The following is a 72,089-nucleotide window of genomic DNA, read 5'->3' on the forward strand; positions in this document are numbered from 1 at the left end:
TAGGCACAGCAGGAGGAGGCTGTCTTTACTGTTCTTCCTGCAGGGTGAAATCTTCTTTCTGTTGCTAGACCTTGTTTTTAACTGATGGTAGAGTGGAGGGGAAGAATCCTGCAGGGGTGTACTGATGTCAAGGCAAAAGCCCATTGTTATACAAGATATCCTAGGGTTTTTTGCTGTGTAGTTCTTTCCTCAATGAAACTGCTAATAAGTGCTTTAACCCTTGCTAAAGACAGGTGGGAACCTCTCTCAGCTAAGATCTTCCCCACATGCTGTTAAGAGTGGAATGTTATTACAGAGATTAATTTGATAGGTACGTGCACAAAAATCCAAAGCTGTTCTCAGTGAACTTTAAACATTAGAAAGAAAAGGCTCTGCCCATATATGGCTTTGGCTTTAGTAGTACTCTCTTGATTTCTGCATTTATCCTGCTTCTGTTATGAACTAAGCTTGCAGCTGGCACTGAAAAAAACCCAAAAAGGGTAATTTCATGCTTCCTAATATATTCTTCTGATGAGTAGACACTGTTTAAAATAAAAACACATTAACAAATTCCAGAATGATCCAGGATATGCACAAATGAGCTGAGTAATGATCCCAGAGATAAACTAAGGCTCATTTTCTTCCTTTTCAAATCCTCTCACATTTTCAGGATTTCTACAAGTTGCCACCTTTGCTAGATTATTAAGGTAAGCTTTATTTAATGAATCTTAAAAGATATACACTAAAAAATGTGTTTTATAGGTTTATCAGAGTACTGCATAACACAGATTATTAGTTATTGCATTCAAGGCAGGCAACAGCTATCTAAATGCCTTCAAAATCTGTCCCATTGTCCTTCTAAAAAGTTACAGTTGTATCAGAAAATGAAGGTATGTGTATGAAATATATATGTATAGCAAGCTTCTCCTTGACGGCAGTGATGTCAATGAGTTAGACTGTGCTTTGGCAGTATTGTATAGCCTGAAGTTATTTTAGTCACTTTTCAATATGTCACTGATCTAATAATCCACTATTATAAAACTTTTCCCTTTTTATTTGGAAAGTGTAGGTATTGACACTTCATATTCTGTCTAATGTTGAGGACAGCTTCCTTCCTCCCAGAAAATGAGCTGTTCATTTATTTAGCCCACTTAGCACTTTGCATCTGCATCCTTACTTTTATATTTGTCATATAAGGCTTTGTGTTTTGTTATGTCTGAACATGTGACTGTTAAAGAGTATATACATGTTTGGAAATATATGTACATAATGGTAGATTACTGTATTTAATGAAATATGTGGATACCAACTCTTGAACGGTGAAAAGAAACCAATACACATACAAATTTCCTCCTTTTTTTTTATGAAAGAAAATTCTTTCCCAAATATGAAATTCAGTATTTCCTTCTAGAAACAGTAGATCGTCAATAATCAGATCACTGATACAGATAATTAATTAAACGGAAAGATATAAGCTATCATCTCCATTGTAGTAACTACTATAAGCATGACAATATTAGGCTTTCCCAGACAAGATTTAAAACAATTATTTCAGGCAGAGATACAATACTGGAGAATTCAGCAAAATATAGCCATTATAATAGTGACTCCTAGGCAAGACACAACTTCTATGTTCAAGATTGGTGTAAGTAGGACTTAGGCATGTTACATGCAAATACAAAATGTTGCACTTTTTTGTGCCTAACTATGAAGACAACTCTGAATAAGAGTCTCTGACTTATTTCAGTCTTTTATAGCCTATATTAAATTAAATAAATCAGAAAACACCCACTTCCTTCTCTGCCCTCAGTCACTTGATAGCTTTCTCTAAATTTGGGATACAGTAGGCCACAATTTTGAGTGGGTAGAAAATTAGGTCACAAAAGTCATAATAAATCCTTCCTTTATCCTCTTTTTCTACCTAGCTTCCCTACTGATTAAGATACTATCTTCACAGAAAACACCTTACCTCTGTGTAATTATTACAGGAAATTATTATCAATGTAAAAGATTAAATATGGTTTACTATCTAATTGGTAGTGCATTTCAATTGACGTCCTGTAGATATCTGTTGTGAGATTAGTACTATTCAACTTTTTAATTATTTACTTATCTGATTGATAGAAATTACACTTAGGAAAACTGTGTATGACCCCAAAATTGGGGACGTTAAAAACACTTAAAAAGATGACATCATAATTTTATCAAAGGTTTGGACAACTACCCCCAAATCAATAGGATTACATTCAATAAAGTATTTGAGAGGAGAAATCCAATACATAGCTGCAAAACAAAATGAGGAAAAAAAGGCTAAGCGTCAGTGTTGCAGAGAGAAATATGGAGGTTATAAAGCACTAAAAAGTAGTTTTGAACAGAAAAGGTAAATCTCATTCTGAGACAGACTAATAAGATTGTTGCATGTCAGCCAAAAATAGTAATAGTAAATAGTGATAGTAAAAGAAAAATAGTTTTCTACCATCTGATGTTGGCGAGAATGCAGCTGTAATAAAGTGTGGTTTATAAGAACATTAAAAACGGTTCTTAAATTAGTAAAGCAGTCCTTTCCTCTCCTTTCCTCCTCAATTTCCCTAATCATGAAGATGTTCAGGAAGGAAGATACCTTATTATGTTGACTTTCAGGCACCAAATCTTAAGGAAGATATTAGAGATCCGGAGGAAAGCAACAAAATTAATTGAGTAGAAACTGAAGAAAACTGATATATCTATAAGATTAAGAGAAGATCTAGAAAGACTCAGACAATGTGGAAAATGTTACAGGGAGGCTGGTGACACGATTGTTGTCTTTAATAATTTGGGTAATTAAGACATTATGGAGCAGGGGGAAAAAAAGCTAAATATTTTCTAAAATAGAAGGGTCATGAAGTACTCTAATTTTTTGAGATCTCTCTCTGGAGATTTTTAAGAGTGAGTTAAACAAACGAAGAGCAAGTATACTTATCCTTCCTTAACAAACTATGGACTAGGTGTTTTCTGAAAGTACCTTCAAGACCCATATACTTATGGATGTGTGGATATGATGGATCATATAACCTGTAAATTTCCACATTTTGAATATTATGCTTATGTAAATAATGTGCAACTGCCCTATTGTAACTTGTAAGGATACAAAAGACACAGGTAAATCTCACCTGATTTCAGAAGGGCTAGGGGCTTTTGCTATTTAGGGAACTTTATTTTTTATTTACAGGTAAAGAAATAATAAATTCTATTATGGAGACCAAATTTTGCTATAGATTAATATTGACCTAAGATATGTTGGTTGTAGGACTGTATTTCTGAAAAACGCCTACAGGTTTTAGCATTGGAAATTCCTGTTAAAAGTAATATGCACTCAAGTTAACCAAGATAAGATTTATGTGAAATAGCTGTACATCTTTACTTCATCTACCAAAAGGTCTACCACTGAATGTATGGTTATAGGCTCTTTGGAATAGATAGCCAGGACAGGCAAGGTGGAGGGGTAGTGTTGCATGTAAAGGAGAGGTTAGACTTTACAGGACTTGCAGTTAGGGACGACATTTTTGAGAGCATCTGGTTTTAGATTAGGGGAAAAGCTAATAAAGTAGCTGGTTTTTTTGTAGTTTACTGTAGATCACCCATTTATTATTATATAAGGAATTAAGGGAAATCTCTAGATCAGTTGCCCTTGTCCTTATGGGTGACTAGATGTTAACTGGGACTATCATACAGCAGACACAAATAGGTCCAGGAAATTCCTGAAGTACATGGAAGATAATTTCTTGATACAAGTACTAAGAGAGACAACTAGGAAAGGGTAACACCTGGTTGGCAGCTATTCACTAGTGATGTTCCCCAGGGCTCAATTTTAGGGCCAGTTTTCTTTAACGTTTTTATCAATGACATGGACACAGGAGTTGAGTGCACACAAAGTAAGTTTGCTGACAATACTAAACTAGGAGGAGCTGTTGATTCCTTCAGGGATAGATAGGCCTTACAGAATGTAAGAGACTGTGGTGGACTGTGTTTGTCTCGACATTGCTGCAAAATGTCCCCAAAGAAACACACCATATCGGCCTGAAGCTGGGACAATATTCTTCGTAGCACCTACCAAGCTGTGCTTGCGTGCGAGGCTGGGTTAAGAGGAAATCAGGGTGAGGAAGATGTGCGGAGGATGAAGGTGCCGCAGGTCAACACCCCCACCCTGGCATGACGACCTTAAACACCTGGACATGCATGCATGGAGGAACACAGGGTGGTGTGTATGACAATGAGCTCCATGGAAATTTCTTCAAATAAATCGTGGGGACTGGGACAATAAAAGGACTGCATACTCCTCTCTTGGTGGAATTTGACATCACCTGAAAGAACTGCGTACTCTTCTCTCGGAATTCCCAATCACTTGCAATGAGACAGAGCCTTTATTGATCTTTATTGATGATCTAGATGAGGGGATCGAGTGCACCCTCAGTAAGTTTGCAGATGACACCAAGTTGGCTGGGAATGTTGATCTGCTCGAGGGTAGGGAGGCTCTGCAGAGAGATCTGGACAGGCTGGAGCGATGGGCTAAGGCCAACTGTATGAGTTTCAATAAGGCCAAATGTCGGGTGCTGCACTTGGGCCGCAACAATCCCCAGCAGCGCTACAGGCTTGGGGAGGAGTGGCTGGAAAGCTGCCAGTCAGAGAGGGACCTGGGGGTGTTGATTGACAGCTGGCTGAACATGAGCCAGCAGTGTGCCCAGGTGGCCAACAAGGCCAATAGAAGACCAATTCTGGCTTGCATCAGAAATAGTGTGGCCAGCAGGGACAGGGAAGTGATCTTACCCCTGTACTCAGCACTGGTGAGGCCGCACCTCGATTACTGTGTTCAGTTTTGGGCCCCTCACTACAAAAAAGGGCATTGAATTACTCGAGCGTGTCCAGAGAAGGGCAACGAAGCTGGTGAAGGGTCTGGAGCACATGTTGTACGAGGAGCAGCTGAGGGAACTGGGGTTGTTTAGTCTGGAGAAGAGGAGGCTGAGGGGAGACCTCATCGCCCTCTACAACTACCTGAAAGGAGGTTGCAGAGAGCTGGGGATGAGTCTCTTTAACCAAGTAACAAGCAATAGGACAAGAGGTAATGGCCTCAAGTTGTGCCAGGGAAGGTTTGGCTGGATATTAGGAAGCATTTCTTTACAGAACGGGTTGTTAGGCATTGGAATGGGCTGCCCAGGAAGGTGGTGGAGTCCGCATCTCTGGAGGTGTTTAAGAGGCGGGTTGACATAGCGCTTAGGGATATGGTGTAGTTGGGATCTGTCAATGTTAGGTTAATGGTTGGACTGGATGATCTTCAAGGTCTTTTCCAACCTAGACGATTCTGTGACTCTGTGAGCCAACAGGACTTTGATAGATTTGCGGTGGTGGTAACTGATCTTGCTTCATCTCTTCCTTTTGCCTGCTTAGTTGTCCTGACCTTTACTTCTTCTCTCTGTCCTTGTTTGTGTCTTAACTTCACTCCTGGTATCATATAAGAACCCGCCCTGATATTGAATCAAGACACAGAGAGATCTTGATAGATTACAGTGCTGGGCAATCACCAATTGTATGAAATTTAACAAGAACAAATGCTAGATTCTGCACCTGAGAGTGTAACTCTGGATGAATCTATAGATTGGGGGATAAGAGGCTGCAGTGCAGACAAGGATCTGGGGGGTTTGATTGCTTGTAAGCTTAATATGAGTCAACAATATTCCCTGGAGGTCAAAAGGACCAACTGTATCCTTGGTGGCATTAGTCACAGTATATCTAACTAACTGGTCGAAAGGATTGCCCAACTGTACACAACATTGGTGCAGCCTCATCTCGAGTACTGTGTGCAGTTTTGGGGTCCTGAATGTGAGAAGGATATAAAAATATTAGAATGTGTCCAAAGGAGGTCAGATGATGAAAGGACTAGAGGGCATGACTTATGCAGAGTATTTGAGGATACTAGGTTTGTTCAGCTTTGAGGAGACTGAGGGATGACCTCATTGCTGTCTACAATTTTCCTCAAGAAGGGGAGCAGAGAAGGAAATGCTGATTTCTTCTCTCTGGTGTCTGGTGATAGGACACAAGGGAATGGCTTACAGCTGCATCACTGGAAGTTCAGCTTAGATATTAAGAAAAGGTTCTTCATTGAGAGGGTGGTCAAACACTGGAACAAGCTCCCCAGGATAGTGGTCATAGCTCCAATCTTGTCACTGCTCAAGAAGCATTTGGGCAATGCTCTTAGCTATATGATTTAACTATTAGGCTGCCCTGTGTGGAGTCAGGTTTGGGACTCGGTGATCCTTGGTGGGTGTCTTCCAACTCAGGATAATCTATAATTCTCTGATTCCAAAAAAGGTACTTCAGAATACTTTTAGAGTGAATAAAAGGAGAAGAGCTCTTCTAGGGCATAACTCATCTCATTGTAAATTAGATTTGTATGTATGGTCATCCAAATTGTTCCTTAAAATGGCCTGTACCTCCTGATTTACAATGATAGTATTTTAGAATTCCAGACAGCTCCATTAGTGATGTCTGAAGTTATGTCAGTTGAACTGTATCCTTAGTCACCTTAGTCCTCCAGCATTGCTAAAAAATCTTCTAAAAGGAAAACAAAATAAAGAAATGCAATACATCTGATGTCCTAATCTCTTTAATAAAAGTCAATGACTTTGTAGTTTTCTTTTGGGAACAAGATTTGAAATTAAGCTATGCTATCAAAATACTTTATTTTCTTATAAAAAGGAAACTCAATCATCCATTCATTGCACTTAAAAGTTATGTTAGAAGGTACCTTCATAAAGTATAATTGCTTACATGAAGAAGCTTATTTTGTTCATAGTTCACAATAAATGAGACAAAGGTAATATTCTAAATTTAGACTGTAAGTAGTACAATGAATTTCATAAACATATTTCCAGGAAATTTTCTAAGAAACAGAGCAGGATAGAAATAGGCTAAAACAAACAAATCCACCCCCTATTCCTCTTTTTTTTTTTTTTTTTCTTCTATTCAATTTACTTCCTAATAGGGAGTGCATCACATTGACACATTCTGCAACTGCCTGCATAATGTGACAATGTCTCTTGTTGATCTGAATGTAAATACACAGACACAGATGCCCTGAGCATCCCCTGTTAACACCTTTTCTCTATTTAAAGAAATCTCCCTAATCATTGTTATCATTGGCTATGTATGCTTTTATCATTTTAAATGTACATCAAATATTTGTGAGCAAAATCACATTTCATAAAAGCAAACAGATCTAATATGATGTGAAGAGTCTGTCTGAAATCTAATGAAGCAAAAAAAAACCAAAAGAAAACCCCAATAGTGTTTCATTCACCTTCCAGCTCTGAAAACATTTATTGGTACTTTAACAGGGAGCAGTTTCCATCAACTACACCAAAAAACTTAACATATTATTAAATTGTATATGCAAGACAAGGAAGATAGAGCCCAAAATGCAGACCCTCTGCTGAAGGAAGTAGGGGATCCAGTGACAAAGAACATGGAAAAGACTGAAGTATACAATGCTTTCATCATGATCTTTATTGGTAAGACTGGTCTTCAGACGTCTTAGGCCCCTGGGACCTGACAGAAAATCTGAAGCAAGGAACACTCACACTAAGCAGAGGATGATCAGGTTAGGGAACATTTAAACAGATTGGATACACACTGGTCCATGGGATTTGATGGGATGCACCCACAAATGCTGAGCAAGCTGCTCACTGTTGTGAGAACAATCTTGATTATCTTTGAAAGGTCAAGGTACTTCAGGGAGGTTCCCAAAGGATGGAAGAAAGCAAATATCATTCCTTTCTTAAAGAACTTGTGAGAATTGCTGAGGCAATCAGCTCTGGTGCAGGGACATTCCTCAGTGGACCACAGTATTGAGGCATGCAAGACGGGGTTTGCTGAGCCAGGGAAAGCCAGGGAAATGCAGAGACCCATTAGGAGCCAGCAACTCTCATGAGAACATCTAATGAGGCATGAGCAGGGACATGAGTAACAGTGGCAGATTTAAACATGGTGTAACTGCCACCAACAGTCACTCACCAAGGAGATAAGCTCCAGTGCAGTGGAGCAGGGAATCACAGCATACGGAGAGGTTTCCTAAGCCAGGGAAACCCCAGGAGAGCACAGAGAGCACCAGAAGCCAGCAGCTCTCACGAGAGAGTGGCTGGTGAGGCGTGGGCAGGGCCAGGAGTAACGGGGGCCATCCTCTGCTCCACACCAGCAGCCCCAGGGAGCCCCAGACACCAGGGGCGCTGTGACCAGGACAGGCAAACAGGGCAAATGGGAGGGTGTGGAGAGAGGGCAGCTCTTCAAAGGAGGGATGTTCCACTGGCTGAGTAGAGAGATTGGACATTCACATAACCCAGCAACCGGGCACCGTTCTGTGATAATCTGCACAGGCCAAGGGTACTCATCCAACCTGAACCTCAAGGCAGGATGGCAGGCACTTGTCTGAGAGCAAAGGTTGCAGCTCTGGCTGGGGGGTCTGCACCATCTACCCCAGAGGTGGCCAAAGCCTCCACCCAGATGGAGCTGCTGAAGGGAGAGGCTGCAGTGCAGACCTCAGACTGCAGGAAGTGCCTGGACCTTTCTCCTGGGGCAGGGACAGGCAGCAGATCTGCCTGCAAAAGATGTGCCCAAGTGGAGGAGCTCCTGCAGCAGGTGGCTGAGCTGCAGGAGGTGGTGAGAAGGTTGCATAGCATCAGGGAGACTCAGAAGTTAGGTAGTGGGTTCCAAGCATGGTCTGCAGTGGACCCATAACCCATGGCCAATCAGACAAAAACTCCCCCACTGGCACACATGGGAGGGAGGGGGACCAATAATGCAGAAGAATGGAATCTTGCAACAGCAAGAACCTTCAGGAGGAAGAGACTTTCCCCAAAGTCTGAGGTGCCCTTGCAGAACTGCTCCACTGGTCTGTAAACTGAAGAGGAAAGACGGATCACATCAGGAGAGACATTGGAGCTGAGTAAGGCAGCCCTGTCTGGTCCCATATAACAACCAGTGCAACTAAGAAAAGGCTACAGGCGATAGTAGTCAGTGACTCTCTTCTGAGAGGTATGGAGGCACCCATCTGCTGACCTGACACACTCTCTAGAGACGTGTGCTGCTTACCGGAGACTTGTATCAGGGGTGTGACTGAGAGACTACTGAGGTTTGTACAGTCTACTGACAGTTAGCCACTGCTATTGTTTCACGTGGGCACCAGTGATACAGCCAGAAGCAGTCTGAGGAGTATCAGGAAGGATTACAGAGCCCTGGGAGTGGCAGTAAGGGACTCTGGAGTGCAGGTAGTGGTTTGTTGGGTTTTTTTTAAATCAGTCCTCTCTGTAAAAGGGAAGGAGTTTGAAAGAGCCAGTCAAATCAATGAATGTTTATGGGACTGGTGCCAAAGCCAGGGGTTCAGCTACTTGGATGATGGGACTCGCTTTGGGAAACCTGATCTACTGGGGGCTGATGGGGTCCACCTGTCAGAGAAGGGGAAGAGCATCTTCAGTCATAGGCTTGCCAAGCTGCTGAAGAGGGATTTAAACTAAAGTTGCCAGGGGAGGGGAACCTTAATATACCACACTCCTACCAGTTTGATGCCAGTGTCAGCAATAGATTCCCAGAGCCTGGAGAGGGATCACATGTCAGCAGGAGAGCACATGAAGAGCAGCACAATGGAGCTCCAACCAGTAAGCCAGCTTCATCAGGGGCCCAACTTAAATGTCTCTGTGCAAACATATGTAACATGGAAAATAAACAAGAGGAGTCAGAGATGTATGTACATCTGCAGTGTAGTGATCTTATTGGCATCACGGAAGCATGGTGGGATGACTCCTGTGAGTGAAGCATTGCAATGGAAGGATACAGGCTCTTTAGGAAGGACAGGCAGGGGAGATGAGGAGGTGGTGTCACCCTCTATGTTGATGACTAGCTGGAGTGCATGGAGCTCTGCCTGGGAATTAATGAGGAGCCAACTGACAGCTTATGGGTCAGGATTAAAGGAAGGACAGGGACAGGCGACATTATAGCAGAGGTCTGCTACAGGCCAACTGACTAGGAAGACCAAGCAGATGAGGCCCTCTATAGACAGATAGGAGCAGCCTCACTTTCACAGTCCCTGGTCTTCATGGGAGACTTCAACCACCCCGATATCTGTTGGAGGGACAATACAGCAGGACACAAGCAATCCAGGAGGTTTCTGGAATACATTGATGATAAATGCCTTCTTCAAGTGATAGAGGAGTCAATGAGGAGAGGTGCTGTGCTGGACATTGTTCTCACCAACAAGGAGAGGCAGGTGGGGAATGTGAAGCTCAAGGGCAGCCTTGACAGCAGTGACCATGAAATGGTGGAGTTCAAGATCCTCAGGACAGCGAGGAGTAAGCACAGCAAGCTCGCTACCCTGGACTTCAGGAGAGCAGACTTTGGCCTCTTCAGGGATCTGCTTGACAGGGTAACATGGGATAAAGCCCTGGAGGGAAGCAGGGCCCAAGAAATCTGGTTAATATTCAAGGATCACCTCCTCCAAGCTCAGGAATGATGTATCCCAACAAAGAGGAAGTCAGGTAAGTCCATTAGGAGGCCTGCATGGATGAACAAGGAGCTTCTGAACAAGCTCCAACACAAAAAGGAAGCCTACAGCAAGGTGAAGCAAGGACAGATAGCCTTGGAGGAATATAGATAAATTGTCCGAACACCAGATATCAGGTTAGGAAAGCCAAAGTCCTGATACAATTAAAACTGGCCAGGGATGTCAAGGACAACAACAGAAGCTTCTATAGGTACGTTGGTGATAAAAGGAAGACTAGGGAAAATGTGGGCCTCTGCAGAAGGAAACGGGAGACCTGGTTACCCAGGATACGGAGAAGGCTGAAGTACTCAATGACATTTTTGCCTCAGTATTCACTGACAAGTTCTCCAGCCACATTGCTGAAGTTGCAAAAGGAAAAGGTGGGGACTGGGAAAATGAAGAACCACCCCTTGTAGGAGAACATCAAGCTTGAGACTATCTAAAGAACCTGATGGTGCACATGTCCATGGGAGCTGATGAGATGCATCCACGGGTCCTGAGGCAAAAGGCAGATGAAGTGACTTTGAGAAGTGGCGGTCCAGTGAAGCTCCCACTGACTGCAAAAGGGAAATATAACCCTCATTTTTAAAAAGGGAAAAAAGGAAGACCCAGGGAACTACAGGCCAGTCAGTCTCACCTCTGTGCCCGGCACGATTATGGAGCAGATCCTCCTGGAAACTATGCTAGGGCACATGGAAAATAAGGAGGTGCTTGGTGACAGCCAACATGGCTTCACTAAGGGCAAATCATGCCTGATGAATTTGATGGCCTTCTACAACAGGTTTCAGTCATTGGTGGATAAGGGAAGAGAGCCTGATGTCATCTATCTGGACTTGACACTGTCCCACACAACATCTTTGTCTCTAAATTGGAGAGATGTGGATTTGACAGATGACCACTCAATGTATAAGGAATTGGTTCAATGGTCACTCAAAGATTTGCTATCAACAGCTCGATGTCCAAGTGGGGACTAGTGATGAGTGGCATTCCTCAGGGGTCAGAATTGGGACCAGTGCTCTTTAAAATCTTTGTTCGCAACGTGTACAGTGGGATTGAGTGCACCCTCAGCAAGTTTGCCAACGACACCAAGCTGTGAGGTGTGGTTGACAGGCTGGAGGGAAGGGATGTGCCATCCAGAGGGACCCTGACAGGCTTGAGAGGTGGACCTGTGCAAACCTCTTGAAGTTCAACAAGGCCAATTGCAAGGTCCTGCACCTCACTCAGGGCAATCCCAAGCAGAAATACAGGCTGAGTGATGAGTGGATTGAGAGCAGCCCTGTGGAGATGGACTTGGGGATATTGGTTGATGAGAAGCTCAGCGTGACCCATCAATGTGCACTCGCAGCCCAGAAAGCCAACCATGTCCTGGGCTGCATCAAGAGAAGTGTGACTAGTAGGTCAAGGGAGGTGATTCTCCTCCTCCACTCCGCTCTCATGAGATCTCACCTGGAGTACTGTGTCCAGCTCTGGGGCCTCCAGCATAAGAAGGACATGGATCTGCTTGAGCAGGTCCAGAGGAGGGCCACAAGGATGATCAGGGGGCTGGAGCACCTCCCTTATGAGGACAGATTAAAAGAGTTTGTTCACCATAGAGAAGAGAAGGCTTCAGGAAGACATTACAGAAACCTTTCAGTACCTAAAGGGGGCCTAGAAGAAAGCTGGAGAGGGACTTTTTACAAGGACATGTAGTGATACAACAAGGGGTAATGGCTTTAAACTGAAGGAGTGTAGATTTAATTAGATGTAAGGAAGATGTTCTTCATTGCGAGATAGGTTAGATACTGGAACAGGTTGCCCAGAAAGGTTGTGGATGTCCCGTCACTGGAAGTGTTCAAGGCCAAGTTGGATGGGGCTTTGAGTAACCTGACCTAGTGGAAGGTGTCCCTGTCCATCACAGAGGGGTTGGAACTAGATGATCTTTAAGGTCCCTTTCAAGCCAAAACACTCTATGAGTCTATGATTCTGTGATTCTGGAAAGAAAGGAGGAAAGTCAAGAAAGAAGAGACAGGGAATGACTGGAAAGTCAACCTTGCTTTGAACCTTGGGAAGGTAATAGCCTTAACAGTTCTGGAAACATAGTTGAACTATGAAAGGACAAGAGGAAAAAGGCACAAGTTGCAATTTCTCAATATAAAAGTTTTTTCATTACAAGGGGGATCAAAAACAAAGAGGTTACTGAGAGAGTTTGTAGAATCTCCACCCTTGGAGACATTCAAAACTTAACTGGACAAGGCAACATACTCAAACTGGATTTGCTTTGAAGTGAAGGTTGTACTAGGTGACCTCTAGAGTCCCCTTCCAAATTCCATAGTTCTGTGATTCTATGTTTCTTTGAAATAATTCTTGTTGCAAAGCTCCAGTACTAAATGTATTTATATTTCACTCTTTACCATTTGCTTTAGTTCAGTTTTACCACTGTAGTGAACTGAAAGTCATCTTTTTTTTGGTCTCCATTTATTTAATTTCTTTTGAAATGTGACAGAATAGGACAAAATCCTTATATCCCTTTCATCTGCTTCTCAAGAATCTGACTACTTCCGGGGTACTTCCCAAGAAACTGTCTGGCACAATTACAGAGCAGAAGTCTTCCCCAGTTAATATATCTTATGTTATTATAGCAGGGAATAGAATCTGAAGAATTTTTTGCCATGAAACAAAATAAAAGTCATGCTTATATAACAGGGAACGGTCAGAATGCCTTCTGTCTGATCAGTTCTCTGCTAAATCTTAAACCCTCTTTAATCTCTGCCTTGTCCAGTATCCTGCTGTTTATTAGGAAGTAGCACCTATACCTTTGTATAAGCTTTATTCAAGTTATGTTTTATTATATAGAAAGTACTTCTAAAAGAAAATTATTTCTTAACTCATAGGCACTTCTGAATTCTAACAATACCTGTCTTCTGTAACCTTTCTCAATATAACTGATATATTCTATTTCAAGAGTTTTGCTCTTAGTAACTACTTAATGGATATCAAGTAAAGGGTTACATAAAGTGTTAATCTAAATGCTGTGCTGTTATATTCAAGAGATGTGACATGATGTGTTTTATACAAAGTTCTAAAAGGAGGGATTCAGTATCACTATTATTTAATAATTGCAGGGAAAGGTTTATTCAGCCATTTTTTTTTGCTAATTATTTGAAGTAATCAGAGTTCAAAACTTTCAATTTCAATGTTAAGTCCGAGTACGTGGTTGTTTTTTCACTACCAATTTAGACCAGATTTATTGATACTCATGACTGGAATGACTTTGATGTAGAGGCATGCACTTTTGATAATCTTTGAGTAAATTATTTTAGCTCTGCTAGTGGTTGGCTACAATTAAAAAATTCCTTCATGTATGAATAAAAGATCTTTGAAGGCCACAGGCAACCTGAAGAACTCACTTTAACAACCGGAGAACTATGCAATTGGGGGTTTTATTGGGTTTTTTGTTTTTTTAAAAAAGCTTTTTAAAGCATTGAGAATTCTAATAAAATCACTCTTCAGACATTTCCAGAATGCTCCCTCACATTATAAATATTAAATAAGTTGAAAGAGAGTGAAACCAGGTTTGAAGACCCCATCCTGTTCACAATCATTACAGCTCTTTTGTTGTGTTTTAAGCTGTTAAATATTCAGTAGAACAAGTGGTGGAAGATGGGTCTCTTGCTGTGTAAGTGCCGCCAGCCTCACGCTGAATTCTTCTGGCATTCCCTTTTACCCAGTTAGGGTTTAATTAAGGCAAAGATGAAGAGCTTTTAACAAATTAAAACAAAAGGAAAAATACTGTCTCAAACCTTTCATGTCAATACAAGCATTTACTTGACTAGTGAAGCATCTCTATACTTCATGAAGTAGTCAAATTGTTCAAGTCTGTTCTGGCACCTGCTTCACAATCAAAAATTGGGCATTTGTTCTTCTAGTGGCATACTGGGTAAGAGATTACACTCACCTGTTGTTTTCTGTTGCAGCACAGAGTTGGTCTATGTATATAAACAGCAGAACAGAGCTATTGGCTGGGAATTTTAAATAAAATTCCAAACACACTAAAAATTATGGAGATGGTTTCCTGAAGCCACAGTCTTTCCCAGGTATTTTGCAGTAGCTTAGGTTTTTCCTCTCATTTAATACATTGTGAGTTTATTTTTTGGGTCTGGGTTTGCTTGTGAGGGTTTTTGGCTGCTGTTTTTTTGTTTGTTTGCAGAAACTATAGTTGTCAAGTACTCTGTTGTACTGCATAAACCCCTTGACTTTCTGACTTGAAGTTCTTCAGTCCCTAAGTCAGCAAGGTGTCTACCACCCATATCTGAATAAGAAACATAAGCATTACGACTGAACTACAATACCTATGAGTTACATACCGCACTTTATGAGTATATGTCACAATGAACAGTTGGGCAGATAAATTGTCATTGATCAAAGGAGGAATAAGTACACATATGAAATTTCTCAATGTCTATCATACTAGGACACCTACACTGAACAAGACAAAATAATGATGGCATGTGTATATGCAGAATTCTTCATTTCACCTGTGTTTGATGCTTTATCTCAGGGATAACATTTGGTTACCTTTAAAGGGAATCAAAAACCATGTTTAGGCATCTAGGTCATAAGAACATTTCCATGACTCTATTAGAAGACTCCTTAACTTGGCAGCTATAAACCTTTGCAATATGTAGTTCAATCCTCTTGGGATAATCAGACACTAGATGCCAATATGCTATTATTATGTATTGTTATTCTATACTACTAGTAGTAGGTAACACATTTATTTTGAACTGTCAATTCTATTGTGACAGTGGTTATAGTTTTGCAAAATCTAACCTGTCATCTCTTGTGTCCAAGATGCTCAGACAGACTTTGTGTAACTTCTTTTCATTACTCTTATTAACTTCAGCATCTTTGTTGTCTGATAGGAATTTGGGGAAAGTTTTAACCTTGGTCTTTCTCTGAGTAGTCCTCATAGGCTTCTGAAGTGTTTACATGTCTTTTTCAAGTGGATTTAATATTTGAAATTGTGTAAACATAGATACATAAAAACCTACTTTAGGACACAGAGGTAAGTGGAATTAGAACACACCAAATGCGTGTCCACTCAGAGCCCCTACATAATCCTCTGTCAAACCCAGAGCTAACAAACCCTTAGAGTTTTTCAATCAAAGATGTCTAGGTTCTTTCTAACTTTTAAAGAATCATTTTTTTGCATATCTTAATCTGGTAGGAACCCTCTGACTGCAGATTTATCCAACAGTCTTTTCAAGGTAAGCTACATCAAGAAGGTATCTTCTGAGTATAGCTGTGTGGAAAAAAAAAAAAAAAACCCACAACAAAACAAAAACACTCAACTCACAGAGTTCCATTCACTCTTACTTAAGAATACGATTGAAGAACTTGTAAACTCTATCTGATATCACAGACTGCTGGCTAGGGCATTTTCCTAAGAAACAGGATACATGATTTTGGAACTTTCTGCATTTTGAAAGAGGATTCAATAATAAATTATTTTCTTTTTAAAAAGCCCAAACTCTTTGTGAAGATTAATATCTCTGGTATCTGCCCAAAGACATGTATCAGAATGCCAGTGGTAAGGGGTGTTTTGCCTTCCTTTTTGTTACTGAAGTTTCTGCAGCAGTAGAGGAAGTTATTTCCAAATGTGAAGAAAAACAATTTCAGCTTTCCTTATTTGGATGTGAAAAAAACACTCTCTCCCTAAAAATGTAGAAGAAAAATATAATATATTAGAATCAACTAAAGACATATGTTTCTCCTGCTCTTGTTGGGTTTACTGTGTTTCAGCTTTTCATTCATTTATCTCTCATTTTTTTCAGTGATGAATGGTTAAGAAATAAGTACAACATGTTCTTTGGTTTGTTCAGTAGCTTTACAAGTAATTTGCTAATGATCTCTGGAACATTCTCTTTTGTAAGGCTTGCTCTACAAAGTTTCTGATTATAGACATGTGAAGGTAAGTTAAGTGTACCATGACTTATTCCCCACAGACAGGCAAACTTTTGGACAGTCTCACCCAGTGCAAATTTTCTTTTGCTGAAAGAGTTGATGACTTAATACTTTTCAGGTTTCCCCAGGGGTTCTCAGTAGTTTTTTTAGGCAGTATTTTGGAAAGAAATTAATTTTCCCAAAATAATCCAGATCTTGTATACAAAGTATTACCTCTTTCAAGGTCATATTCAATTTCTTTATAAAAAATACTGACTCTTACTGCCCCAGTGAACAGGACTCATTTTTTGGACTCAGCATAAACTGTTTTGAACACAGTGCAATTTTGACTGCAATTATTAAAAAAAAAAAAAAAAAAAAAAAAAAAAGAAGCACTACAAAAAAACTCCAATAAATGGTAAAAGACAAGATTGTCATTTGACTACATAAGCAAGTAAACAAGCATAAACAACCCTCTCAAGGTACTGTATGAGCTACTGATGTTTCTGGTTGTGTTGTGGTAAACAAAGCAGCAGCTGGTGTGCACACAACTATGGTGCCCTTCATCATCCCATAGCTCTTATCTGTGGCTGAGGGTAGGACAAGTAACAAAGTCTTCAACCCTGGGTCTCAAAGACCTTCAGAGGCAACTATGTTTAGACATAAGCTAGAGAAGCTCCACAGGCTGCTCAAATTTATGCTGGAGGCCACATTAGCTCAAAAGAAGAATTAAAAAAAGTCATGTATATTAAAGACCTTTTAGAATCCCAAAGGGTAGGTTTGCTGTATTATGGATCCTAAGTCATATACGTTGGTCATTCGAGGTGAATGTGTGGGCCAAGGAATCTGTCCCATCTCAGGTCATGCAACAAAAGTGAGATAGTGGTAAATGTCTTCAGTCAGCAAGTTTTTATCTCTGATTTATCTGATATATCTGATTTATTTTATTGTGATATCAGTATATTGCATTTTACTAAATCAAAATTCTATGTAATGTCAAAGGTCTTCAAATAAGTAAATTTGATATTAAAATATTAAACTTTCCCCATGTGGAATATGTAAATGAACCTAATCAGAGAATATTGGACACTGACAGTATGGTACCAATGCCAGGGCAGTGCATGAACTGATATATGAAGAGAGACTAAACCTTTCTTAGCCTCTCAGTTAGATTGGCATAAATTCTAAAATCAATATTTTCAAGGCTGTAAAAGGTTTCTGTAGAGCAGATTATCAAGAGTCAGTGAGAGAACTGGATTAAAATACCCAATTTTTTCCATATCTTTCATTAATGTAAGGCCTGATTTAAACAAGAAAGGGGGTTGTTAACACTGAGGGAAAGCTTTTACTTCTTATGGCTGCGATTTCATCAGGGTGGCTTATCACAGGACTCCTTTTTGATCCCAGTACCTCTGGTCAAATGGTGACATTAAAAAGAATGTTGATGTCCTAGAAGAGACATACTCCATGTCTATATGGCAAATAAAAAAGTGTGCTGGAAGCATAGGGTTCAATGAATTAGAAAAGTGAGGGTGATTTTACTTCTGCATGTAACAGTGATTGACAAATATTCTAGAAATCTTATGGGATCATATTGAAAGGATAGAGGAAGGGGGGTGGGAAACACAAAGTCCACACAAAAAGCCTGCAAGGTTTTAAGGAAATTATTAAAGGTGATAAAGAAGTGACCTAATTCTGTTTTGTAAACATATCTGTTTATATTTTCAGTATGACAAAAAAGGCATAATGAGCTGAGACAGACAAACGCAAATAGAAAATAAGGTACAACTAAAGCAGTGTGATTAACAGCTGGTGCAAAGAAAGACTTCAGCCAGTGATGTTTCTACACAAAACAGTTGGGAAAAGGTGAAAACAACTGCTCAACTACATCAAAACCACATTTCCTAGAACATGTAAATTGTGACATGCAATGCTCCAGACCTCTAATTCACCTCTCTATATTTGTGTTGAAATAGTACAACCCTGAGAGTCTCCATCTTGTGACTTCTGTCCTGAAGAGAGAGCTTAACTAAATTAAATTATCTGTGTTAGTATGAAGTAACTGAATGAAATTCTATAGCTTATTTAATACAGGAGGTCAGATTAAATTATGTTATTTTGTCACCAGGTGTCACGTCCCGCTCAGATGAGGGAGACAAGTGACTCAGATTCGGAAATCCCCAATGGAGCGGACAACAAGTCTCCAAGTCTAAACATTTATTAACTACTCACAATGTACTAATTGAACACACGATAGTTGGCTAAGTATATAGCAGGTTGTGGCAAGCAATATAATATGCCTTGCATTGCTTAATAGGAAAGGGAAAAGAGGGAGATAGAGGGAATGGGGAAATACAGATCACCGGTCTGGGTTTCTGCGCTGATCCTGCCGATGAGGGTTCTGGGAGGCACAGGAGACATCCGTCTTTTTCGCTGGCATCCGTCTTCTTCGCTTCACTGCACTCTCTCTCTCCCGGGCTGTGCCCCCTCCCCCCTTCTTGATTTATACCCACTTTCCTTGGGTCCATCCCCTAGGTCGACCCACATACCTACGTATCCCATGTATGGGGAGGGGTAAGGTGTTTCATGGGATGATGTAATTAGCATGATCATGTTAGCCCTCATTAGCATATTGAGGGGTGTTAACTTTAATATGCATTTCGTGGATAATGAAGCAAAGGTCATTCACCGGACAGATGGCCCTTGAAGTTTTGGCCAGGTGCACAGAGCAGAGCTGTCCTGTCTTCACAGGGCTCCCTCCTCCAGCTGCATCCTGTGTTATTCTGGCAGCCTTATCAGCTTCGACCATCACAGAATGCACCCTGTGACTCATAGTTTTGTCTTGCGAGTGTTTGAGGCATTTCTTTGATCAGCCTCAACTTTTGCTTTCTCAGGCTGTTTTTCTTAGTTTCTCACAGGCCTGGTTTCTTGTCTCTCACACCAGGTCTTTATGCTTTGGAAATGCATGGTAGAAATGTATTCCTTCACTCAATATCACTAAGGTGTGGGTAAGTTTTGTGCTTTTAGTCATCTTCCTTTAAGCAGCTAATAACCATAACAAATTCCAAATGGGACTTCTGCTTTTGTACAGGTCAGGCTGTTAGCTCATAGAATCATAGAATGGTTTGGGTTGAAAGGGACCTTTAAAGTTCACCCAGTCCAACCCCTCTGCCACGGGCAGGGACATCTTTCACTAGACCAGGTTGCTCAAAGCCCTGTTCAACCTGACCTCGAACACTTCCAGTGATGGGACATTCACAACTTCTCTGGGCAACCTGTTCCTGTGTCTCACCACCTTCATTGTCAAAAATTTCTTCCTCATGCCCAATATAAATCTACCTTCTTTTAGTTTAAAATAATTACCCCTTGTCTTGACACTACAAGCCTTGGTAAAAAGTCCCTTCTATCTTTCTTATAAGCCCCCACTAAGTATTGAAAGACCACAATAAGGTCTGCCTGGACCCTTCTCTTCTCCATGCTGAACAACTCCAATTTTCTCAGACTTTCCTCATAGGAAAAGTTTTCCAGCCATCTGATCATTTTTGTGACCATTCTCTGGACCTGCTCTAACAGGTCCAGGTCTTTCTTTTGCTGGGGGCCTCAGATCTGGAGGCAGTACTCCAGGTGACATATCAGAAGAGCAGAGCAGAGGTAGAGAATCACCTCCCTCTACCTGCTGGCCACATTTCTTTTTATGCAGCCCAGGTTACAACTGGTTTTCTGGGCTTCAAGTGCACATTGCTGGCTCATGTCCAAATGCCCACTGGAAATCCAGATTTGTGTTTTCCTTGGGTAGTAGAAAAAAAGTGTATTACAGTTCTGAGTGTCATGGCCTTTTCTTAAAAGAGTATTTTGGATGTGATATGTTTCTGCTCAGTCACTTAGACAATGTCACTGCATTAAAGGAGGAAATATTTTAATATTTTTAAACCAGGTCTCACACAGTGTAAACTGACTGTGATTTTTTCACTGAGGCTGATTGTATACCTGCCCTTGGTAATCTTTTCCAGAATTCATCTGTTATCACTGAAGTATTTCCTCTCCACCGTACTACTCTCTTGTCCATGTTGATGTTCCAGACTGAAGCTTCAGACAAGTACTTCTTGTTTTCAACTCACTCCCTCATCAAAATGAAAACATTGCTTATCTAGTACCTTAGTGACATTCACTATTAAAGAACTGCATTAACGTTCTTTCCTTTCTAATAGCTGTTGTTTGGTTTTGGTTTTTTTTAAATGACAAACCATTTGTGGTCTTAAAAAGAAGAGACCAATTATCAAACTCTGCCTTAGTAAACACTTAATTCAAGCTAATGGGGCTACTCCCAAATAGGTCACTTGGGAGAAATTCAGACAACAAATAAAATATTTCAACAAAAGAACATTGTTCTTTGCAAGAGTCAGAACTAAATTCAGCATTATAATGGTGCTTCATGAAAATTAAAAATGTTGCATTAAAAATATTACCTACTCTAAAACAGAGTACTTCTTCCCAAAACACTATTTTTAGCAGCAAAGTGATTCCCTTCTGCTTCCTCTCCACTCCCTGTCATCTCAGTTCCTTTTAATAACAGTCTTGTTCATGTAGTTTAAGAAAATAATAAATGTTGCCTTATAGCTAAAATATTCTAAAATTGAAAGTGCTTTATCTACATGAGATTGTGTTATTATGAAATCATATCATAGAATGGTTTGGCTTGGAAGGAACCTTAATGATCATCTAGTTCCAACCCACCCTGTCATGGGCAGGGACACCTTCTACTAGAGCATGTTTCTCAAAACCCCATCCAACCTAGCCTTGAACACCTTCCAGGGAGGGGGCATCTGCAACTTCTCTGAGCAACCTGTTCTAATGTCTCACCACCCTCACATTAAAGAGTTTCTTCCTTATCTATATTCCTTATTTACAAAGCATATTTATTTTCTGTGGCTTAAAATAAAGCTCTTTCCAATGCTAGTACAAAGGTTCTCTTCTGAGTGATTATCTTCAGTCATACTATTTCATCATTATCCAAATTTTATACCTATGTTTTTTTTTTTCTTCCATCAATTCTTAAATGTCAAAGCTGAAATTGTTTACTGTCTCTACTGCTTTCAGACAAGATAGCTCTGTTTAATCATGTGTCCCTAGGAGGAAAGGTGTTTCTAGAAGAGAAAGACAAATAAACAGAAAAAAAAAAAAAAAAAAAAAGGCAAAAAGGTATAAATCTTTCCAGGTAGAAACCACAGGATCTTACTATTAAGGCAGAACAGTTGGCAAGATCCTACTTTTTCATGTCTTTCCACAGTACTTTCCTTTATATCAGGGTATGCTATCATATTAATGAAACACAGCTGATGTGCCAACCTCTATACAGTATGTACCCTGGCATTCTTATTTTTTTCTAATTTAAATATATATGAAAATAAAGGGGATACTTGCTTGATGTTTCAAAAATAAGAAAGATTTTTAGGAAATGAACATTTGGAATCTGACAGCTACATATTATTTGCACTCCATGGATCTAAACAGATTTTCTGCAATTATCACTGTTAGCTAGAACATATCATTATCTTTCCTATTGTGATGACTCTTTACATTGTAAGGGAACAAGCCAATTGTCTTTTTTATAGTTTTATGTCAATATGAACTATTACAGATGTCAGCAGAATGACAAAGTTATAACTATAAAACTATATTTTTTTCGAAGTCATGTGTGATTATCTATATAGAGACTGCTTATAAAAGCTCATGAAACACTGAAGGTGTAGACAGAAACACTGCAAAAGTAAATCAGTGTTACATAAAATATATGTGATTAAAGCCACACAGATCAGTTGCCATAGCTGAGACATGTATCTCCTGTGTCTTTGTTTCTAGTTTCTCTGTTTCCTTCAGAAATCTTGCTGTGTATAAAATGAAGAAGTGTAGGTAACTGACAGGAACAGAAATGTTAAGAAGTTGGAGAAACCAACTTAGAAACACAGCTTCGTCTATGAAGTGTCATTTTTATGGGAAAAACACAAAAGGAGGGTTTTTTTTCCTAATCTATATTTTTCCTCTTCTCTATTCTGCACATCCTTTCTCAATTTAAAATTTCAAACAAAATAAAATGTTTTCAAAAAAATATTACATTTTCTTCTAAGATACATTTTTAGAATTAAAATAGAAACTGAAAGCTTTTTATTTTGAATTTGTCACTATTTTTTTCAGTGTAAATTGGTAAACTCATTAAACTGTTCAAAAATTAAGATGTTAAAATGCACCTATAAATTAATCTTTATGCTTTGCAGAAAATATAAATAGTATACCTGTTAAGAGCTTGAATTGACAAGGATTCTAGAAATTTTTACAAGACTGAATACTAGGGAGAAATTGTGGAGACTGTATTTTCTAGACTTATGAAATATCGCAGGAACTTTTAGTTATTCTTAAAAGAGCTTAAATCTGCAGTGATCTTTCCAGACTTGTTTGACTTCCCAGATGGAAAATATTTATATGAGTATGAACTATTGGTTTTTGTAGAGAGTTGGTCAAAAGTTGTGAATTTTCAGATTTGCAGCCGTTCTCCTTACCTATGTAATTGCTAATTATGCCAGCCTTTCATGGTCTTATACGTTTCCTGCATTACAAGTACTGAGTTTTGTGAAGGCATGATCACCGCTTTGAAATAGAGAATGCACTTAAAAATCATGCAGTAAATGCCCAGCACCATTCTTCACACATTTGTTCTGCAAAACCTGGAAATCCATAGTGAATAATTATAACATACAAGGATGTTCCTAGGCCTCACTGATCTGAGGAAATTTGCAATGGTTGGGAGGAGAATAAGGATCTCTAAAGTATGAAGAAGCATAAAGAAGATCCCAAGCATGTGGTTACTATGGCAGGGACAGACAAGGAATAGCTGCTGGATCTCCTTTTTAAAGTCTGTGGTCATAAGCACTATAGTAAGAAGGAATGGAGTGAAAAGAAGATGTGCTTTACACTTGAATGATAAAAAGTATTCATATATCTTAAGCAGCTTAGCAATCACTCTCAGTACTACCAGAGCTAATGTTTTCCCAGTTCAGTTGTGGGAATGCAGAATCTACATTCAGCTCCTGAAGCAATCTTCCTTTTGCACCAGAATGAGGTAGAATTGTAGTTCTCATCTGTAGAATTATTTGTGTCTGTTCTTCATAATTCCTTAAAACAGAAAATTAGCTGTAATATGTGACTATTAATAGAAGTGTTAGATACAGCTGTTACATAAATTCAAACACAAATTAAACTCTTATTAAGCAGTCTCATTCCTAAGGCTAAATGGGTCCTCTTGTTGGTGCAATAACAGTAAAAATTATTTGGAAAGTATTTTCTGGCTTGTGCGATTCTGACACTGCCCTGTAAGAATGGTAATAATAGTGATATAGATAATGTCTTTGTAAGTTACCAGTGTTTTCTTTGTACTAAGAGTTCCCACAGTGTGGTCACAATGATGGTTCTGATAGATTCCTGTTTTACTAATCCCTCTAGCTGCTACAATAATAATAAAATAAATAATTTATACAAGGAGAACTCTATTTTATGAAATTCATAGAATCAAGGATTATCTGTTTCCTTATATGCTGCTCCAGAACTGAGAACACAAGCAAGTGGGTTTCTCAGCAACTTCTCAAGTTAACTTCTAAACTACGTGATTTCAATAATTAACTGATTTCTATCAGCTGTGGGACTATCACAATGATTCCTCCCCTTTGTCCTTTGGTACGAGTCTGTTCCTCTTTGTTCAAACTTTAAAAATTGCTTGATATTTTTCATAGCGTAATACTTTTTAGTACTTCTACATCTTATGAATTAAACCATTTTTTTAGTATTCAATGTTCATTTTTACAGATATGATCAAATTAAACAGTGAATATATTTATTCTATATTTCATAAGCAAAACTGTTAAGGACTTTTCTACTTCATATGGAATTACAGGTCAAAGAACAATACTTAGCAAAAAATAGACATTCAAAATTAAATAGGATGGAGGCAAGCACCACTTGTTTCAGAAGACTTTTGTAAATGGTAGTGGAATGGTTCTCATAAATCTCCATATTATGAGTTTGGGAATAATACATAGTGTAATGAGAAGCAAACAGTGCAAGGAAGGTTCTGCCTTCTCAGTGGTGACCATTCATGACTGAATAATTATGCAAACCACATAATAGATGAGGAAATAAACAAAACAAAACAAAACAACAAACAGAAAACCCATCAGAACGAGTTCTTTGCATGTGACTTTGAGTCACTGCACCCTAAATATTTTGAGTGAGAATCAACAAAATGTATTAAAATAAAAGGTATGGCCTTCTATGCAGAACAAATGCTATTCAGAACATCTCAATTTGTCATTATGCAAAAAATTTTAAAATATCCTTTTCTACACAGGTAATATTTTATAGATTAAAGAAGCACACAGCAATAAATCTGGTCTCCATAACTGTATCCATATTTATTTAAAGATGTTGCAACTCAGAATGTGTCATTTTAAATATGATATATGATCTTACTCTGAAGAAAATTAGCAACATTTATGGTAAAATGCTTGTACAATGAATACATATATAAATTCTACTTCATAGGATCAGTATTTTATTAAATAGTCAAATAAATACCCAGCTGAACATTGCCTCACTGAAATCAGAAAATTGGTCCTGCATAGGTGTGAGAATGGAATTGATGAGGTCAATTTTGGGTCCCCCTCTTCCTCAGACCTTTGCCTTTCTGAAGAATTTTAGGTACCTCTATAAAGCCACCCTGCCCGATTAAACAAGGCTTTGTCATCTTCCATTAAACATATAGGAAATACTAATTAACTGATTGTTTAACTAGTGAACCATTATAAAAAAGGTGGATTTATATACTATACAAAGTACCTTGTGCTTATAAATAAACTCTAGATAAGTGATAAATATCCATCTGTTAAGGGCTTATGGGTATGTGTTTATAAGTAAACTTTGCCACATACAGAATATTTCTACAAAATAAAAAGGTATATCTGGAAATAGATTTCCCAGAAAGTTAGACAGTGCAGTAATTACTTGGATCTAGAAGGGCTCTGGGTGACAAAATCTAAATTAGGAAGGACTGAGATGAGCTCGTTTTCCTTCAGTTATGTGGCCAAAGGCTAATATATATACATTTTCAAGGTTATAACACTTGAACACTAACCTTCTTTTGGCTTTTATTGAGACTTAAGAACAATCTGAGCCTCTTCCTGCATCTCCCCTGTTTAGCAAACCTCTCTTTAATATTCTCTTCCCTTTATTTTTACCAGCATAACCCCTGAAGCTGTATCAGAACTTATTAGCTTTCTGTTTACAGGAAAGTGGGTAGATTGAAGGTGTAAAGTATTTCAGCAAGAGGTAAAAGCTGGTATAAAACTATGATGTTTCAGGCTAATGACAATGAAGAGTCACTGTGCAGTATGAATAGTAACTCAAGGAGTAATTTTAATACAGTAAAAATGTTTTTAAAATATGTTAGAAGTTGCCTGGAAGAGCTGTACATCATCTAATCATCAGTATCACTCCTATCACCCTAAAATACTCCATGAACCACAGGGAAGCTTATAGTAACAAGGAACTTAAGAAGAAGTAAATCACTTTCCTTTCCTTGGTATTGTCACCATGATTATTCTGCTTCTTCAAGTTCTTACAAAATGTTATCTATGTTCAACAGAAAGGTGTCTACTTATTTTAATGGTTTGTGGATCACACTACACTGCTCCAGTTGTCATGGTAGGTGAAAAACTAAGAAAATTGCAAAATTAACATCCAGAAGTGATGATTTTTTTTTTGTTGTTTATTTCTTTTGGTATTTGTTTCCATATTAAATTACCACAGAGTTAATATTGTTTTTTTCTTGGTATAACTGCTTCCAAAAGAAATACTGCTTTTGTAAGTATTCTAACAGCAAATGTCATTTGTTATTCTGCGTTCCATGTCAGGACTCAGAATGAACTTCTACCTCATGTTTTTTTCAGATCAATAATGCAAAGTCTACATTTGGAACAAAATGGAAGGGCTCAGATATGTATCTAGGTATGTAAAATTCTTTCTCTGTTTGCATTTTTATAGAAAAACATTTCACATATCACTCCAGTTGAGTTGGTAAAATGCATGAAGACTGGCCAAATGTCATTCTCTGAGGTGTATGAACACTTACGTTACTAGTCTGAAGGACACTGACCTGAGTGTCATGGCACAAACATTGTTTCAATCAAGGAAAGTCATGCCAAATTGAAGATAGTTCTTAACTTGCAAGCTAAAAACTTGTCCAATGAAAGAGAAGATTAATGTGTTTGCCTTGAGGAAAGTATTCTCTGAATATTAATTTGCATATTTACTTTCTTCTTTCTTAAAAAGTCTTTAGGGACACCTTGTGGATTTGAATCTGTTTTAGCTGAACTATTTGTTAGTGGAATGAATTACAATGTAGTTCTTCCAGTAGACTCATGGAGAAAGAATCTAAGTTCTTATAAAAAGAGGAAATAATGCCTACACAGTTGTTTTTCTGTTATATGCTTTTGTAAAACCAACATTTCACATTAAAAGCTGAAAGTTTAGAAAAAAATGAAGTTGAAATCTAAACATAGAATTCAGTTTGAGAAAGGGAAGGCTGTTGTTTTAGGCTAACAATAAGACAAACACAACCTTGAAATGAGTTTGCTAAGCCATCAGATTTACATTGTGTGATGAATGAGACAAATTTGACCTGTAGTTTAGGCTTGTCAGGGAACATCAGGATACTGAGAGACTAAGGAGTTTAACAGAGTCTTCATTTCCCCATGGATAACTAATCTTCAGAAAATATTTCTGATTTTTTGTTCCAGTCTTTTGTGTGGTTGATCAATGAGTTTCAAATACTGATCTCTACTGTTTGTCTCTGCTCCTCCCCAGCTGGAGGAAGAAGACATGAGAAGAAAACTAACTGTCTTGGGATAGGTATGTCACACAAAATATATGACAGAAATGGCAGCATTTAGATAAGTATCTGGAACCCATCTCCAGCTTCATTTTTTCCTAAGGAAGGATAGGACACAGAAGTCAAATAATAATAAGAAAACATTTCTGTATATATACTTTACATGAATACACACACACACTAAAATTCAGAGCTAATAAAATGCTGAAACAGCAAAAATAACAGCCCAGAACACATCAATATAGATTTCAGGTACCTGTTGTTGTGGGTACACATGCTTTTAAATTAAAATTTCCTCTTCATAAGGTGTTGGTTATGTGGGGTTTTTTTTCTTTTTCATAGTTCTTCCCAATGAATATCCAGAGACATACCTATAAACTTATAAAATGAATATTTTCAACTACTTTTTATTATTTTATGCTCAGTAAAACTAATAAATATCTAAACAGTTGCCTTCCGGAGCATAAAAATGTTATAATTTCATATACAAAATTTTCATTGATAGTTGCTATAGTAATTTTATTCACTATTGAGGGCAAAACGATTCACATTAGGTTGAGATGAAGCTTTACTGCCAAGAGCAACATACATCACTCCATTGTGTGATGTATACTTCTATGGTTATAAAATAAGTGGTGACCACATGCTAGCATATCTTCTTGATGAAGAAGGTGTTTTCTGATCAACCAGGTTAATGTGTGACAACTAACACACTCTAAAAACCTGCTGAAATGAAGCACACACTTAGAAATAGGTTCATTTCACTGACTGCCTGCTCATCTTCAAAAGATGAGACTGGAAAATAAAATTTAAAATACTCTTGAATACTGGAACTCCAAACTCACAGAGACCCTACTATATAGGGTATTTCATTACTTATCCTCTTCCCCCCAGTTATTTCCTTCTGTGTTCCAAAAGCTTCAAGACACAAATCCCCTTTTTCTTAGATTGTATATCTCCTCTCCTTCTCTCTTCCCTCTCTCTCCCTGACCCCCAACTTTCTGTCTTTTTCTCCTCCCTCACTTCCAATTAAAATACCTCCTTTCTCACAGATGCCAACTACCACTTCTTGCAAAGAAGGCAAAATTTATGCATAATAAACTAAACTGATATTCTCAATTTGCATTTAGGCTAAAACAAAGAATTGAGTACCCAAACCCTGGCAAACTTTTCCTGGTTTTAACTGTTGGTCCAGTAAAAGATACTATCTTTATCTCCAGCCTTGTCTGTCTTCTAATGTTAGACCTAGATAGTTTTAACAGCATATCAGAATAATTTCCATTAGCTCCAGTAGGATTTTCAAGTGTAAATACTGGTAAGAAATGTCTCCACTTCCATATGTAAAATGATCTAATTAGAGTACCGTGTAACCAAGTCTTAGAGAAGTGTGTTAAAGTATAATAGTAACAGTGGAATTACCATTTATGGTAATTGGCTTATACAGGTATTCATAATAAACAAAATATTTCTTATACTTGTCATTTTCAAAGAAGAAAACTTGCTATCTGTAAAGATAAGTTTTCCCTAAGAACTTCTGGACACTTTGATGAAAAACGCCATAGAGCTTTTCCTATTATTAATTTTTGCAAGTGTTAGTATACATCCAACATTTAAGGATAAATTATTGCAAATTGATGTTTGATTTAACCTACTGACAAAACCCATTTATTATATCAAAAGGTTAAACACAGAGGTTTCCTCAGTAGTATTTCTGATTAATTATGGACTCCTTCAAGCTTACTAATACTTACTTTTTGATCATGATGATAGATTACAGAAATTAACAAACTTTTAACTTTGATATTGGTTCATTAGTTAACATTTGCAAAACATTTAGAAAAAAATGAAGCATCACACTTGTACCATGCAATAAAAAAATCTTGAAATTTTACTGATAGTTCTTCTGACTGAATCATTCTCAAATTTCTTACAAACATTCCTCTACATCTACTTTCTTACTTGTTCCTCATTCCCCAAACTTGTATGGAATACTGTAGCTATCTTGCTGTATTGAAGGCAAGGATGATTTAAGACAGAAAACCGTTGTTAAATAATAACAGGGTAGAGACCTATATGTGAACAGGTGCTCTGAAAGCTTGATAAGCAAGCTTATGAAAAGAAATATGACATATATGTTTTTCTTGATTATTATTACCAAAATTGTCAAGAATAATAGAAAGGGAGAAAAAAGGAATGCAATCTTTTGCTTAGATGAAGAAAGACAGGTCTTGGGAGATGGCAAGAGCTGTGCGTTTCTTCAGCATGGGCTTGTGTACGTAGTCACTTGCAAAATGGACAAGAATTAACAGAAATTTCCAAACCCATACAGACATCTTATATAATCCCTAACCATCTCCATCTACTCTTAAACTGATGTCATTCACATGGTGGATTAAGTCAACCATAGGGTTCTTCCTGAAAAGTTCTACATTCTGTTTGCTATATAAGCAGACCACTTCTTTAAGGCACAAAAGTTATGCGGTGGGATATCAGTATTCATCATCCAACCATGTGCAGTTCTGTCAGAGAATGTACTGCTTCAAACACTTTTTTTGCTCCTGCTTTTTGGAACTATTTATTAGTTAGTATACCGCATTTTGTAAAACTATTTCTGAAGTGCTTAAAGTTTCTTAAGCATTGAAACATGAACCTATGAACATACTTCTGGGTTCATTCAGTCTGTTCAGAAGCCCAGGCACTAGCAAACTAAGTAGTGCTATGATGAGGTAATTTTTTTTCAGTTAATTCACTGTACTTGCTGGATCACCTTTACAATTATTACTACACAGAATAAATGTTCTGAAAACAGAGAAAAATAGAAAATATAGATGATAAATTTATTTCTGTTTTGTTTCCTTTATAAAGTCCTAGAAAGAAGGGTCTATCTTCCAAATAAATGTGATTTTTATTTCAACTACTATGTAATACTGACATGTATTTGACTGTTTATGAGCCAAACCGGTACTGAAAGAAATGTATGGTTTTTTCAATATTCACTATCTAAGAATCTAAACAATGGCATTTTACAAATTATGGGAAATCCAAAAATTATATTAAAAATCTCTAAGGAAGAATTCCTAATATTTATTTTTTAAAAAAAACAAAAAAACCAGAAAGACAAACTATCTAATTCAATCTTTAATGTAAAATACACTTATTGGAATGGAAAGGGTAGGAGAAAGAACATCTGAGGCTCCAGGTGTGATTTCAATCTTACAGGTCTTGGGAAACTGAAAACCAAAACCAAAACAAAACCTTAAATAGATGGTCTATTAATAATTGTTTAGCCTCTCGCTTTATATAAGTCTTTTCATAGGGTTTGCACTGATCCCATGAACTCATTCATTCTCCTTGGTAATTAAAACAAACCATCTCTTTTATGTAGGTTTCTTAAAAGTTAAATTGAAGCAGTTTAGTTTGAAGTCTACATACCTCGTGCTGTTACATAAAATTATTCTGAAACATTAAAGTTAAAAAAATTTCCAATCATTCAAGCACAATAAATGCAGAGACATTCTTGCATCACTTAATTTATTCTGGATGTTGGTTGAATTATCTTGTAATTCTAAAAAAACCACAGCTGCCAATGCAAAGTAATTTAAAGTGACAACATATCACTCTAAATCGCAATCACAACACAAGGTGCTACAATTTGTAAACCCAAGGTTGTTCTAGCATTTATTTTTATAACTATAATTTTTTTTTTTTTTTTTTTTTTTTAGAATGAGGAGAGATTTGATCAAGAAAAATCCAAGCATTTAATTTAGAAGGAATAAAATAAAGAGTATTTAGAGTTTACATGTGTATGCATACTTTCAAAACTCTCTTAGAATTTCTGCTTATTCTGTAAGAGAGAGACAAGAGAAAAAATTAAGCTACTCCTAGGTTATAGTGGCTCTCAGAGGCTGAATATCTGCATATTAATACAACAGAAGAAAAGAGTAAAGACATTAAAAAAACATAAGTACAACTGCTATTTTCACTAAAGTAATAACTTGCAAAGAACGTTAAGTCATAGCACTGTGTATTCTTTTATTGCAACTGTAACTGTGTTGTTTATTTTATTCCGCTTATAGTTACAGTTTTCAATTTGTTGGCATCCTGATGACCAGGTAAATAGATTAAGTTTTGCATGTGTATATGTTGTATGTTATATTTCTGGCAATTATGTCAAAGATATTTTTAACAGTTGTTTTACTGAATAGCATTTGGAGGATTAGCAATTGCATTCTGGAAAGTTCTGAGTTTGGAAAAAAACCCTGCATGATTAAACAAATTTAGAAAAAAAATCCACATTGTTTAATTTCTTTTTAAAAATGTTAAATTTAATTACATGGATTTTTAAACAATAAAAACCTATATCTACATTGAATGAGAGGTCAATCAGTAAAAAGCTAATGATTCTTTTGCCTCAAAATGTTTTAGGGAAATAGTCAAGTTGATGAAAAATATCTTGAAATCCTCTTTACTATTAACACAATCTTAGAAAATTGATAATTTACTCATTCTTCTTGGATCATCTATTTCTGGTGGAATTTGTTTGTTTGTTTGACTAGACTAGCTGATCCTGTATAAAAATGCCAGTGGCAGCTCCCCTCCAGCTGAAGGTGATAAATAAACTCCCTTTCTGAGCAGTTGTGTGCCTCCTGGACCTTACAATGATTATGTAGCCCCCTTGGTCAGTAATGCTATGTGCAGGCAAATGAACTTTGAAGGCTCTCTGCAGTTTATATGCTATTCCTTAAACCTTTAATCAGCAAGTCTCAGAATGTGAATTTTTGTCCTCAGCTACAGCAGCACAATTCCTATATAAATCAAAAATATTCTCCAGATTATTGTAGATATACTATAAAGTTTTATTTAATTTAAAAAAACAAATACTGATAATGCTAAAATGTATCTATGTGGCCATGCATGGTAAGGAAGTGATAGACTTACAAAAAGGTATGTAATTTTAAATTATTTTTATTTTTCCCATTAACTATGTAATTGGCTAAACATAAATATTTTGCAAATGCATATCATTTATTTGATTGACAGTAATGGCTTCTTTGGAATCAACCTAGTCAAGTGAATCATTACATACACTGAATACACACATAATTTGGAAACTATTTAAGTAACTGGTGAAATTAAATAGCTGCATATATGCATACCAGCTGCACAAGAGAGGACTCTTAAAACTGTAGTAATCATCCTACTAAGCAGGCATACTATTTTCCATAGTATGTTTCTATGGTTTTGTGCCCAGAATGCTTTTGAGAACTTATTCCTCTTTTTCCTATTTGGAATAGTAACTCAGCTATCAAAAACTGAAGAGGATAAGAAAGGTATGTGGCAGGGAAACCAAGCTGTCGGAACAGTGCTAGGAACATATGTTAATTAATCTGTCTTTTCTCTGTTCCCACAACAGTTAACATATATAAAGCGGGGTTCAGATGAAATAAGAATTAAACAGTACACACAAAATATATTCGTGTCATCTCAGTCTAATCTTGTATGCAGCTTCATGGAAGGACTGTGTCCTGACTGGATCAGAAAGAAGACCATATGGATCAGTTCAACAAAGATACCTTGCGATTGTAAAGAATGTAATACAAATGAAGGAATTGATTGTAATTAATTTTGTTGTAAAACTGATATAATGCTACTCATTTATTCATGCCTGAGATTTAACATGGTTAATTCAGGCTTATTTCCTTTTTCTTATAAAAAAAAAAAAAAAAGTATTGGATACAGGAGAAAGATCATTCTGATATATTTTATTAGGAATTGCAAGCTGTGGATTTTCAGAGTTTGTAAGAATTATGTAGGAAGAACACTAGCACAAGTACCATGAGATGTGATCTCTATCCTGTTGTGAGTGATCAACAAACCCCAACACTGGAAGACTCAGAGAAGACAGGCAAGACTGATGTGCTCATGAAGTTCAGAAAAGAATGTAAGAAGTCACCACAGCTATCGTGAAGGAAGCTGAACTTCTCTCAACATCAAGGGGACCAGAAGGTGGACTTTGCTGCAAATAAATGGCTGTAGTTATGTAAATGTTATGTTAGATATGTAAATGGTCTTCCTAAAATAATCAATCAAAAGTATTATCTCTGAGCCCGCAGATCAATGTGGGGGAAGTATATAAGTAGTTCAACACAATATAGAGTATAAAAACCAAGCAACAAACAGAATGAACTTTGAAGAGAGAAAAGGACTTGAGCTTGCTTCAACCCATGCACTCCTTCCCAGTCACTGGTGATGACCAGTGTTGTGATGGTGAGCATGTAGAGACTGGTAATGGGGATCATGTTTCTATTGTTATCCAACTGTATATTGCCATTGCTGTATTGTGTTTGTGTTGTGAATTCAGTATACGGCTGTATCACAAATCCCATATAATGTAGATTATCTTCAAATAAGTAAATTTAGTATTAAAACATTAAATCTTCTTCATCTAAAAGAACCAAAGAGTATTGGACTCTGACACCCAGTAGTTTGTATTTGTAAAATATACTTAGTATTGTGAAATTACCACATTTTAAAAGTCATCACTTTATTAAAGCCAACATTGATTGTGTTGAAGGAAATGTGGGAAGAGTGAGCTGCTAACAAGGGCAGCAGTGACTCAGAGTAGACGGAGACTGGAGTGACACCGCCACACACCCCTCACATAGAAAAGCATCCCCCAGAAAGCGCAAGTGACCAAGAGCGTGGCAAACAGGACGGGCAAACAGGGTGTGGTGCGTCAGAAGGGCGTGGTGGATCAGAAGGGTGTGGCACAGCAGTTTGCGCAGGCAGGGCGAGTGGACAGGGCATAATCTCCCTCCTGGCTCTAGAGTTTATCTGAGCTATTTTCATCTTATCGTCCTCCACGAGTAGACTGAACCATGATCTCCGCTCACATCAAAACCACCACCAGAAAGAACGTGGTGACCCAGACAGAGCTGCCACCCAAACATGCAGTGGTCCAAGTCCCAGGCTGCAGGGAGTGCCTGAGCCTGCCAATCCTGTCGGAGGACAGCAGGGACAACACCTGTGTGCACTGTGATCAGCTGGATGTCCTGCTCAGCTTGGTGGCGGAACTCAAAGAAGAGGTTGAAAGATTAAAAACAATTAGGGAGTGCGAAAGGGAAATTGATTGGTGGAGTAACACCTTAGGACCCCTGAAGCAAAAAGGAGCAAATGGAGGCTCCAAAAGAGGAAAGCAATCCCTCACCCTCTTGCTACCAGGCAGAAGGAGGGGACCTAAGATATAGGGGAGGCTGGAAACAGGTCCCTGCTCAAGGAGGCAGGAAAATCCCCTCCTGACCTCCCTCACCCTCCATGGTGTCCCTTTCCAACAGATACAGGGCCCTGGAACTTGTGAATGAAGCAGAGAAGGATGAAGAAAGTGAGTCAAACAAGGAAGAAGATGAAGATCCACCAAGGCCAGGTCACTCTAGACCAGGTATTAAAACCAATTCTAAAAAGAACACCAGAAGGGTCATTGTATTGGGTGACTCCATTCTGAGGAGTGTTGAAGGCCCAATATGCAGACTGGACCCACTTCATAGGGAAGTCTGCTGCCTTCCTGGGGCCAAAGTAAAGAACCTCACAGCAAAATTCACCACTCCAGTGAGATTTAAGGACTATTGCCCTCTCCTGGTTTTTCAGGTAGGTAGCGACAATATTACCAGGAGAAGTCCTAAATCAATGAAGAGAGATTTCAGGGCCTTGGGGAAACTGATTAAGGGGTCGAGGGCACAAATTGTGTTCTCTTCCATACCTTCAGTTGCGGGGATGGATGAGGAAGATTACAGAACTCAATAGATGAACTTGTGGCTCCGAGACTGGTGTTACTGGCAGGGCTTTGGATTTTTCAGTCACAGGTTAGTATACAGGATGCCAGAACTTTTGGCATCAGGTGGGATGCACATGTCCTAGAGGGGGAAAAGGATCTTGGGGCAGGAGTTAGCTGGGCTCATTGGAAGAGCTTTAAACTAGATTTGAAGGGGAAAGGGGACAAAACTGGAACTCCCAGACATAAGCCCCAGGGTAGTTTACCAGAGTTTGTGGGCTGTTGTGCCAGTAACGACCCTCACCCTGCCATCTCAGTGGAGGCAAGGGATGGAGACATGCATCACAATAAAGATGCAAGGGATATTCATGGATCAGTAACCGTGGTAATACTTGTTAAAGGTCAGGTTTCAGGACTTAGGACCCCTAAATGCAAAAAGGTGCTGGGGACATCAGCCCATCTGAAGTGCATCTACACCAATGCACACAGCATGGGTAACAAACAGGAGGAGCTTGAAGCCATGATGCAGCAGGAAAATTATGACGTAGTGGCTATCACAGAAACATGTTGGGATGTCTCCCATGACTGGAGTGTGACAATTGATGGCTACAAGCTCTTTAGGAGGGATAGACAAGGAAGGAGGGGTGGTGGGGTGGCGCTGTATGTTAGGGACTGTTATGATTGCTTTGAGTACAAGTATAGTGAAGACAAGGTGGAGTGTCTTTGTGTTAGAATCAGGGGGAAGGCCAACAGGGCAGATGTTGTAGTAGGATTCTATGATAGGCCACCCACCCAGGACAGAGAGGTGGATGAAATATTCAATAGGCACTTAGGAGAAATATCACCATCCCTTGTTCTTGTGGGAGACTTTAACTTCCTAGACATCTGCTGGAAATACAACCCAGTAGAGCGAGACCAGTCCTGGAGATTCCTGGAATGTGTGGCAGATAACTTCCTGACACAGCTGGTGAGTGAACTGACCAGAAAAGGTGCCTTGCTGGACCTCCTCTTTGTGAACAGAGAAGGACAGGTGGATGATGTGGCAGTTGGAGGCCGACTAGGGCACAGCAATCATGAAATAATAGAGTTCACTATTCTCAGAGAGGGCAGGAGAGGGGGCAGCAGAACTGACATCCGGGACTTCCAAAGGACTGACTTTGACTTTAGGCAATCGCTTGACAGGATCTCTTGGGAGATGATCCTGAAGGGTATAGGGGTCCAGGAAGGCTGGACACTCTTTAAGAAGTTAGTCTTAATGGCTCAGGAGCAGGGTGTCCCCAGATGCTGTAAGAGAAGCCAAAACCAAAGAAGACCAGCCTGGCTGAACAGGGAGCTTTGGCTGAAACTCAGGGAGAAAAGGAGAGTTTACAGCCTTTGGAAGAAGGGTTTAGCAACTCACAAGGATTAAAAAGATGCTGTGAGGCTATGCAGGGCAGAAATCAGTAGGTCTAAAGCCCAGCTGGAAATTAATCTGGCTTCAGCAGTCAAAGATAACAAGAAATGTATCTATAAGTATGTCAGCAGCAAAAGAAAGACCAGGGAGAGCCTCCATCCCCTGCTAGACACAGGAGGAAAAATGGCAACGAGTGATGAGGAAAAGGCTGAGGTGCTTAATGCCTTCTTTGCCTCAGTCTTTAATAACAAGAGTAGTTGTATTGAGGGAATCCAGCCTCCTCAGCCAGAAGACAGAGACTGGGAGAATGATCCCCCCGCAATCCAGGAGGAGATAGTCAGTGACCTACTGCATCACATAGACATACACAAGTCTATGGGACCGGATGGGATACACCCGAGGATGCTGAAGGAGCTGGCTGGGGTGCTCGCCAAGCCGCTTTTCATCATTTACCAGCAGTCCTGGCTGACCGGGGAGGTCCTGACAGATTGGAAACCTGCCAAGGTGATGTCCATATATAAGAAGGGTCGGAAGTATGATCCGGAAAATTACAGGCCTGTCAGCTTGACGTCGGTACCCGGGAGCTGATGAGTACCATCGCACAACACATGCGGGACAACCAGATGATCAGGCCCAGTCAGCATGGGTTTATGAAAGGCAGGTCCTGCTTGACAAACCTGATCTCCCTCTATGACAGGGTGACCTGCTTATTGGATGAGGGAAAGGCTGTGGATGTTGTCTAGCTTGACTTTAGTAAGGCCTTTGGCACCATTTCCCCCAGCATTCTCCTGGTGAAACTGGCTGCTTGTGGTTTGGATAGGCACATACTTTGCTGGGTAAAAAACTGTCTGGATGGCCAGGCCCAAAGAGTTGTGGTGAATGGAGTTAAATCCAATTGGTGGCCAGTCACAAGTGGTGTCCCCCAGGGCTCTGTTTTGGGGCCACTCCTGTTTAACATCTTTATTGATGATCTAGATGAGGGGATCAGGTGCATCCTTAGTAAGTTTGCAGATGACACCAAGTTGGGTGGGAGTGTTGATCTGCTCGAGGGTAGGGAAGCTCTACAGAGAGATCTGGACAGGCTGGAGTGATGGGCTAAGGCCAACTGTATGAGTTACAATAAGGCCAAATGCGGGGTGCTGCACTTGGGCCGCAACAACCCTGAGCAGCGCTACAGGCTGGGGGAGGAGTGGCTGGAGAGCTGCCAGTCAGAGAGGGACCTGGGGCTGTTGATTGATAACCGGCTGAATAGCAGCCAGCAGTGTGCCCAGGTGGCCAAGAAGGCCAGTGGTATCCTGGCTTGCATCAGAAATAGCGTGACCAGCAGGGACAGGGAAGTGATCTTAGCCCTGTCCTTGGCACTGATGAGGCCGCACCTCGATTCCTGTGTTCAGTTTTGGGCCCCTCACTACAAAAAGGACATTGAATTACTTGAGCGTGTCCAGAGAAGGGCAACGAAGCTGGTGAAGGGTCTGGAATGCATGTCTTATGAGGAAAGGCTAGGGGAACTGGGGGTATTTAGTTTAGAGAAGAGGAGGCTGAGGGGATACCTCATCGCCCTCTACAACTACCTGAAAGGTTGCAGAGAGGTGGGGATGAGTCTCTTTAACAAAGTAAGAAGTGATAGTACAGGAGGTAATGGCCTCAAGTTGCACCAGGGAAGGTTTAGACTGGATATTAGGAAGCATTTCTTTACAGAACGGGTTGTTAAATGTTGGAATGGGCTGCCCAGGGTAGTGGTGGTTGCCGTCCCTGGAGGTGTTTAAGAGTCAGTTTGACATATCACTTAAGGATATGGTATAGCTGAGAATCGTCAGTGTTAGGTTAATGATTGGACTAGCTAATATTCAAGGTCTTTTCCAACCTAGATGATTCTGTGGTTCTGTGAAATGTAGGAAGTATAGCAATAGTCGTGATAGCAGTATAATCTATTTTCATAATAGTGACCCATAAAAATTAATACAGAATGACTTACATTCCTAGATAATTTGATAAAAAATGACCATATATTCACTATTATTATACAGAATATATTCAATTATATATTATATATAGCACATATATATCTATATGTAGGCATACGCACACACATAAGTATTGCAGTAAGTACACATACTTTTTCCAGCAGAACACTTCAACAGTTTTACTTTTGAAGTTACAAATTGAGTGCAACAATTTCATCTAATTTATTGTTGGTTAGGAATAGGACTTCATAAATATATGAAGGAAGGGAGTAATTAGCATATAGAATACAAATTGTTACATAAAATATCCTTCTGCCTTATGCCTTTGATCAGGTATCTAAACAAATTAGAGAGCATGAAGATTTTTCACTTCACATTGCAGGCATGTTTACCTTCCCCTTAAAAAGGAATGGTACAGATACCACATTCACAACATTTTCTTCCACTAAATAACCAAATTTGGAAAACCACTAAAACATTTAATAGGGTGGTTTGGTTTTTTTTTTCTTTAAGTGACCTTCTATAATGAAATTGTAATTTCTTCTTTTGTTTCAGTGATGTCAGGTTCTGATATTTATCTAATTTTTTCTTCAAACTTATTTTTCATTTTGAGATTTACCATTTCTTAAAAGTTGAAAAGGATTTACATGTTCAAAATAAACCAATTTTATCAGAATAAAACAATTTATTCTGTTCTGAAAGCTTTTGTCTGATTTTTCAATTCACTGAAAATGATGCTGACTTTTTTTAGTTAGCACATTTATATTTGTTCTTACAATTGAAAAATAATTTTAAACTCAGGTATTTCCTAATCATTACTTAGTATATCATATATTCTTCCTTGGGTTTTGTTACGGAGGCTCTTAAATAAGCAACCAACTGCCAAAAACTAAGAATTTGTATTAACACCATTAACTAGCTCTCTGTAAATTACAGGTTTGAAAGTCTGTGAGAGGAGAACAGAACAACTTCCTAGGGTTTAATGGCAACCCAAAACACTCTATCACTCACCTGACAAGTGAGGGCTCTCAACCTTGAGGACCTGCTCAGGGCAGTGTCCCAACCCCAGTCACCTCGAGGAGTTTCCTTGGGCAGCGTCCTGACCCAAGGGGAGAGTCCTCAGCCACAGCATGCTGCTCCAGGGTGGATGCAGACATGAATCCCCAGGGGACTCCATTTATACCCAGGCCAAATCTGACCTGTAGTCAACAGCGGCTCTCATTGACCAAAGGCCCCAACTACCGTGAAGCCCTGAGTACAAAGCCGGTCAGGAGCTACTGCACTTCAGCAGCCAAGAAGCCCTATTTTCATTGGGCGGGTGCACCTGCCACAAGTTTAGATCTACTTAAATGGAATTTAGTGAAACAGTGGGGCTGTTTTATACCTCTGGACCTGGTGTCCGACATGATTATTCTTTACTTGCTTTTCAGACAGGAAGGCTGAAAAAAAGAAACTGCAGATTGTTCCTTGAACTCTTCTTTACATTTCCATTTTTCTTCAGTAAGCGAAGCCTGCATAAAGTACTGTAAAATTATAAGCTGAATTAGAATTAATATTTGAAGAACTTTAGAGTAGTTCTATGCTTTTCAGGCCAAAGCATGCACGTAATTCTGCAAAAGAGTATCTGTACAATTTAAAATTTTGATATATTTGGGTTTACCTGAACAATTTTTTAAAAACATTTTATATCTATTTATAATGTTCTTGCTTACACAAATATGAAGATTTTTTTTTAAAGTTTGTAATTGTACTTCATATATCTCAGATTCTAAACAGCTGTTTTCATCTGGAATGGATTTTTACAGTGCTTAATTTTAGACAACTGATTTATGCACTCAGATTAGGATCTTAATCTTTCTTGGTAATTGGTGAAAAGAGATGCTGACTCTTCCACAGTTTGATTCATAGTAAAAGCATAACTGAATTATTTAGACTACACCGTTGAACTAGTCATACTTCCCTGATAATCCATACTCCATAGCCATTAATAGCACTTTTAGCACTGCATATATTTGGTGTGGGTCTAGAAAATTGTGATTTGGTGCTTAGTGGAAACTAGAACCCTAAATCCATATGTCTTTCAAGGAGGGCATGTTCTAAGACAGAAAGCCCTGTTTGTAGAAATAATATTATTTTCCAAAGATCGCTGAGGGTGGTTGGTGGCAGATCTCCTTTGTGAAGTCTATCTACCAAATTATTCAGATCCTTTTATTGACATACATCCTCTTATTTGTGAGAGGAAAAACATAGTAGGGTATAGAAACTGGACATACTTTTAAAATCTCTTATTGTTCAGAAAATTTAGTACTGTTATGCATGCTCAGGCACACAGAATAATGATGTTCTATTCCCTTCAATCCACTTCAAGACAGCATTCATCTTAAAAATAGTGGTATTACTATATCTTTATGTATTTTTCCTGGTTTTTTCCTGATTTAATAATATATTATTATTATCCTATTCCTCTTGGTGACATCTGTTAATTTCATTTGGCTGTGCAATGTGATTACATTTACTCAATTTCTTAATGATTACATCGTGAATAATTAATACTTTTATATTCCATTTCATTGCCAGGAAAGCATTTATCTAAATTACACAGAAAACCTTTTCATATAATCAGCTGAACACATAACTGTTTCCTCTTTTCAAATTAATCTTAACTGTTAATTTTAAAAGTTACTTCTGGTAGATTCTATTATTCCAGCAGTGCCTTTATTAAGCCTTCTTGTACCCAGAATTGTCCAAATAAGAACACACAGTCTCTGCCCTAAGTAGTTTTTATGTGGCAGGAAAAAAGGAGAAAAGAAGATAGCAACTGAAATTACATGATATGCAGGCTCAAGTCTTTTTTGTGCAGAACTGTGAATTCAAAAGTGATTGCCCTTGTCAGTCTATTGTTTCTTTGTAATTTTTATCTATTGAATATTGTTTTTATCCATGAATATGTTTATTTTACAACTGATGATCAAGTCTTGAAGAATTCCTTAAACATCCTGAGATTTTTCAGTAGTTACTAATGATGTTATCTCCCCTTCACCTCTAGTATTTATACATTTACCTTCACGAAAGAGGGACTGCTTTCAACAGTCACGGCCAGTTGTTTCCTGAGAAGCAAATCCATATAGAAGATTGAAGTTGATCCCAGGATGCCAGGCACCAGTGATGGATCCATATTTCTGAGAATCATTAGTGTCTTTCAGTTGGTAGTAATTGATAGCTTTGGTAGGGCTGCCTCAGTGGACAGAATAATAGAAATACAAATTTTGCTTATACACACCTGTTGGAATATGGAGTACAATTTAATCAGTTAAAATTTAAGATCTCATTTTCCCTTCTAGACTGTGAAAGCCCTGGAAATTTACATAGACCCTGGCAATTTGGCAGGCCACTACTGTAATGAGATGAATTGTCCATATAGGTAGAGAGAAAAAAATCACAGCCTGATGCATTCCATAATTGCAAAGTGACACTGAAGAAGCGGCAATGTAAATTAGTAAACCTATAGTGTCTGAATCTATTTCTAGAATAGACAGTTTTGCTTGCTATTCAGTATCTATCTCAACATTACTGAGCTAATATCTAAACTGGGACAACCACTAATGGAGATTCTATAAGTATGATCTGTGTTTATTCTCAGCAAATCTACCAAAAAAACCCACTTCCATCCTGGAGTACTCTGCAATCAGTTGCACTATTGTTATTAATGTGATACCTGCAGACTGTTTCCATTGCCCTAATTACCACAATAATATTTTCTTCTTGAGTCAATCCTGTTTCTGATAAAAAAAAAAAAAAAAAAAAAACAAACCCAAAATTCTGAAATACAACAGCAAAATAATAACCTCATCTGACATCCAAATTAAGATACATTATTATTTCAAGGAGCAGTGTTAAAAGACTGAGAGAAATTAAATAAAAAGGAACAAAGTAAAAGAAAAGACTTTGGAGGTCTGGGATTAAGAATGTTAGGTACTGGATGAGTGGTATTTTTCAGTAGCTGTGGTGGTATAAAAAAGCTAATTGGGATAAGTACTATAGTAAATTAAATAGCTTTTACTACAATTTGTCTAGTATTGAACTGTGGCTATATAACTGTTGAATGAGTCTTTGTCTGTAGTCAGCAGAGAAAGAGAATGGCACAGAATGGCAGGAGGAGAAATAAAAGATTTAAGGATCCAGAATCAAGCAGTGTTAGAGCTGAGTTTACTCACCAGCTTCCCAGGCTGGAACACCAGACACACAACTTTGCCTTTTCTAAAATGATTTAGTGTTAAACAACTGAAATAAAATTAGGGTAGTAATTTTACCTTTAAAATAAAGCCTTTATCTTACACAGATGCAAAAGGAAATAATGAGTAGAATAAAGCTGCACTGTCAATGTAATAGGGACTAGAAGCTTCTCCTGGTGTCTTCAAGGGCTTTGCTAAAACATTTGAAGTAGAGACATCCATGGATGCAACTCCCCCATTTGGTAGGTAATAAAGCTGGATGATCCCCAAATGGGGAGCAGATTTATTTAAACAAAAAGATTGGCAACAAACTCTCTGTGTTGACACAGTTTAAACTGTTAATATTTCATTCTTCCCCAAGACAATATGACTTCTGGAACTAGCTTTCCTTTGATTCTTCTTAAGTGGCACAATATAGTGTTGTCTCCAACCATATGGTGGAAGGCTGAATGATAAACTGCCACTGAAGGCCCTAGGCCACTAAGAAATGTTTCAGTTAAATTGCTTATCTCAGCTGTACTTCCAAGCCTTTAGAGGCTCACCCATTTTTAATTTGCCATGAGAGTTGTGGGAAAATAATCCTTGCTGCTGGCAAAACTCATGAAAGTCATGTTTTGTCAGGAAAAACAAGGCCTTTTGAGGGGGGGTAGGGGGGCTGGAAAAAAATAATGAGGAATATCCAAAATTATAGAACACGGACTTAATTCTAAGAGCTACAATTTTATGAAATGAAGGCACTTTTACTAGTCTGTATGAAATACACATATTTTGTTACTGTCTTAGTGTTTTTGAGTGTATACATGATGCTATAATACTTGAAGCGGTGTCTTATATTTAAATATACACGTATTAAGTTTTTCACTGAATTTAATAGGTGATGATAAATGTTTTTTTTTCTTCTGCTCTGAAATAAAACAGTGCGGTGTAATGCACCTCATCCCAATCCAGTGCCGTTAACTTACATTAACTTTGAGGCAAGATTTCACGTTTTTCTCATGCTGTATAAGTAAAATAGATACAGAAATGGTCACTTATACTTTGCTGACTTTTCAGTTTACTCTTTATAAATCATTGTCATTGAGTGATATTCCCCCTATATTTATAAAAGGTTGAGAAGGAAAACTGAAATGTTTCTACTTAAAATCTCTAAAAAATAACATATTGCGTTCAAAATGCAACTCTGCCACAACAGTATTCAGGCATCAAAATAAAAACCTGTCATATTAGAGAATTTTGGGATTCAGACTGTTAAGATATGTTAGAAGTGTTTGCCTCATCCAGCAGCTTCAGCCTAAGACTCCCTCCTCCCTGGCTGCTGGAGCCCAGACTGGTACCTGAGGACCAGGAGTCTCTGCCCAGGCTGAGAGATGCAGCTGCTGCTTTCCCATTTGCAGGGCGACAGACAGTGAAATTACACAGAAAAAAAAAAAAAAAATAAGAAAAAAGGATTTATGTAATAAGAAGATAGTAGAAACCACAGCGATCAGGCACAGGGCTGTGTCAGGCAAATGTATTGACTAGCCCTGCTTATATGCAACTGGCCCCTTTTATCCCTTCTCCTCTCTGTCTTCTTACACTTTTTCCTCCCTGATCTAATGTGATGCCCCCTTTTCCCCATCTTTAGCCCTTAGCCTAAGCATCCCATAGTAAGTTTCATACATACCCATAGATCCCACTCAAGTAACCCCTAAAACTCTTGCTATTCTTGTTTCTCCATGCCAGCTACAATGTTCAAGGACATCATCTTCAAGGCTATGCCTGAGTAGTTCCTTTATGGCCCGTCCATCAGTAGCTGAAGAGTTCTGATCTTCATTATTGTCACTGTTATGATTTCTTCTTAGGTTTGTGCATCTCTATGTTTAATTATCACTTTCTTCATTACTTATTCCTCTTATACTGAATAGTCTTTAGCCAAGTAGCTTAAAAAAACACATGTCCTCACTTTCCGCATTTTCTTACACACAATGTAATGATTGTTTTGAAACTAATAAAATAAGGTCGAATTCTCGATCAAATATGCTGTTTAGGTTTTCCATCTCCAAGTTCATGGGTAGGTCACTCAGTTAACAATTTCTGTAATTAAATGACTTTCCTTTATTTTCCTTAATTATTTTTATTATGTAAAGACTTTAAATAGGGGTAATAAAAATCAGAGCTTTTGATTCATGTGATTTTTCTTCTTTTGTCTCCTAAATTTATTTTCTGTCAAAGTCAATTTATTGTTAAAAATATCATCCACTTATATATATGAAATGCCCATTCTCTATAAATCTTTAATAGTATTTCAATTCTTGAAATTCAGATAGAATTAATGGTAGTAGTTACAACGACCTGCTGAGATTGTCATTCTTCCATGTACACATTTCAATCTACTCTCCAGTAACGTTAGAATGCTATGATCTCCAGGGAAATTGTTAAATCCTGACAAGTTAGACACAACAGTTGGAGATGAAAAAGCATATTTGATCAAGTATTTGATCTTATTTTATCAGTTTACAAAACAATGCTTACATCTGCTCACACATCCAGACATGGCAAGGTCTTTCTTTTTTCCTCCTTTTCTTTTAATATGAATTTATTTGAATCATTGGCAATATTATTTTCTTCTTTCCAATATTGTGTTCTGCTTTGCTTCACTGCTACACTACATGTCCTCAAATTAGCTAATTTTAATAATACTCTTTTACATGTTTGTTGATATGTTTTAGGCTCCTGGAGTCTAATGTTATCCTATTATGACAGACTGATCTTCATTACTAGTTAGCTTGAGAAACTGCTGAGCAACCTCTGTTAATAGCGATGAGAGAGGTTGTGACATAACATTCTCAAAAAGCATTACAAACTCTTGTGGCATTTGAGATATTTATGCTAACCTTCTCCTCCTTCTTAAATATATCTGTTAAAAAAATCTTTCAGAATAGCTGAAGCATTTAGGAAATTCTAATCCCTGGATCCTATCTCATACATATATTATAAATATCTGCTCTCGTAATTTGAAATTAAGTAATTTTTGAGTGTAAAATATCATAGCCAAAGTGGTAAAACTATTTCCAGTGATAAATGGAAAACATGAACTCCCTGTGGAGCTACTTCTTTGGGAATACAGAAATGTTCAAAGAAGCCAGCTGTTGGTTTTAACTTTTTAGTCATTAATTCTTGATTTGTTGAAAACTTACCATACATATCTAACATATTTCTGTGACATAAAAAATAATTTCAGGATGATTGTTTGTAAAATATTGAAATACTGATATTATTAGTCAATATTTTTTGTGAATTTCAATTCCATTTTGGCACAGAGAGTTTGTAACTTATTTTAAGGGATAAAACCCCATTTTCTATTAATTTCTGCCAAGTTAGTTTGCAAATGACACCATGGTAAGTTTAGGTATAGGCTACAGAGGCAGTTTCATAATATATAAAGATGATGGTCGACAGGAAAAGCATAAGCATAGCAAAGTGAGAGAAATAGTGAGACACTTTTCAGGTTTTGGAGCAGTAGTATGTGTTAGATTAGAGGTGGCAGCAGATTGCTCAGCTGTCATAGGCATTTTCCTCAGGGAGTCAATGTAGTATTTGACTCCAACAGCAAGTGACTTCATGCCTTACTGCTTGCCCATCTTGTCCGGTTTTCTGCTTGCCTCAGCAGCTATTCTCTGACATGCAGAGGGCCATGAATTTAGTAGACTGTCCAGCAGAGAAGAGGAATATAGACTAGAAGTTGAGCATGACTTTTTCACCTACTTTTTTTCCCACTATCAGTTCTATGTTGTCTTGACAGAGATGGGGATACGTTCTGAGCATTAGTGGGAAACTGAAAGAGAAGGGCAAGCAGAGAGCAGAGCCAGGCACACAGGCAGCATGACCGTTACAGCGAGCAGCTGCAAGGTGTCTTCAGTCCTGAAAGTCTTGGGCTGTTTGGAGAGGATGGTGCCTGTGTGAGCTACTTGCTAGCACAGTTGAAGTGAATTGCATCACCCTTAGAATGAGGACAATAGTTTTACAGAGAGACCTTCAGTAAACCTGCAGTTCAACATGTTCACATAAATATTGCTTAAGTCTCATATTTATGTCCAGCAGATGCTGCCATCCTCACTCTGGACATGGCTTATAGCAAGTTAGAACAACTAAGCGAAACAATGTAATGGACCAGCAGCAATACAGCAAAATTATAAAAAAGACTTGCTTATATGTCTGTATTCCACTCTATTTAGCCAAATGAAAGCTGTCCTCTTACCCCAGGCAAAAATGAAATCTGTGCTCCTTACTTGCATATGTATTTTGTCAGAGCACTATTTTACATCTGTACTGTGCTTTGGGTCTACTAAAACCTACCACATCTCTGCAAGTGTTGTGAGGATGGGATGTTTTGATCTGTGGCAAGTTAGAATTGATATAAATTTTTGGTAACCTTTGTCTCACACAGATATAAAAGGTGTTGATGGAAGAAATATTACCACCCAACACACCACCACCTTTTGTCAGTGAATCAGAAGTATCTGATGTGATATTGCTGAGGTTAAGGAATTGCTACAGTTTCCTCTGATTTTAGAGCCATGAAACACACTCAGTATCAGTATGACAATGCCCTCTCTTTCTCTCCACCATATTTGTCCAATATGGACAAATATGATCCAGCAGATTTTTTAGATTCCTACCTAGGAGGGACACTTGGATGTAGGCCTCCCTGTGGAGTAAACATGTCTCACAGTTTAGGAAACGTCCGTAAGATTAACAGAAACTGCTTCTCATAATATGGAGCAGATCCTCCTGGAAACTATGCCAAGGCATATGGAAAATAAGGAACTCACTGATGACAGCCAACATGGCTTCACTAAGGGGAAATCATGCCTGACAAATTTGGTGGCCTTCTACTATGGGGTTACAGCTTTGGTGGATAAGGGAAGAGCAACTGAAGCCATCTACCTGGACTTGTGCAAAGCATTTGACACAGTTTTTTGACAGATTTTTTACCACAAGTTTTATGAGAAATCAGAGACCATCAAAACAATTTGTCACCTTGTTGAAATCAATGGAGAAACTCCAGTTGACTTAATCAGGTTACCAGTTTCACTCTACCTGTCATGTTTTATCTTGAGTTGCTTCAGTGACAATGTTGGTAAAACTAGGGGAACTTTTGAATGAAATGATGCAACTCAAGGTTATTTCCTTTGAATGGAACGAAGCAATTCAAGGTTATTTCTTTTTTTTTTCTTTAAAAAAATCAGAAAATTATATAAATCTGGAAATACTGTTTTACTATGAGGATGACCAAGCACTGGCATGGGATACCCCAAGAGCTTGTGAAGTCTCCTCCCTCCTTGGAGATTTTCTAAACCTGTGTGGACATAGTCCTGGTCAACCAGCTGTAGGTGGGCTTGATTGATCAGAGAAGGTTGGACCAAATGACCTCCAGAGGTCCCTTCCAACCTCAACCATTCCATGATTCTGTGAATTCAGAATCTCTAGATGAGCAGATAACTTCTGATAACTCAGTAAAAGAGTATTTTCCTGTTTATTTTAAGGTAATATTAAAACCAGCTGGCATTCAGGCTAGAATTTGAAGACTGTATAGAAAGGACTAGCTGCATGACACAAAATAATTTCATGTTTGATCTTGAAATGCAGAAAATTAACAATTTCTTATTTAGAAAATAGTGAAAATATGCAAAATTAGTAGAAGCAGCCTGTAAGCAAAATAATGGTTACTGTAATAATTTTATTGATTTAGTATCATTTCTATGTCATAAGAAATATGCTTCTTTTAGTATGAACTTATAGATATTCTAATTATAGACAAGGATATTTAAGTTCTATAGAAGCACAAACAAAAAAGATCTCTCGTTTCTTAGAGATACAGCAGTTTAAGGGAGCATTTGAGGGGAAGCAGGCAAGTACCACAAAGTGGATGAGCAGTATTGATCAGTACAATACAGAAAAATTTTCAGTGAATATATTGAACTTCTGTACAAGTATAACACAGCATAGCCATACATAACATTTCTAAAGTCTTGTTTCTATTGCAAGTCAGTCCAACGTATTATCATGTCTGTGACCTATAGGATGCATAACAACATGTTACAAGAAGTTTATTTACTCTGATATGCTACTGTAGTTTTCTTAAATTGTAAATATTAAAGATTTCCAACATTTTAGAAATAAATAAGAGAGTTTTTTAGGTTATGAAAAATAAATTTGAAGTGTTAACCTATCTTTCATAGATACTAAAACTGAGAGCATCTTTTGAAAAACAAAATTTTTATACTATACTTCTTATTCAGCTTTATTTCAGTAATTAAGATGTTTATTCTGTCTACAGAGTCTGGAATAGACCATTAAAACATATTTTTCTGTATTATCAGGTTTGTGCTTGTAATGAGAAAAAGTTTTGGTTGGTGTTATAAAGTTTACTTACAAAAAAGACTATTCACAGAATATACTAGTCATCCTTATTATTTGGATGTGAAGCATGTTGTTACAAAGAGTCCTAGTTGCAGTAGATCTTTTAAAGGTCGATGCCTGATCTGGTTTGTGAAGCAGTACAGCTACATTTATCCAGTTGTTCCTTCCCCTTAGAAGGTGGTAGTATAGAAACTCAGTTCCAGCACCTGCCTCTATTACAGAGTTAATCCATAATCCAGGTTTACTGTCAATGGAAGATTCAGTTGACTGATACATATCCATAAAAGGCAAAATCAGATGAAAACAACAAAGCAAACATACATTCTTTTCTCCTTAATCTTCAGGTATTACTTGCTGCATTTCAATGGTCTTTTTGAGAGAGAGGGAAGTAGGGGCATCTACACAGTAATTTCAGTTTGGTTTAGAAGTGAGTTTTGGAGCGGATATCTACGTTGTCCTCAGCACTCACTTTGGATGAAATTTACTGAGAAGACACATTCCAGGTGTTTGCCTGGTGCCTGAAGAGCTAATGGATGTTCAGTTCAAAGTAAAGTGGCTTTGAAATACTTATTGTGTGGACATCACATCCTCAGTATGAGTTGTTTCACTGTGCAAGCCCAGTCCAATTTATCTGCATTACTTGCTAATGTAGACATATTCACTGAGCCCAATTCAGTTTGGGCACACAGAGTAACTGCACATGTGCAACACAGATGGTAAATGAATATGAACAAATTACACCACACTGTAAGCATGTCAGACTTATTACAGATATCTACACATGTTCAATAGGGCTGATCTATCCATGCTTAATGGGTACTCCTACAGATATTGAACAACTGTTCAAACAGACAGAGCCTTTTCTCCAGCCGGGATGGGTGGACTTCTAGTTCGGTAGTCAAATTTTATAGATTTTGGCAAGGGTCTTTCCTATCAGAGAAACAGAAACATATAAATAAAAGTCTGTCAACTGTTCTTGGAAGATTATCATGCAGTCTTAAACAGAGGTGACAAAATATCATGTCTCTATTTCTTGGAGGTATTGTCTCTCTCTTGTACATGAGATTATCTTGCAGTCTTGAAATAATATTAATGATATCACCTTCTTAGCAGACTCTGGGTACTCTAAAAAATAATAAATAGTTTTAATGCTTGAAATCATTAAATCTAACATTAATATAATATAATATTAAACTGTTTTTTATCAGCAGTCATGTATCAAAAAAACCCCATGTCCATCAGAAAGAGTTTTCACTTGGAATCTTATTTCTGAAAACTTTTACAGATAATTACATTCGATTCATTCACTGCCCTATATCAATAAGTTTTGAGTTTATTTGTGAAAAGGAAAATTTAGTTTAGTTGCTGCTAATTTAACTTTCCAGAAATATGGACAGCTGTCATGTAAGTAGAAGAGTATAATTTGACAATGACAGAGGCTAAAGTGTAGCTCCCATTCACAGTGTGAAGAGGCAGTCAATGCCATTTAGCCTCTGCCTTGCTGTACAAGCTTGCTCTTGAGTTACATTGAGGGATGCTGCTATTCTTGCTTTTACAAACTCCAGCCCTCAACATAAGAAGGACTGGACCTGTTGGAGTGGTCCCAGAGGAGGCCACAAAGATGATCAGGGGGCTGGAGCACCTCTCCTATGAAGACAGGTTGAGAGAGTTGGGGTTGTTTAACCTAGAGAAGAGAAGGCTCTGGGGAGACTTTATAGCAGTCTTCCAGTACCTAATGGGGCTCTACAGGAAAGACGGGGAAGGACTCTTTATCAGGGAGTGTAGTGATTGGATGAGGGGCAAGAGTTTTGAACGGAAAGGAGGTAGATTTAGATTAGATATAAGGAAGAAGTTCTTCACTGTGAGGTACGTTAAATACTGGAACAGGCTGTCCAGAGAGGTTGTGGATGCCCCCTCCCTGGAAGTGTTCAAGGCCAGGTTGGATGGAGCTTTGAGCAACCTGCCCTAGTGGAAGGTGTCCTTGCCCCTGGCAGGGCGGTTGAAACTAGATGATCTTTAAGGTCCCTTTCAAGCTGTCCTGGTTTAGCTAGGATAGGGTTAAGTTTCCCCAGCAGTGGTGGGGAAGTTCTAGCCGGGTTATTCATATACCATGCTGATGTCACGTCCAGGCGCCCAAGCGCGGGAGAATCGGTGCGTCTGTTTTGAGATTGCTCTGCTCTCACTTGCTGTATCGGTACATATCTTGCTCTGTTCATTGCTATTAATGTTATTGTTATTGTTGTTGTTTGTTTTGTTGCTGTTGCACTGTTGTATTAAACCTCTCCTTATCTCAGCCCCGGGACTTTGTATTTCACTCCCTTTGTGAGGGAGGGGCAGCGGCTGCATGGTCTCAGACCCCGGCAGGGACTAAAGCACTGCCAAACCATTCTATGATTCTACATTCATGTGAGCAGGAGTACAAGATAATAATTGCCAAAGATGTTCTCTGCTACTGATCTTAAGTAATATTTTTGGTCTTTTCTCATTTTGAGAAGATTTATCTTGATTGCACTTAGATCAATTGACTATTCCAATTAGATCCAGAGTTGAAAAAATGGTAATGGACATTTCTTCTAAACTATAGGAAGATTTCATAGAAAATAATCTACAGGAATGGTAAATGTCTATTGGATGTGAATTTTTACATAAAAGAAAACAATGGCACTTATGTCTATATTGAGTTACTACATCCTTGAATAGAGTAAGTAGCTAAAACCAAATTTTTTTGAAAAAAAAGTTAAGAAAAAAGGCATTGCTTTCTTATGTTATGATGGGTAGTGCTAATAACTGATTTAGATAAAATTTTTTAGATTATTCTGGAAGTCATAGAAGTAAGAAGTCAAGTAAAAATTGTTCACTGAGATTAAGTTCTTGGCTAATTAATGAGGTAATTTAATTTTGCTGAGACACATTTCCTGTATATATCACAATGATAGTTCTTCTTCCTCCCTCAGTCTGTATTTTATATTGTGAGTGGATTTTTAACTGTGATAGGTCAGTTTTAACAGTCCAGAACTGAAAAGTCAGTGAGTGTGGTCATGTGTTAGTAGTTTGAACTGAAACCCAGTGTGGGAGGTCAGTCCACAACAAAATTGTCTAATATTCCCATTTCTCTAATTTGTCTTGATGTTTGTAGGTAATTTTGTAAACTAGGCAATGCATGTTTCTTTGTGACTTTTATACAAATTAATCAAGATGTTAGAACACAATCTCTTTAAGACAAAAGATTTTCCTTAATTGAGAACATGACTTCCTGCATGAAGGGAAGGCATGAGAGTTTTAGCTCAATAGATATGGGCTGTGGGCCTGAATGCTAGCAAAGTTAGCTTTGGTTTGTTTTTTTGCTAGTTTCTTGCACCGCACACTCTGTAGTACAGATGTAGTCAAGGAGTTCATAAAAACTACACAGTAGAGATCTATATTGATTTTGTGATGCATTTTCAGATATCATAAGAGGGTGATGAAAGCTATAGAGAAGACCAAAAAAACTAAGACAGTCCCAATTAAAGAGAGAAAGTAACAGAAAGAGAATGAACCAACATTATAAGATCTGTGTATAACTAACAGTCAGTGTCTGCTTCCTACTCAACTCAGTGAAGTGCTAAGGCTTGGACAACTGGCCCAAGCCAGGGGACCTATAGATGAATCCTGTATATTTTGTAACGGATAACCGTTGTGCTAGTAGGTATTGTACTAAGTTATAACAACCCACTTATGCTGGTGTAAAAAGTGCTAAAGCATTGAAATACTGCAGCCTGAACAACAGGCCCCAAGCTGAAGCTGCTAACTTAGCATGTAGTCATTAATAAAATATGTAAACTCACTAGTGAAAGACAAAATATAATCAGTAGTGAGGAGAGAATGTATCCAACTTTCCTTTCGCAGCCTTGTTCAAGGCTGAGAACCCAAGTGTTTGGCCTTGTTAGAAACTCCCTTGGTTTCCCCCCCGAGCCCTCACCAAGCTTTGGGTGGAATCCAACAGGAGAATGAAACCAGAAATTTTCCGCTCAAAACAAAGGTGCCAGTTATTCTGGCTTGTCGATCTCTGGTATATAAGGCTGGGCCCGTTTGCAGCGACTTTGGATGCCTCACCTATGGGTGGACGCACCGCGTAGGATTTCCCACTTGCCGGGACAGGCTCTCCAAATCCTCGCTGTAACCGGGGCTCCCCAGTGTCTGTGGATGTGGATGATGGTAACGTATGCAAGCTGTGATGTATCTTTCTTAATCAATATTCTCTCTCTCATGTAGTAATGATTTGATGCATTACCCTGTATTTTCCTATTTGTTTGCTTTAGGAGCATTATTCTGTCTTTTCTTACTGCATGTTTTCTGTATTACTCTGTTACATTATTTAGTTATCCTCAGTAAAATACGCCTACTCTTTTCACTCTGGTGTCTGAGTTTAATTGGTATCCTTAATCAGCAAAACACTCAGATATTCAGAGTAAGCTACTTGCAAATAATTATGGAATAGGACTTGTTGCCACTGGGATTTAGGAAGGTATTTTAAACAAAAATCCTGCTGTGAACTATGGAACGTGTGAAAAAACCCCAAACAGAGTATGTCTTTACTGAATGAATCTTTCCCTATGAATTATTCAGTCAGGTTTCTGTTGGTTTTCTTCCCCCCCCCCCCCCCCCCCCCCCCGCCCCAAGTACTATAATTTGCATAAAAAGGTAAGGGATTGGTTGACTAGACTTACTTTCTCTTGTTCTATCCACAGCCATCAAGAAAAAGGAATAGTCACTGTTGATTTTGTCTGACATTTTACTGTTTACAACCCTGTTAAAAGAAATAGTCTTTCTGTATATAGCCCTGTAAACTGACTGTATACTTTATGTAACTTCATTTTTCTGTGAGCAAATACATTAAAAATAGCTAGGAATAACTAACGATATGAGATAAAAGATGCTACTCTACTCTTTATAAATAGAATAGCCAAGACACTTAACTAGAGATGACTTAACAGTTGAACACTACTAAAAGTATCTCATATTACTATGAAAAGTGAAGATAAATTTTTAAAGATAAGTTCTTTTTTATTAAAAAAGGAACAATCTTTTGAATTATCTAGGCTTAGCAAAATTAAAGTTAACTGTTATTATAAAGACATTGTAATATTATGCTATGGAGGTCTTGTCTGATTTACAGCTATCTGCTGTACAAGTCAGTATGATTCTTTCAGGTTTCTCCAACAATGGCCTTAAAGGCAAAACAAAACAGAAAACCTTGTATATTGTACCTGTTTATCATAATGCTAACCTTCTCATCCCAACAGAACCCATCTGGCCAACCTTATCCATTAGCAGTTTAGAAAAAACAAACCACCAAACCAATAAACCCCAAACCTTTTTGTGACTTTGAATTTGAGAACCCAGGGTAAATTCATCATAACTGTTAAGCGGGTGCAAATAAACCTCATAACTACAGAATAACATGCACAAATGTCACCTTTTATTAACACTGACTTTTGATTCCACTATGAAAGTCACAAATACTTTATATATGACTCTCTAAACATCATTTTTTCCCTTTATTTTTTTATCTTTCTCACACATCTCCATTTCTAAAGAAAAACAAATATAATTCATTTTGGTTTACCGCCTTGTTACTGTTTTTGATAACTGTTTTTACAGGTAACATTTCTATGATGCTATTCCTCTCATTGTGCAGTTGATAATTTTTCCTTCAACATTACTTAAATAATATTTAAGTAAAAGTCTTTGTTGCTCTGTGAATGTTTGACCTTGTACTTAGGCTTGATTTTAAAATGGTAGAGGCTAGAGGAGTCATGACAGGTTATGGAGTGAAAGCATCAGATATTTTGAAAAACTTTACTGTGCATTGAGCTACAGTGCTGCTTCTACAGTCTAGTCTAGTTTGATGTTGTTTTGCTGATTAAGGATACCAATTAAACTCAGACACCAGAGTGAAAAAAGTAGGCATATTTTACTAGTGATAACCAAATAATGTAACACAGAAAACATGCAGTAAGGAAAGGCAGAATAGTGCACTTAAAGCAACAAACAAGGAAATACAGCGTACTACACGAGAGAGAGAGAATAGTGATTAAGAGAAATACATCACCACTTGCATATATTATCATCATCATCCAGATCCGCAGACACTGGGGAGCCCCGGTTACAGCGAGGATTTGGAGAGCCTGTCCCGGCAAGTGGGAAATCCTACGCGGTGCGTCCACCCATAGGTGAGGCATCCAAAGTCGCTGCAAATGGGCCCAGCCTTATATACCAGAGATCGGCAAGCCAGAATAACTGGCACCTTTGTTTTGAGCGGAAAATTTCTGGTTTCATTCTCCTGTTGGATTCCACCCAAAGCTTGACCAGGGCTCAGGATGGGGAACCAAGGGAGTTTCTAACAAGGCCAAATACTTGGGTTCTCAGCCTTGAACAAGGCTGAGAAAGGAAAGTTGGATACATTCTCTCCTCACTACTGATTATATTTTGTCTTTCACTAGTGAGTTTACATATTTTATTAATGACTACATGCTAAGTTAGCAGCTTCAGCTTGGGGCCTGTTGTTCAGGCTGCAGTATTTCAATGCTTTAGCACTTTTTACACCAGCATAAGTGGGTTGTTATAACTTAGTACAATACCTACTAGCACAATGGTTATCAGTTATAAAATATACAGGATTCATCTATAGGTCAACTCTGGCTTGGGCCTATTGTCCAAGCCTTAGCACTTCAGATGTCTAACAAGGACTTGAATGAATATGAGAGGTCGACACCAGATGTGAGAGGCTGGCCCATCTGAAAATGCTAAGCTTGTAATTACAAAACAGGTACATTACAGTAAAAATGGCAAAGATTTTCAGCAAACTTGAGATATTAATGATTAATACATTATTATTCTTGCCCATCAGTTATGCACATTTTTAGAAACTTTGCTGAACTTTGTCCCATGTCTTTGATTCCAACAGTATCCCACAAGTGGACCTTTGCACCTCACAAAAAGCACAATGTGCTACTTGGCATACAAATATCAATCCTATGAAGATGAGATCCCTATGTGAAGATCAGATAACATATCCCATTACTGCAAGTGGCTGGAAGATAAAAACACCTCCCAGCTCTTCATAACACCGTGTTACGGAGGCTCTCAAATAAACAACAAACCACCAAAAATTAAGAATTTATTATTAACACAATTAACTAGCCCTCCACAAACTACAGGTTCGAATGTCTGTGAGAGAACAGAACAACTCCTTAGGGTTTAACAACAACCCAAAATCTAGAACAAAGCACAACTCCCTAGGATTTAATGACAACCTAAAATGCTCTATCACTCACCTAACAAGTGAGGGCTCTCAACCTCGAGGACCTGCTCAGGGCAGCGTCCCGACCCAAGGCACCTCAAGGAGTTTCCTTGGGCGGCATCCCAGCCCAAAGGGAGACTCCTCGACCGCAGCGTGCTGCTCCAGGGGACAAACTCAAAATGGATTCCCCAGGGAGTCCATTTATATTCAGTTTGAATCTGAATCTGTAGGCAATAGTGACTCCCATTGACCAAAGGCCCCAACTACTGTCAAGCCCTGAGAACAAAGGCCATCAGTAGCTGCTACACTTCAGCAGCCAAGAAGCCCTATTTTCATTGGGCGGGTGCACCTGCCACACACCAAGACCTTATGTTGTGAAGTAATGTCACAACATTGAAGTAAATATGAAGTAATTTCAGGATATAGGAACAAAGATAATCTGTAAAGGTAAATACCCTGCGTCTTCTATTTTGTGTGAGCAGTGCACTTCAAATCTGCTATTTTTAGTAACAACAGCTATGAGCAATCTAAAACTGCTAAATTAATTGGGTAGTAAATGGATTATTTAACAGTTATTTTCATGGTGTCAGAGCACTGTCATCAGTCAATAATGACTTTTACCTGAAAACTATGGATAAAAGCAAAAATAGTATTTGTGAGGTGACATCTTAAGTATCTAATGTTAATAGTCGTTTAAAAATAATACTGTTATCAGCAGCTCACAAAAGCTAAGTAATAGTTGTCTTTAATAACACATGGATATTTAGAACAATGGATGTTTTACTGCCTCTGTAGTTATATAGCAAATACCATTTCTGCCTTTGTAATTCCCTCTAAAATTAAGAAAGCTTTGGTTTGGTCTTCCTTGAATTGCTGAATAACTTATGTGTTGGGAAAGAAATGCATTAAGCATACTGACTACGTTATGTTTTTAACACATTCTTTTTAGCTGTCCAAATTTTTATTCATGATCTAGTGACATACAGTGGTTTATAGCCAAAGATGCTATTTATCATATTGTTTATTATACTTTTGAGCAATGCCATGGTGGTATGCTGTTGACAAATGTATCAGAATCTGAGTAAAGTGAAATAAATAGAAGTAAGGGTAAGATTTGTTTCAATATGCTGTTTGTTTGTTTGTTTGTTTTTCACTTCATAGTTACAATTTTTCTAACCTAAGCTCTTGGCTTCCTTTAGGGAAGACATGTCATCCCATTCTAAGATAGATAGTCAGGATAAATAGAATGAAATAAGCTATGTAAATGATTCTTCACCTCTTATAGAGGGAGCCTAAGGAGGTAGCTGACACTAGATACTTGCATTTTAAGACAGCTAAAACTAGATAAACTGACTCTACTCCTGCAGGGGCTAATTCCACAGAATTAAATCAGTGCCACTCCATGTATGAAGATGAGTTTAGATATTACAGAAATTATCTCACAGTCCTTTTTGGGGGGGGGGAACTTAAGTGGATTCTTTTGTCATTTTATATATATGTATGTGCATATTATACATATATACACACACACATATAAACACAGTTTCTATATATATATGTATATATTATATATATTATATATAATATATTTAGTATATATAATATATATACTATATATACTATTATCTATGTATAACTATATCCACACTGACATATACATAGATACACACACACACACATATACCTCGCCAGGAAATAATTATACGCTTCTCAACCAACAATTGGACTTTTTTTGGACACAGTTCTCTTCTGATTTGAATAGAGTTTTCTCCGGTTTCACCAAGCAAGATAATTCATGAACTGTTCTTGGAATAATTAAGAATTAAAACCATATGTTACGGGAATGTATATGACACATTCTATCTCAGCTGTATACAAAACTAGGAGTTGTTTTTTTAATTTCACCAGAATATTCTCAACACAGAACCCCAGAGAAAAGGAAGTGTTCTTGTATAATGGAGGATAAACTTCACTGAAGCATAAAGCAGCCTTTCTCCTTGGGATAGCTTTCACTGGAGACGTTCTCCAAGTGTGTCTACAGTCTCTTTAAACTCTCTCCTTTACATTTCTGTAGCTCTCACAAAAATGGAAGAAACATAATTTATAAAATTCTAATCTAGCACTGGTATGGTTAATGAACTAGTTTGTTTAACAAGACAGGATCATGTAAGATTGTTATTTTCAGTTGTTATATCAAATAAAATTGTTAAAGACATATACTTCATCTCATTCTGTTAGTTTCTATTTCTTTCTATTGTAGATACTTTAATATTTGGATGGATAGTAAAATTCTGTAAAATTTCAGCATTTTGGTAGAGGTAATGAAAGACTTTGCCTTTGGTAATATAAGGAAATAATTCATTCTCCTTATTCTTAAATTTAGTTGGAAAAAAAACATGTGTGGTTTTCATATGAAAGCCAGACTCATATAACATTATACAGTTAATCCAGGAGACTTTTGTGTCTTTAGGATTAAGTATTTGGTCGATGCCTTACATGTAACATGAAAAAATCCATTATAACAGGAAGGGGGGAGATCTGCAAAACTCTGGGAGCTAGGTTCGAGATCCTGTGAGAACTGAAATGTTATTTATGCAAAAATTAGAGGTTAGTAAATGGAGAAACCCCTTACTTGACTGCCCTAGGTAAGGACTGAACTGATCAATCTACCAAAGTTTTCGGGCAAAAACATGCCTAGACATCTTCTGCTGTGTTACTGAACACAATTTGTAGACTCTCTGGATTTCCTAAACTGCCTGCATATCTCATGTCTAACTCCATTTAGATGCAAATGCACTTATTTTCTGAATGGGTTGTGATTTCTTATAATCTAGACTTACAGGTGTTCAGTTTTCCACACATACATGAGTGTACACTCTTCACTATCCTGTTTGAAACTCAGGTCATTTAGTGTTCATCAAAATTTAGGAATGGAAAAGTAATTCTACATATTCTGGGATAGACATAAATATTGAGGGACCAGGAAACAGATGTCCTAGAGGCCACTGTAGGAGAAGATCAGGTTCAAAATCACCTAAGGAACTGGAAGGTGCACAAGTCCATGGGACCTGATGAGATGCATCTGTAGGTCCTGAGGGAATTAGCGGATTAACTGACTAAGCCACTACTCATCATATTTGAGAAGTCGTGGCAGTCCAGAAAAGTTTCCTCTGACTGGAAAAGGGGAAACATAACCCCTATTTTTAAAAAGGGAATAAAAGAAGACCCAGGGAACTACACACCAGTCAGTCTCACCTCTGTGCCCAGCAAGAACATGAAGCTGATTCTCCTGGAAAATATGCTAGGACACATGGAAAATAAGGAGGTGATTCATGACAGCCAACATGACTTCACTAAGAGCAAATTGTGCCTCACAAATTTAGTGTCCTACAATGGTATTACAGCATTTGTAAACATGGGAAGAGCAATTGATGTTGTCTATCTGGGACTTGTGCAAAGATTTTGACGTTGTCCTGAAAGACACCCTTGTTTCTAAATTGGAAAAACATGGGTGGATTTGATGGATGGACCACTCGGTGGATAAGGAATTGGCTCAATGGTCACACTCAAGGAGCTGCAGTCAACATATTGTTGTCAAAATGGAGACCAGTGATGAGTGGTGTTCCTGAGGGGTCGGTACTGGGGCCAGTGTTGTTTAACATCTTTGTTGGTGACATTGAGTGCACCCTCAGCAAGCTTGACAACAACACCAAGCTGTGTGGTGCGGTCAACATGCTGGAGTGAAGGGATGACATCCAGAAGGACCTTGACAAGATTGAAAGTTGGGCCTGTGCAAACATTAAGTTTAACAAGGCCAAGTGCAAGGTCCTGCACATGGGTCGAGGGAATCCCATGTACAAATACAGGCTGGGTGACGAGTGGATTGAGAGCAGCCCTGCAGAGAAGGACTTGGGTGTATTAGTACATGGAAAACTGAATGTGAGTCAGCAATGTGCGCTCACAACCCAAAAAGCCAGCTGTATTCTGGTCTGCATCAAGAGCAGTGTAGCTTGCACATTGAGGGACATGATTCTCCCCCTCTACTCTGCTCTTGTGAGATCCCATCTGGAGTACTATGTGCAGCTGTGGGGCCCCCAATATAAGAAGGACGTGGAACTGCTCAAATGGGTCCAGAGGAGGGCCATGAAGATGATCAAGGCTGAAACACCTCCCTTATGAGGACAGGCTGAGAGAGTTTGGGTTGTTCAGTCTAGAGAAAAGAAGGGTCCAGGGAGATCTTATAGTAGCTTTCCAGTACCTAAAGTGGACCTCCAGGAAAGGTGGTGTCCTGGTTTAACCAGGATAGGGTTAAGTTTCCCCAGCAGTGGGAGGGGGAGCTCTAGCCGGGTTATTCAGATACCATGCGGACGTCACATCCTGGCAGGTCACATTTTCCTGGCGCGGAGCGCGGTGCACTCGTGGTTTTGTACATCGTGCTTCAAACTGCTGTATTTGGTAGCTATTTTGCTCTGTTCATTGCTATCACTATTACTGTTATTGTTATTGTTGTTGTTGGTTGTGTTGCTATTGCATTGTTGTATTAAACCTTTCCTTATTTCAGTCTTGGGGCTTTGTATTTCACTCCCTTTGTGGGGGAGGGGCAGCGGCCGCGTGGTCTCAGACCCCGGCAGGGGCTAAACCACCACAACTTTGGCGCTCCAACGTGAGGCTGGAGAAGACTGAAATAAGGACAAAAGGAGAAGTGTTAGAGCAATCTGTTAGGTGTAATTTTTTTCTGGTTTTACTTGTATTGTTTGATAAGCGTTTACAATGCTGGCCAATTTGCTTGCGTGGTGGGGCTGGATTAATCCTTATATCCCCTGTGTGTTCCCAGTGCTGGTATTTGTTCTCGGTGGAAAATGTATCAAGGGACTTGTTTTGCTCTACTGGTTACTGTCTGCTTATAATGGGCTCGTTTTGCTGCTTGTGGGGGTGCACCGCTACCTGTTTGCTGCCTGGTCTTTTGTTTGGGGTCTCACCTCCTCTATGGGTGAGCCAGGGGAGGAGATTCTCTCAGTTTTTGAGAGTTTCAGCTATCCCTGGAGCCTCCTGGCCACTGTGTTCGCGGCACAATGCTTTCTAAATGTCTGCCTGATCCTGTTTTGGGCCATGTGGTACTTCTCCAACAATAGCACCACCCGGAAACCTGCCCCGGGGGCAGATAGTTATAAATGGCAAGGTGTGTGGGAGAAGATGGGCAAGTGCCTGAGTCAGTGGTCACCCCCAATGCTTTGGGATTTCACTCCTGAACAAATGGAGAGTCCTGATAAACTGGTGGAGTGTTTAGAAAAGGTGTGCTGCCAATCTGACAAATCCCGGGAGACACAAATCCTTGCGATGTGCTGGGGGCTTGCCCATGCTTACCGTGTCATGTTTAACACTGTTCACTGCCCTCAAGGGGGCGAAAGAGATGCAGGGTCTGAAAGTGAGCCTGCTGGTACAGCAGCTGGGCCAGGGGGACAGGCAGCGCCAGTACCGGTTGCCTCCACCAGCACAGCAGCTGAGCCGAAGGGACAAGCAGTACCAGTATCAGTTGCCCCGATACGGAAAACCAAATATACCAAAAAATCCACTCGCAGTGCACAGGGTGATAATGAACCAGGCCCATCACGAGAGCAGGAGGAAGAGCCGGAGGTAATCATCCGATCTCTATCCCTCAGTGAGTTGCGAGATATGCGGAAGGATTACAGCCGCAGTCCAGGCGAGCAAATTCGCACCTGGTTGCTCCGGTGCTGGGATACTGGAGCTGCTGGTTTGGAATTGGAGGGGAGAGAGGCCAAGCAGGTGGGACATTTAGCCAAACAGGTTGGTATTGACAAGGCAATAGGGAAACAGGCTCAAACCCTCAGCCTTTGGAAGCGACTCCTGCTCGCTGTGAGGGAGAGGTACCCCTACAAGGATGATTCTCTATGTCGGTTAGGCAAGTGGACCGACATGGAGAAAGGCATCCAAAACCTCAGGGAAATGGCTGTGTTTGACATGATCTATGGTGATCTGAATGATGAGCAGTCACCATTGGATCCAGATCTGGTCCCTTGTACACAGCTGATGTGGCGGAAGTTCCTGCAAAGTGGACCAGAGGGACATTCCAAAGCATTAGCAGCAGCATCCTGGTGGCGAGACAATCAGACAGTGGATGAAGTGACTATGCAGCTCCGGCACTATGAGGGAAGTCTCCCTTCCTCCCAACATGCCTGGGTTTCAGCCGTAGAGGAACTGTCTCAGAGGCTCCAAAAAATGGAACAGGACATGTCCTATGTTTCACCTGCACAGGCCGATGTCTCAGCCATTAGAGGCAGGCGTTTCCCCACCCAAGAGAAGGGCGGTAGAAGGTACACACCACGGGGCACCCTGTGGTTCTTCCTCCGCGACAATGGGGAGAACATGAGAAGGTGGCATGGGCAGCCCACTTCCGCCCTAGCTGCACGAGTACAGCAACTGAAAGGGAAGACCACCATGAAAGGGGAGTCTTCCAAGAGAGATGCAGCTCCAGTGTCTAGTCGGAAATCCCCCAGACAGAATAGAATGGCCAGCAGTATGCTTGACCCTCTTGAGGGGACCAGTAAGTCATTCCTGCAGGAGTCACTCTTAGATCAAGTGAGTGATGGTGAGCAGGATTAGAGGGGCCCTGCCTCCAGCCAGGTGGAGGAAAGGGATAATCGGATTTACTGGAAGGTGTGGATCCGATGGCCTGGCACATCAGAACCACAAGAATACAAGGCCTTGGTAGACACTGGCGCACAGTGCACTCTGATGCCATCAAGCCACAGTGGAGTTGAATCCATCTGCATCTCCGGAGTGACAGGGGGGTCCCAACAGCTGACCCTATTAGAGGCTGAAGTGAGCTTAACTAGGAAGGACTGGCATAAGCACCCCATTGTGACTGGCCCAGATGCCCCGTGCATCCTAGGTATAGACTATCTCAGGAGAGGGTACTTTAAAGACCCAAAAGGGTACCGGTGGGCCTTTGGTATAGCTGCCCTGGAGGAGGTTGAGCAATTGTCCACTTTACCCGGCCTCTCAGAGGACCCCTCGGTGGTGGGGTCGCTTAAGGTCGAAGAGCAGCGAGTGCCAATTGCTACCAAGACGGTGCACCGGCGGCAGTACCGTACTAACCGAGATTCTCTAGTCCCCATCCATCAGCTGATCCGTCGACTAGAAAGCCAGGAGGTGATCAGCAAGACTCACTCACCTTTCAACAGCCCTATATGGCCAGTGAGAAAACCTAATGACGAATGGAGACTGACTGTGGACTACCGTGGCCTGAATGAAGTTACGCCAGCGATGAGTGCTGCAGTGCCGGACATGCTAGAGCTCCAGTATGAGCTGGAGTCGAAGGCAGCCAAGTGGTACGCCACGATTGACATCGCTAACGCGTTTTTCTCCATTCCAATAGCACCAGAGTGCAGGCCACAGTTTGCGTTCACTTGGAGGGGTATCCAGTACACCTGGAATCGATTGCCCCAGGGGTGGAAACACAGCTCCACCATTTGCCATAGACTGGTCCATACTGCACTGGAGAAAGGTGGGGCTCCAGAACACCTGCAGTTCATTGATGATATCATTGTATGGGGGGACACAGCTGAGGAAGTCTTTGAGAAAGGAAAGAAGGTAATTGAAATCCTTCTGAAGGCTGGTTTTGCCATCAAGCGACAGAAGGTTAAGGGGCCTGGAAGGGAGATTCAGTTCCTAGGAATAAAATGGCAAGATGGGCGTCGCCACATCCCAACGGAGGTGATAAACAAGATAACAGCCATGGCCCCACCAACCACCAAAAAAGAGACTCAGTCTTTCCTGGGCGCTGTGGGGTTCTGGAGGATGCACATCCCAAACTACAGCCTGATTGTGAGCCCTCTCTACCACGTAACCCGCAAGAAGAACGATTTTAAATGGGGCCCAGAGCAACAACAAGCCTTTGAACAAATTAAGCAGGAGATTACCCAGACAGTGGCTCTCGGGCCAGTCCGGACAGGGCAGGAGATTAAGAACGTGCTCTACACCGCAGCCGGGGAGAATGGCCCTTCCTGGAGCCTTTGGCAGAGAGCAGATGGGGAATCCCGAGGCCGACCTCTAGGCTTTTGGAGCCGGGGATACAAAGGCTCTGAAGCTAACTATACCCTGACTGAGAAGGAGATACTGGCAGCGTATGAAGGAATTCGAGCTGCCTCAGAAGTGGTCGGCACTGAGACACAGCTCCTCCTGGCACCTCGACTGCCGGTGCTGGGATGGATGTTCAAAGGAAAGGCTCCCTCCACACATCATGCAACAGATGCCACGTGGAGTAAATGGGTTGCGTTGATAACACAACGGGCTCGAATAGGGAACCGCGACCCCCCAGGATTAGTGGAAATGATCATGAACTGGCCAGAGAGCAAGGATGCTGGGATGTCACCAGAACAAGAGGTGAAACGTGCTGAGGAGGCCCCACCATATAACGAGCTGCCAGAGGAAGAAAAACAATATGCCCTGTTCACTGATGGGTCTTGTCGCATTGTGGGAAAACATCGACGATGGAAGGCTGCAGTGTGGAATCCCACACGAGAAACCACTGAAGCTGTTGAGGGACAAGGTGAATCGAGCCAGTTTGCAGAGGTGAAAGCCATCCAATTGGCTTTGGAGATTGCTGAGCGAGAAAAGTGGCCGAGGCTCTATATCTACACTGACTCGTGGGTGATGGCAAGTGCCCTGTGGATGTGGTTGCAGCAATGGAAACAGAACAACTGGCAACGCAAGGGCAGACCCATCTGGGCCGCTGAAGTATGGCAGGACATTGCAGCCCGGGTGGAGAACCTCGTTGTGAAGGTGCGCCATGTGGATGCCCATATACCCAAGAGTCGAGCCACTGATGAACATCAGCATAACCAGCAGGCAGACCAAGCTGCTAAGATTGAGGTGGCTCAGGTGGACTTGGACTGGCAGTGTAAAGGTGAACTGTTCATAGCCCGGTGGGCCCATGAGACCTCGGGCCACCAAGGCAGAGATGCAACATATAGGTGGGCTCGAGATCGAGGGGTGGACCTCACCATTGACACCATCGCAGAGATCATCCACGGATGTGAGATATGTGCTGCAATCAAACAAGCCAAACGGGTGAAGCCCCAGCAGAATGAAGATCGATGGATGAAATATAAATATGGAGAGGCCTGGCAGATCGACTACATCACACTGCCACAGACCCGCCGAGGCAAGCGCCACGTGCTCACAATGGTGGAAGCAACCACTGGATGGCTCGAAACTTATCCAGTGTCCCACGCCACCGCCCGAAACACCATTCTGGGCCTTGAAGAGCGAGTCCTGTGGCGACACGGCACCCCAGAAAGGATTGAGTCGGACAACGGGACTCACTTCCGAAATAACCTCATAGATGCCTGGGCAGAAGAACACGGCATCGAGTGGGTCTACCACATCCCCTACCATGCACCAGCCTCCGGGAAGATCGAGCGCTACAATGGACTGTTAAAAACTACATTGAGAGCAATGGGGGGTGGAACCTTCAAACACTGGGACACACACCTGACAAAGGCCACTTGGTTAGTGAACACAAGAGGATCTGCCAATCGAGCTGGCCCGGCTCAGTCAAAACTTCCACGTGTTGTGGATGGCGATAGAGTCCCTGTGGTGCGCATGAGGGACCTGCTGGGAAAAATGGTCTGGGTTAGTCCTGCGCCGGGCAAAGGCAAACCCATCCACGGGATTGTTTTTGCTCAAGGACCTGGGTGCACCTGGTGGGTGATGCAGAAGGACGGAGAGGTCCGATGCGTACCACAAGGGGACTTGATTGTGGGTGAAAACACACCGTGAGTTATACTGTGCTTTTGTTAATTTTTCTTTGTCAATGCTAATTGCTAAGTGGCAGCTGGATGTGACGCACATGGTATAGAATAAAGGGGTGGATTATGTCCTGGTTTAACCAGGATAGGGTTAAGTTTCCCCAGCAGTGGGGGGGAGCTCTAGCCGGGTTATTCAGATACCATGCGGACGTCACATCCTGGCAGGTCACATTTTCCTGGCGCGGAGCGCGGTGCACTCGTGGTTTTGTACATCGTGCTTCAAACTGCTGTATTTGGTAGCTATTTTGCTCTGTTCATTGCTATCACTATTACTGTTATTGTTATTGTTGTTGTTGGTTGTGTTGCTATTGCATTGTTGTATTAAACCTTTCCTTATTTCAGTCTTGGGGCTTTGTATTTCACTCCCTTTGTGGGGGAGGGGCAGCGGCCGCGTGGTCTCAGACCCCGGCAGGGGCTAAACCACCACAGGTGGAAAGGGAGTCTTTATCAGGGACTGTAGTGATAAGACAAGGGGTAATGTTTCTAAACAGAAAGTCAGTGGATTTAGATTAAATATAAAGAAGAAATTATTTACTGTGAATGTGGTGAGACAATGGAACAGGTTTTCCAAAGAGGTTGTGGATGCCCCCTCCCTGGAAGTGTTCAAGGCCAGGTTGAATGAGGCTTTGACCAACCTGATCTAGTGGAAGGTGTCCCTGCCCCTGGCAGGGCAGTTGGAACTAAATGGTCTTTAAGGTCCCTTCCAACCCAAAAAATTCTATGATTCCATTCTATGAAACTTATGTCCCATGAAGATTCTGTAGTTATATAATAAACATAAACATTGGTTAGTCTGTGCAGCCATATGTTGCTTGTGCTTCACTGACCTCATAAAAAAACCCCAACTTTTGCCATGCCTTGCTTTATAATTGTTCACCACTAGACAACTTCTCATATAACTACTGATCAATAATCAGAAAAGTAATATTGTGTTATTAGAGAGTTGTGTTCATAGGATCAAAAGCTCAGCTGTGACTTGCAAAGATGGCTGATTGTGTTTTTGAAAGAAATTAAACTGTAAATTTTGGTCTTTGGTTATCCTGCTGACAATATTGTCTATAAAACAGGGCAGTTCTTTCTTAAAGATTTTTTCTCCATAAAATAATAAAAATTTTAATTTGTTTTGTAATAACATTATTCTCAAATTGCAGATATGTCGCTCATTATACAGAAGCTACAAAGACTGAATAACCACATCTTCAAATATTTGACTAACACCTGTATCACAATTGCACAAAAACTACTTGAGAACTTTGATCTTCATTAAGGTGATAAAACCAATGTAACCAACAGGCTCCTAAAATGCCAGAAATTTCAACATCCTTAAATAAAATATTAATTATAGTAACTGATACGAGTAAACCAGTCTCAGTCTAAGTCATGACCAGTGGATATGTTAACTAGCCCTTCCAGGTGTTGAATGGTGGAAATAAAGCTTCAGAACTGCAGTTAGCACAAAAGAAACCAAGTGAAACAACTGTTTTATATGCACACAGCAAAGCATAGAACAACATTCTGTTTAGTGCACCAAGTTATTCATAGCCATAAGCATCTTCTAAATGTCAAAACATAGCTTAAATTTTGAAATTTAACAAAATAATATTTCAGTGATATCACTGAGTCATGGAAGTGTTACTAATCTTTTATAAAAGATAATAATAAAAAAAATTACTCCGTTATTTCCAACCTTTTAAATTAAGAAGGCTATGCATGCAAGTAATGGGTTAATTCGACCTTCTGTTTGTTAAGCAAAGATTCAGATCCCAGTCACATTGATATTTATTGGTGAGGCAATGGCTGAGAACCATGGAATGAACTTCCATAACAGCTAAGCACTTACCTGTTCCACTCCAAGTGCTGTTAGGTTTACCTAATCTATTTGTGAAAACACATGATAATAAGCACCTCATAAACAATTACAGCATGGTCTTTTTTCTTCTCTGTAATACAAAATAAAAGCTGTGTAACTCATATGAGACATCACTTAACAATCTACTGGAAGACATCTGAAAACCCACATTTAAGTAACTTAAATAAGAACTTTGAGAGCATGAAATAGTCCTGACAGAACTCAGCTTCCTCTTCCGCTGCCTGACTTCAAGAAAAGACTGGCATTGTGGCACATCTTGAAGTCCGGCAAAGCCAAGATTCAAACGAATAAAGCTTGAGAAATAAAAATCAAAAATCATTGTGCATACTGAAGAAAATACAGTATGATAGCATATTTTCTGATGTCCGTATGAAATCTAAAGAAAAGAGCAAAAAACTCTCTACCCAGGATATTCCTCTATTCAAAATATGGTCAACTTTAGTCTATCCTACTCTGAACTTCTGATTAATGTCATTGTACTGATGCCTGGTGGAATCAAAGGTCTTAATGATGTTGGAAAATATACTTGAAAAGAGCTTTTTCTTCTATCCAGAGGAGAGTTATACAACGTTTTCTATTTCAGACTGATCATAGCTTCAGTCATCACAAATTGAAGTTGTTTCTATTTATCGGGAAAACATTCTTAATGAGAAATCCTTAACTTTGAAATCCATTCTTCTTTTATTTTGAAAACAGTTATTGAATTTCAAGAGTTACTGTCATTTTATATAAGCTTTTGATTACACTGCTTTTTCCCTTTACTTATGAAATGCTTACAGTTGAGATCTGTTGGGGGTAATGTGTATCACCAGATAAACTATCCCTTAAACATTACCAAGTTTAGTAGCTGTCTTATCTCTTATTACTTCTAATAATAATAATAAATTACAAGTAACATTAGCACTCATTCTTGTAGAGAAGGAAGGACTACTCCGAGCTTACTAGCATCACTTCAGTGTAGCTGTGCTAATCTTTCTCTCTCTTCAATCTCTTTCAAAAAAATAGTGGGTTAGATCTTTAACTTTGAGTAGCTTTGGCTACTTTTTTTGGATTTATGTATTTAGGTACATCTAGCACCAGCACAGGAACTATTTTGAGATATTTATCAATATAGTCTGAATTACAGAGAAAAACCATCTGGAAGATATTTCAAAGTACACAGGAACAACAAAGGGATTTGGAATACCCAGGAGAAATTTATCATCTGTAAATCATAATTGAACAACCTGATGGACTTCTATGATGAGATGACTCACCTTGTGGATGAGGGGAGAGCAGAGGATGGCTGCAAGGAAGGCCCTTGAAAGAGTTTCCCATAATATACTTATAGCCAAATTGGGGAGATACAGAGTGGTTAAGTGTTCAGTAAGATGTAAGCAAAACTGACTGAACCCATCAGGGACAAAGAGTTATGACCAATGGTACTGAGTCTGTCTGGTGGCTGGTTGCTAGTAGCTGATTACAATCCCTCAGGGATCATTACTGGGGCAGTACTGTTTAACTCTTTATTGTCAACCTGGACAATGGGACAGAAGGCATCCTCAGCAAGTTCACAAATAACACCAAATTGACATGAGCGGTTGATACATTTGAGGACAGGTCCGCTCTTCAGAAGGATCTTAACAGAACAGGACAACACTTCCTCTGCTTGACATGCCCTGGCTATCACCCTGGTCCCTACTTGCAGCTGTTCTACCTTGGTTTCAAACATCTACAAGGATTGAGAGATCCCTGTAGAGAATTCCCTCTCAAGGGATAATTCTGTCATTATTTATTGTTTTCCAACTTTTAGAATATTAACATAAGCTGCCAAAAGCCTTGCTAGTTACCTAGGCCAATCTCTTTGTCTTTTCCCATATCTAACTATGAATAGGATTTGTTACCTGAGTTACTAACACCTCTTAGCTTTCACCTCAAATGGGTTACAAGAATGGAAATTTAACAACACATCTGTGTTTATTTTTTTCTTTCCCTTGCATATCTGAATGATCTAGTCAGTCAGAGTTAGATAGATATCGTTCAGGCCTCATTTACAAAATTGTGAAGTTAACAATAGTTGAATAACAGAATTCATCTATTTCTCCTCTGGTTTACAGCGTACATTAAATTATTTCTGTCAGTTAGAGAGGGACAGATGTAGTCCACACATCACTTATCTGAACAGTGCTTTTAGGTAAGCTTCATTCTGGGATGCTGCTCGTCTTTAACTTAATACTATAGACACTATATCAAGGGATAGTGTATTGTGCTGGATCTTGGATCAACATATTGAAAAATTATCTGAATAGTTTTAGTTCAGGAATACAACAAAGACAAGATGTTATATCAGATATGAAATACTTGTGGAACAGAAAAAAACCCCAACAAATTAAGATTAATCTGAAAGAACTACAAAAAGATTCTGATATGATGTGGACTATACATGTAGTGGGCTAAGAGCAATAAAGTATATATTTTTGTGCAGATAAGTTGTTGAACTGGAATTACATTGGAATTATGTATTCTCATTTACATATTATGCTTCCAGAAAGATACTAGCAAGGTAGTGAAGAACCAAACTCTAAGACTACCCATAAGACTGAAGAAACCTTGGGAACCAAAATAAACAAAAGCTTATTCTCAGACTTAGTGAATTCAGTAGGTCTCAGAGGGCACTAGATTGAGCTTTCATGTGTGTGCTAGCTTGCTCTGTTAAGGATACCTGCATTTACAGCAGCCTGTCAGCAAGAAACCTATGATGCAAAAGGCTTAAGTCTGCTTACATAAATTGTTAATATACACAAACGCTGTGTAGTTCATAAAATATTTGTAAAGACCAATGAACAGAAGAATGAATGATGTAGTCTGCAAGTAAAATAAACTCTGGAAATATTGTCATAACAGAAAAAGACTGGACTATCACCTATAGAAAGTCTCATATCTTGAATTGATAGAAACTTAGTAAAATTAAGATGTCATGGCATTTAAGATTAAATAATGTTGACTTCTGCAACAAAAATGTCTATCATGTGAGAAGTCTGGCAGTATAGCTGATCTTAGGCACAGAATCAAGAGAATGTTACAGTTCCTGGTTTGAAAAGCAAAAACGGTGCTGAAATACATCAGAATATACATTACAATAAATTTAAGGACATGTTAATGCCACTGATGGGACTTAAATGGAATATCATATTCAGTTCTTGAATCTGGTGCTCAAGAAAAAATGCATTTAAATTGAATTTGTGCAGACTGAAAGAATATTTCTTATGCAAGGAAAATGTTCTGTAAGAAACTATACACTGAGAAGTTTTCCATGTGCAGTCTAAACAGCAGAGTAAGGCTAGGGATAAAGAAGAGGACTGACACAAGAAGTACCATCTATAAGCTGGTAAATGAATAAATGTAGAATAAGTTTTCTATCCATTAGATCAGTGAAACTCTGGAACAACCTTTTCTGTAAGCATAGGGAGCAAAAAATATCAACTTCTTTCAAGCTCTGATTTTTATCAGTTTATGAAAGACTGCTATATAATTGACTAATATCAATCAGTTTGGAGTCCATAAATAATGCAGTAAAGCCTTGTATGAAAATGGTACTGACCTATATAATTCATTACGAATCTTCAATTTTTTCAAATTATTAAGGACATTACTCTCTATACACAATAAAAAGTACTTCATTAACTAGTAGTCTTAACTGACTTCAGTAAACCTCTGCTTGTAAAGAAATGAATGAATTCTAACATGTAATATTAAGATAATAATCATATTCTAAGGATTAATAATTTAAATATCCAAAAGTTCTTTAATAAAAAAAAACATTCTACAGTTCAGATATTTTGTAAAGGAGCAATGTTTGTATATAACAGTTTAAGGCATTTTAAGAATACACATGGCATCTTTTTCTACAGCCATGAGGGTAGCTGCCTTTCTTTAAGAAAAACTCTCCAAACGTTTATCAGTGAAACAGATAA

General features: G+C 39.1%; 1 long non-coding RNA gene across 1 annotated transcript; it reads left to right on the plus strand.

Annotated features, from left to right (window-relative positions):
• The first annotated feature begins 27,346 nt into the window (after positions 1–27,346).
• LOC141940213 (uncharacterized) lies at positions 27,347–33,829 on the plus strand. The gene is made up of 3 exons (XR_012627922.1): positions 27,347–27,415; positions 31,472–31,507; positions 33,165–33,829. It is a non-coding gene; the product is annotated as an uncharacterized LOC141940213 (long non-coding RNA).
• Positions 33,830–72,089: the final 38,260 nt, after the last annotated feature.

Source organism: Strix uralensis, chromosome 2 (assembly GCF_047716275.1).
Source record: "Strix uralensis isolate ZFMK-TIS-50842 chromosome 2, bStrUra1, whole genome shotgun sequence".
Lineage (NCBI taxonomy): Eukaryota > Metazoa > Chordata > Aves > Strigiformes > Strigidae > Strix > Strix uralensis.